Below are 72,089 nucleotides of genomic sequence, written 5' to 3'. Positions count from 1 at the left end.
TATGCAAATCATTCTTGCACTGCATTCAATACAACGGCAGTAACTGGGAGCACCAAATAATCTGATGGCTTCAAGACGGAGAGCAAGGTGTATTGTATTGTTGTAATTGCATTTACATAGCGTTTAGCACCCTGACGAAGCGCTTTATTGTGGTCAAGTAAAGGTTAGGAGTGAGGAGACCCGTGGAGGGGGTTGTTTCACAGAATTTCAGTTTGACGTGCAGGTGCTACTAGCGGAAGAAGCTAAATTATGAGGTTGTAAAAGTTAAGGCAATTTGTGATAAACGTAGGTGACAGGAATCAGGGGCTTGAGGCGAGAATGGTGTGTGATGCGGATGTGGCCAGAGTGAAGCCGATACCCAGATTCTGGTCCGATGATGAAACACCCAGAAGTGAGCGTTTACTGAGCAATAGATGATCCGACACTGCATACCTCAAGGTGAAGGTCTCATCTCAAAGGTCCCTGCACGCTTACAACCTCCAGTCCAGAGACACTGCACCTTCTCACCTCTAGAGACACCACTCGCCTCCCAGCACCCTGCCTCTCCCCCACTTAAAGAAAGGCTGCAAGTTCTCACCCACAGGGACAGGGCATCACTCCTACCGTATGGCATCCTGCACCCCAGCCATCCACAGAGACTAAGCATGACTCCCCCACGGCTAGGGATTATGCACCAGTTCTGCCTCCAGGGACCCTACAGTTCCTATCCCAGGGACCCCGCACGCCCGTGCTTACCTCCTCAACCCCTATCTTCAGAGACACTACACTTCCCCACCTCATGGACCCTGTACCTCTCTTATATATAGACACCCAACACCTCTGTCACCAACAGGGACCCTGCACATTCATCAGCTTCAGAGGAAGTCCATCTCTCAGGGACCCTGCACCTTCCACACCCCAGGGATTCTCAAGTTCCCTTCCTACAGGAACCACGTACCTCTAGAGGTCTTGCATCCCGACCTTTATGCATCCTGCATACCGAGGAACCTTGCACAGGTCTCATTCCTGAGAACATTCACCCTCAGAGACCCTAAACCTCTCTCCAGGTACCCTGCTCCTCCTCTCCACCACCACCACCGTGGACCTTGGACCTCCTGCACTCCCACACCTCCAAAGACAAAAGACCCTGGGCTTTTGCCCCACCAGGGACACTATGACACCCTAAAGCTAATTCGCACTAAGACGCCTTGGCTATTGCGTGCTTTACAAAAGTTATACTTTACTTATTTACTTTACTTCCCTTACTTATTTACTTACATAACTTACTTACCTTACATACCTACCTTACTTATTTTACTTGACTTATTTATTGTTCTTGCTTACCTTACACTTCTGTAGGTTTTTTGTAGGTTTGCATGGCCCTTCCTCTGCTCCTCCTTATTTTCCCCTTAAACCATCCATGTTGAAGTAGATTGCCCATATTTTTTAATCTGTCCAAATAACAGTTACACCTGTATAGTACATTTCCAAGTGTAATTATTTTGGCACTCGCTGGGCAAAAGAGTATGTTAGGTTTAGGTCGGCTTTATTCCTTGTGAAGTGCCAGATAGCTGCACAGGAGCAGTCGCTGTTAAACGTGATGGCGGTAGTTTGGGGTTTTGCTTGAGAGTTTAGCGCAGGGGGAACATCCTCTGCAGCCCCTTGATAATTGAAGAGTAAGGGTGGGACTGAGGGTGCAACACAGACTTGGGTGATGTGGTCCCCGTTTTCTAAGCGTTTGAAAACGTTCAGTGCAGCAGCTTGTAAGTGGGCTTTCTTATTAACTCCTTCAGCAAGGCTTAAACAAAGGCCGACTAAAAGCGCTATTAGCCCTCTTTTTGTTTGAGTTTAATACTGGATGGAAGTTAATGGAGTTGAACACCTAGGCACCGAAGCAATGGAAGAAAACAACGGGACACACCATGTTATCTCTTCGCAAGTACCTAAGAGAAGCTAGGATTTAGAAGCAAGTTTTTAACTTTTTTGAGCTCCAAATGTAAGAGATCTGCTAGCGCTGTAAAAATGCAAGATTTAACCGCCTGTATGACTAATTACGCAAATATTGATATAAATGGCATTTTTTTTAATTTTTATTCTTTTATAGCACTATTTGTCCCAGTGTATGCTGACAAAGCAGTTTACATCAAGCACACATGCACAATAAATTCAGAGTCGGTTTATCGCTGGTGGTGCCCTGTGCGGCAGTCCTTTTTGGCATCCCCCCCATGACCATCTCCTCGGATTCACTCACTAGCACCCACAAATGTGACCCTCATCTCTCCGTAGCCCCCTTTTACATGCATTCATTTGTTTTAATGTGCTGGTAAAGGCTGGCGTTACTATCACTCTAAGCTATCCACATAAAATATATTTCTGTTCTTTGCAGCAGGCATATTAACCCTCTATGCTACTTTATGGCAAGTCACTCACAACCACCGCACACAACCCCCCCGAAGCAAATGGAGCAAAATATCAACGGATCAGCTGATTTCCACCCTCGCCCGGGCCCCACCCCCTGGGACCCAGGACCTCAACACAGCCACCACCAACCTGCATCGCTGGATAGAACACTGCGGCAACACCCTCGTACCGCTCAAAGAACCCCCAAACACCCTCCACAGAATCAAGGACAGCTGGTTCACCCCAGCCATACAGGAATCCAAACGGCTATGTCGCAGAATGGAAAAAACCTGGCACCTTGAACCTACCAACTCCAACCACATTGCTTTCAAAGATGCCATACGCAAACACCTCCAACTGGTCCGCATCACTAAAAGGTCCCACTTCAAAAACCGCATTGACACCAACGCTCACAACAGTAAAGAGCTCTTCGGCATCATCAAAGAGCTCTCCACTCCCAGAACCTGCTCCAACGAACCCCCGCCATCACAGGAGTTCTGCAACTCACTTGCAACCCACTTCCGTTGAAAGATAGAAGAAATCCACAACAGCTTCAACCCCCAGACCCACCAGCTGACTACAAACACCCACGGACCCCACGCCCAAAGCAACACCCACCTCCTCCACACCTGGACCCCCGTCAACATGGAAGACACCGCCAACACCATGGCCTCCATCCACTCCGTATCACCATCGGACCCCTGCCCACACAACATCTTCAATAAAGCAAACATCATCATTGCTCCCCACCTCTGCAACACCATCAACAGCTCCTTCGAGTCAGCCACCTTCCCAGAAAGATAGGAGCACGCAGAAGTCAACGTCCTGCTGAAGAAACCAAAGGCAGACCCAGACGACCCCAAGAACTACCGGCCGATCTCCCTCTTCCCCTTCCCAGCCAAGGTCATCGAAAAAAAAACGTGAACAGCCAACTATCCCGGTTCTTGGAAGACAGCAAGGTGCTCAACACCTCCCAATCCGGATTCCGCAAAACCCACAGCACAGAGACCACACTTATTGCTGCCACAGACGACATCAGGACCATGCTCGACGAAGGAGAAACAGCAGCACTCATCCTCCTGGACCTCTCCGCAGCCTTCGACACGGTATGCCATCATACTCTCCGCACACGCCTCCACAACACTGGAATCCACGACAAGGCACTCGACCGGATCTCGTCATTTCTCGCAGGCAGAACCCAGAGAGTCCGGCTCCCACCGTTCCTGTCAGAAGCCTCCAGAATCATCTGTGGCGTCCCCCAAGGATCATCGCTCAGCCCCACGCTCTTCAATGTTTACATGGCCCCCCTCGCCAACATCGCACAAATCCACCACATCAGCATGGTTTTCTACGCAGACGACACTCAGCTCATCCTCTCCCTCACAAAAGACCCTACAACTGCAAAGAACAACCTCCACAACGGAGTTCACACCATCGCCAGCTGGATGGAATCAAGCCGCCTCAAGTTAAACACAGACAAAACAGAAATCCTCACCTTTGGCACCAACCCCTCAGCATGGAACGACTCTTGGTGGCCCACCTCCCTAGGATCCGCACCCTCACACACGCACGCAACCTGGGATTCATCTTGGACCCCACACTCAGCATGACTCAGCAGGTCAACGCCATCTCCTCTGCCTGCTACAACACTCTCAGCATGCTCTGCAAGATCTTCATGTGGATCCCCGTCGAAACCAGGAAAACCGTCACCCACGCCCTGGTTAGCAGCCGGTTGGACTATGGAAATGCCCCATATGCAGGAACAACAACCAAACTCCAAACAAAGCTGCAAAGAATCCAGAACGCATCTGCCCGCCTCATTCTTGACGTCCCACGCCGCAACCACATCTCCCCCCACCTCAGAGATCTACACTGGCTAACAAAATCGAAAAGGATCACCTTCATGCTCCTCATCCACGCACACAAGGCCCTCCACGACACAGGTCCAGCCTACCTAAATGACAGACTCACCTTCCACACTCCCACCCGCAATCTTCGTTCCGCCAGCCTCGTCCTCGCCTCCGTCCCCCGCATCCTCCACACCACCGCCGGAGGAACATCCTTCTCTTACCTAGCCGCCAAGACCTGGAACTCCCTACCACTCCATCTTCGCCAGACTGAAGACCTCTTGACGTTCAGAAAACGCCTCAAGACATTGTTTAAATGACCAGTAGCTCCCCCACCCCAGCGCCTTGAGACCCTAACACAAGGAACTTTTCAGAAGGTGGTTTTAAATGACAAGTTTCATAAGTCATTGCTAAACACAGTGCCCCTTGAGGTCAGCGCCCCCAATCCAGGTCAGCATGTGGTGCGGCCGCACCGCCCTAAAGCCGGCCCTGCATAAATTATACAGCTGTATAATTCATTGTACAGGCTAAAGCAGTGAGGGTTATTGCTTATGAGGTTTAGGAATCACATATCACCAATACTTGTAGACATTTTATGTTAAGAGTGACAGTCAGGAGAAACACTGTGATTGTGGTTGTTTATACTAATAAGTCTTTAGTACTTCCCAAAGAAACTCTTCTTTGCAATGTTAGAATAACATATTGTGGGTAAAAACCCAATAAGGATTTAAACTCAAGTCAATCCTGGTAAATAGAACACGGTGCTAGATTAGAAGGCTTGCAACGTTTGAACAGGAAGTACCAAAATTACCTCAGTGCTCAAAGCAGTAGCCCACTTACCTATCTAAATGTAACAAAAATAAAAAAAAATCTGTGATCTGCATGTTACATAATGTGCTTGGAAGCAGCCACATTAACCTTCTATGCTACTCTATGAGTCAAAACATTGACTGGATAAAACAAAGAATTCTCCCAAGATTGCAAGATATCTTACTACTATTATGATGCTCTCAGAACTGCTGGGCACACAGTGATTGCTATAGCATGCGTCTTAACCCTGCAAGATGTTTTAAAATGCAGCCTCTCTGTGACCAATTAAGTAATGCAGAACAGCTATACTTTCACATATGTCCTTGTTTCCAGTCTCTTTGTAGCAGAAGTTTTTTAGTAGATGTATACGTTGACTGTCAGGCTCTGCTTTTCAAACTCCGCCCCTCGTGACTATCTCCTTTCCTTTGCCTGACCATAACTGCTAAGTTATGGGTTCCCGGAGTAAATGTTTTCCAATTTCAGCACCAGTTGAGCCCTTTCAAATGTTCAGTAAGTACCGTCTTGCCATATCAGACCAGACTGCTGAGCTTCATGGAAGGATAGCATATAAATTACATTTCTTCTCTCTTCTGCAGAGTGCAGAAGAATTAGATGGAAGCAAGCCTGTGGTCTGCAGGGGTTGGTTGAGCCACTGAAGTTTCGAACCAGAGGCCTGGCTCTGCTCAAGGTCCTCTTGGAATCTCAAGCTCAAAACGAGCCAGGTATTCATATGGCTTTTGTCTGATTCATGCTCTCCCTCACAAGTCAAGAATTAAAAGAAAGCATAAATCATTATTGTTAAAAAGGAGAGCTATCCATTTAATGGCTGAATTATGTCATGTGAAACAGATCTTGGGATCAGTCATGGCTTCTGGCTTGACCAAATATTGTGATTTTAGGCAAATATTTTATTTCACTGAACCCCTTTTTTTCATTATCGCATCAAAAGACTTCATCAAGTATGTGAGTTGAGGGTGTACACTGTACAAAAATCTCTTGTATTTCATTTGATGGACTATAATGTTCCTTCATTTGCAGTAAGAATCGAGCCCATGTTTAGGTCTAGATGGTAAGTGACTTGCCTCTTATTACACTAATAGCATTTGTTTATCAGTGGTATGATGTAGTGCCTTTTCACAATAAACCAGATTAACTGTTTCCAGACATGTACGATAGTAGCGACTATAGCCTGGAAAATGTATTGGGAGGTCAGGCGACAGTCCCCTCCTGAATGACGGTGATGATATTGCCAGTGATGAGCTAAACGGGGCAAAGGTCACATGATGTCATTTTTGGAGACATCGACATGATGCTAAATCATCAAGAATGTAAACAAAAAAAGAATCCTCTTTTTGATGAGAGAATGTGGGTGAGTATGTCTGTGTCCTTGCAGGTTTGGTAGCAGCATTGTTTGGTGTTTAGTGGTGACCCTAGCAGACTTCCACGCTGCTTTTGAGTAGTAGACAAGGCAATTGAACTTCTTGGCACAGTTAAGCTTATGAATGTATACTTTTCAACTGTAAACTACTGAACAGAGGGAAGTGTTGAGCCGTGTCTCCCGTACTTAAGTGAACATTTTGTGGGGTTACGCATTGGCCGGTTAGCTCAGTTGGTTAGAGCTTGGTGCCAATAACGCCAAGGTCGCGGGTTCGATCCCCGTACGGGCCAAGGGTTACATTTTAGGAAAAGTTCTAACGCCATTTTACCACTAATATATGGCCTCCTAATTCGTGTTGTTTTACTACCGTAAACATATATCCATGCAGAACGGCACACATTTCAAAACAGGAGGATGGAAATACAGAAAGAGAAGAACATGCAAGTCGTGCTTAAACCGGGACGTGAGGGGGTGAAAGTAGAGAGTGCCTTTGAAAGACATATGTTGGGTGCAGGGCTTTGAATACTGGGATGGGGAGAGAAGGAACATCCGCAGAGAGCAAAATAGAGAAACACCTGCGGCAACCAGCCCGAAACCTCGCAGTGTTGTGATATGCAAATCATTCTTGCACTGCATTCAATACAACGGCAGTAACTGGGAGCACCAAATAATCTGATGGCTTCAAGACGGAGAGCAAGGTGTATTGTATTGTTGTAATTGCATTTACATAGCGTTTAGCACCCTGACGAAGCGCTTTATTGTGGTCAAGTAAAGGTTAGGCGTGAGGAGACCCGTGGAGGGGGGTTGTTTCACAGAATTTCAGTTTGACGTGCAGGTGCTACTAGCGGAAGAAGCTAAATTATGAGGTTGTAAAAGTTATGGCAATTTGTGATAAACGTAGGTGACAGGAATCAGGGGCTTGAGGCGAGAATGGTGTGTGATGCGGATGTGGCCAGAGTGAAGCCGATACCCAGATTCTGGTCCGATGATGAAACACCCAGAAGTGAGCGTTTACTGAGCAATAGATGATCCGACACTGCATACCTCAAGGTGAAGGTCTCATCTCAAAGGTCCCTGCACGCTTACAACCTCCAGTCCAGAGACACTGCACCTTCTCACCTCTAGAGACACCACTCGCCTCCCAGCACCCTGCCTCTCCCCCACTTAAAGAAAGGCTGCAAGTTCTCACCCACAGGGACAGGGCATCACTCCTACCGTATGGCATCCTGCACACCAGCCATCCACAGAGACTAAGCATGACTCCCCCACGGCTAGGGATTATGCACCAGTTCTGCCTCCAGGGACCCTACAGTTCCTATCCCAGGGACCCCGCACGCCCGTGCTTACCTCCTCAACCCCTATCTTCAGAGACACTACACTTCCCCACCTCATGGACCCTGTACCTCTCTTATATATAGACACCCAACACCTCTGTCACCAACAGGGACCCTGCACATTCATCAGCTTCAGAGGAAGTCCATCTCTCAGGGACCCTGCACCTTCCACACCCCAGGGATTCTCAAGTTCCCTTCCTACAGGAACCACGTACCTCTAGAGGTCTTGCATCCCGACCTTTATGCATCCTGCATACCGAGGAACCTTGCACAGGTCTCATTCCTGAGAACATTCACCCTCAGAGACCCTAAACCTCTCTCCAGGTACCCTGCTCCTCCTCTCCACCACCACCACCGTGGACCTTGGACCTCCTGCACTCCCACACCTCCAAAGACAAAAGACCCTGGGCTTTTGCCCCACCAGGGACACTATGACACCCTAAAGCTAATTCGCACTAAGACGCCTTGGCTATTGCGTGCTTTACAAAAGTTATACTTTACTTATTTACTTTACTTCCCTTACTTATTTACTTACATAACTTACTTACCTTACATACCTACCTTACTTATTTTACTTGACTTATTTATTGTTCTTGCTTACCTTACACTTCTGTAGGTTTTTTGTAGGTTTGCATGGCCCTTCCTCTGCTCCTCCTTATTTTCCCCTTAAACCATCCATGTTGAAGTAGATTGCCCATATTTTTTAATCTGTCCAAATAACAGTTACACCTGTATAGTACATTTCCAAGTGTAATTATTTTGGCACTCGCTGGGCAAAAGAGTATGTTAGGTTTAGGTCGGCTTTATTCCTTGTGAAGTGCCAGATAGCTGCACAGGAGCAGTCGCTGTTAAACGTGATGGCGGTAGTTTGGGGTTTTGCTTGAGAGTTTAGCGCAGGGGGAACATCCTCTGCAGCCCCTTGATAATTGAAGAGTAAGGGTGGGACTGAGGGTGCAACACAGACTTGGGTGATGTGGTCCCCGTTTTCTAAGCGTTTGAAAACGTTCAGTGCAGCAGCTTGTAAGTGGGCTTTCTTATTAACTCCTTCAGCAAGGCTTAAACAAAGGCCGACTAAAAGCGCTATTAGCCCTCTTTTTGTTTGAGTTTAATACTGGATGGAAGTTAATGGAGTTGAACACCTAGGCACCGAAGCAATGGAAGAAAACAACGGGACACACCATGTTATCTCTTCGCAAGTACCTAAGAGAAGCTAGGATTTAGAAGCAAGTTTTTAACTTTTTTGAGCTCCAAATGTAAGAGATCTGCTAGCGCTGTAAAAATACAAGATTTAACCGCCTGTATGACTAATTACGCAAATATTGATATAAATGGCATTTTTTTTAATTTTTATTCTTTTATAGCACTATTTGTCCCAGTGTATGCTGACAAAGCAGTTTACATCAAGCACACATGCACAATAAATTCAGAGTCGGTTTATCGCTGGTGGTGCCCTGTGCGGCAGTCCTTTTTGGCACCCCCCCCCATGACCATCTCCTCGGATTCACTCACTAGCACCCACAAATGTGACCCTCATCTCTCCGTAGCCCCCTTTTACATGCATTCATTTGTTTTAATGTGCTGGTAAAGGCTGGCGTTACTATCACTCTAAGCTATCCACGTAAAATATATTTCTGTTCTTTGCAGCAGGCATATTAACCCTCTATGCTACTTTATGGCAAGTCACTCACAACCACCGCACACAACCCCCCCGAAGCAAATGGAGCAAAATATCAACGGATCAGCTGATTTCCACCCTCGCCCGGGCCCCACCCCCTGGGACCCAGGACCTCAACACAGCCACCATCAACCTGCATCGCTGGATAGAACACTGCGGCAACACCCTCGTACCGCTCAAAGAACCCCCAAACACCCTCCACAGAATCAAGGACAGCTGGTTCACCCCAGCCATACAGGAATCCAAACGGCTATGTCGCAGAATGGAAAAAACCTGGCACCTTGAACCTACCAACTCCAACCACATTGCTTTCAAAGATGCCATACGCAAACACCACCAACTGGTCCGCATCACTAAAAGGTCCCACTTCAAAAACCGCATTGACACCAACGCTCACAACAGTAAAGAGCTCTTCGGCATCATCAAAGAGCTCTCCACTCCCAGAACCTGCTCCAACGAACCCCCGCCATCACAGGAGTTCTGCAACTCACTTGCAACCCTCTTCCGTTGAAAGATAGAAGAAATCCACAACAGCTTCAACCCCCAGACCCACCAGCTGACTAAAAACACCCACGGACCCCACGCCCAAAGCAACACCCACCTCCTCCACACCTGGACCCCCGTCAACATAGAAGACACCGCCAACACCATGGCCTCCATCCACTCCGTATCACCATCGGACCCCTGCCCACACAACATCTTCAATAAAGCAAACATCATCATTGCTCCCCACCTCTGCAACACCATCAACAGCTCCTTCGAGTCAGCCACCTTCCCAGAAAGATATGAGCACGCAGAAGTCAACGTCCTGCTGAAGAAACCAAAGGCAGACCCAGATGACCCCAAGAACTACCGGCCGATCTCCCTCTTCCCCTTCCCAGCCAAGGTCATCGAAAAAAAAACGTGAACAGCCAACTATCCCGGTTCTTGGAAGACAGCAAGGTGCTCAACACCTCCCAATCCGGATTCCGCAAAACCCACAGCACAGAGACCACACTTATTGCTGCCACAGACGACATCAGGACCATGCTCGACGAAGGAGAAACAGCAGCACTCATCCTCCTGGACCTCTCCGCAGCCTTCGACACGGTATGCCATCATACTCTCCGCACACGCCTCCACAACACTGGAATCCACGACAAGGCACTCGACCGGATCTCGTCATTTCTCGCAGGCAGAACCCAGAGAGTCCGGCTCCCACCGTTCCTGTCAGAAGCCTCCAGAATCATCTGTGGCGTCCCCCAAGGATCATCGCTCAGCCCCACGCTCTTCAATGTTTACATGGCCCCCCTCGCCAACATCGCACAAATCCACCACATCAGCATGGTTTTCTACGCAGACGACACTCAGCTCATCCTCTCCCTCACAAAAGACCCTACAACTGCAAAGAACAACCTCCACAACGGAGTTCACACCATCGCCAGCTGGATGGAATCAAGCCGCCTCAAGTTAAACACAGACAAAACAGAAATCCTCACCTTTGGCACCAACCCCTCAGCATGGAACGACTCTTGGTGGCCCACCTCCCTAGGATCCGCACCCTCACACACGCACGCAACCTGGGATTCATCTTGGACCCCACACTCAGCATGACTCAGCAGGTCAACGCCATCTCCTCTGCCTGCTACAACACTCTCCGCATGCTCTGCAAGATCTTCATGTGGATCCCCGTCGAAACCAGGAAAACCGTCACCCACGCCCTGGTTAGCAGCCGGTTGGACTATGGAAATGCCCCATATGCAGGAACAACAACCAAACTCCAAACAAAGCTGCAAAGAATCCAGAACGCATCTGCCCGCCTCATTCTTGACGTCCCACGCCGCAACCACATCTCCCCCCACCTCAGAGATCTACACTGGCTAACAAAATCGAAAAGGATCACCTTCATGCTCCTCATCCACGCACACAAGGCCCTCCACGACACAGGTCCAGCCTACCTAAATGACAGACTCACCTTCCACACTCCCACCCGCAATCTTCGTTCCGCCAGCCTCGTCCTCGCCTCCGTCCCCCGCATCCTCCAAACCACCGCCGGAGGAACATCCTTCTCTTACCTAGCCGCCAAGACCTGGAACTCCCTACCACTCCATCTTCGCCAGACTGAAGACCTCTTGACGTTCAGAAAACGCCTCAAGACATTGTTTAAATGACCAGTAGCTCCCCCACCCCAGCGCCTTGAGACCCTAACACAAGGAACTTTTCAGAAGGTGGTTTTAAATGACAAGTTTCATAAGTCATTGCTAAACACAGTGCCCCTTGAGGTCAGCGCCCCCAATCCAGGTCAGCATGTGGTGCGGCCGCACCGCCCTAAAGCCGGCCCTGCATAAATTATACAGCTGTATAATTCATTGTACAGGCTAAAGCAGTGAGGGTTATTGCTTATGAGGTTTAGGAATCACATATCACCAATACTTGTAGACATTTTATGTTAAGAGTGACAGTCAGGAGAAACACTGTGATTGTGGTTGTTTATACTAATAAGTCTTTAGTACTTCCCAAAGAAACTCTTCTTTGCAATGTTAGAATAACATATTGTGGGTAAAAACCCAATAAGGATTTAAACTCAAGTCAATCCTGGTAAATAGAACACGGTGCTAGATTAGAAGGCTTGCAACGTTTGAACAGGAAGTACCAAAATTACCTCAGTGCTCAAAGCAGTAGCCCACTTACCTATCTAAATGTAACAAAAATAAAAAAAAATCTGTGATCTGCATGTTACATAATGTGCTTGGAAGCAGCCACATTAACCTTCTATGCTACTCTATGAGTCAAAACATTGACTGGATAAAACAAAGAATTCTCCCAAGATTGCAAGATTTCTTACTACTATTATAATGCTCTCAGAACTGCTGGGCACACAGTGATTGCTATAGCATGCGTCTTAACCCTGCAAGATGTTTTAAAATGCAGCCTCTCTGTGACCAATTAAGTAATGCAGAACAGCTATACTTTCACATATGTCCTTGTTTCCAGTCTCTTTGTAGCAGAAGTTTTTTAGTAGATGTATACGTTGACTGTCAGGCTCTGCTTTTCAAACTCCGCCCCTCGTGACTATCTCCTTTCCTTTGCCTGACCATAACTGCTAAGTTATGGGTTCCCGGAGTAAATGTTTTCCAATTTCAGCACCAGTTGAGCCCTTTCAAATGTTCAGTAAGTACCGTCTTGCCATATCAGACCAGACTGCTGAGCTTCATGGAAGGATAGCATATAAATTACATTTCTTCTCTCTTCTGCAGAGTGCAGAAGAATTAGATGGAAGCAAGCCTGTGGTCTGCAGGGGTTGGGTGAGCCACTGAAGTTTCGAACCAGAGGCCTGGCTCTGCTCAAGGTCCTCTTGGAATCTCAAGCTCAAAACGAGCCAGGTATTCATATGGCTTTTGTCTGATTCATGCTCTCCCTCACAAGTCAAGAATTAAAAGAAAGCATAAATCATTATTGTTAAAAAGGAGAGCTATCCATTTAATGGCTGAATTATGTCATGTGAAACAGATCTTGGGATCAGTCATGGCTTCTGGCTTGACCAAATATTGTGATTTTAGGCAAATATTTTATTTCACTGAACCCCTTTTTTTCATTATCGCATCAAAAGACTTCATCAAGTATGTGAGTTGAGGGTGTACACTGTACAAAAATCTCTTGTATTTCATTTGATGGACTATAATGTTCCTTCATTTGCAGTAAGAATCGAGCCCATGTTTAGGTCTAGATGGTAAGTGACTTGCCTCTTATTACACTAATAGCATTTGTTTATCAGTGGTATGATGTAGTGCCTTTTCACAATAAACCAGATTAACTGTTTCCAGACATGTACGATAGTAGCGACTATAGCCTGGAAAATGTATTGGGAGGTCAGGCGACAGTCCCCTCCTGAATGACGGTGATGATATTGCCAGTGATGAGCTAAACGGGGCAAAGGTCACATGATGTCATTTTTGGAGACATCGACATGATGCTAAATCATCAAGAATGTAAACAAAAAAAGAATCCTCTTTTTGATGAGAGAATGTGGGTGAGTATGTCTGTGTCCTTGCAGGTTTGGTAGCAGCATTGTTTGGTGTTTAGTGGTGACCCTAGCAGACTTCCACGCTGCTTTTGAGTAGTAGACAAGGCAATTGAACTTCTTGGCACAGTTAAGCTTATGAATGTATACTTTTCAACTGTAAACTACTGAACAGGGGGAACTGTTGAGCCGTGTCTCACGTACTTAAGTGAACATTTTGTGGAGTCACGCATTGGCCGGTTAGCTCAGTTGGTTAGAGCGTGGTGCTAATAACGCCAAGGTCGCGGGTTCGATCCCCGTACGGGCCAAGGGTTACATTTTAGGAAAAGCTCTAACGCCATTTTACCACTAATGTATGGCCTCCTAATTCGTGTTGTTTTACTACCGTAAACATATATCCATGCAGAACGGCACACATTTCAAAACAGGAGGATGGAAATACAGAAAGAGAAGAACATGCAAGTCGTGCTTAAACCGGGACGTGAGGGGGTGAAAGTAGAGAGTGCCTTTGAAAGACATATGTTGGGTGCAGGGCTTTGAATACTGGGATGGGGAGAGAAGGAACATCCGCAGAGAGCAAAATAGAGAAACACCTGCGGCAACCAGCCCGAAACCTCGCAGTGTTGTGATATGCAAATCATTCTTGCACTGCATTCAATACAACGGCAGTAACTGGGAGCACCAAATAATCTGATGGCTTCAAGACGGAGAGCAAGGTGTATTGTATTGTTGTAATTGCATTTACATAGCGTTTAGCACCCTGACGAAGCGCTTTATTGTGGTCAAGTAAAGGTTAGGAGTGAGGAGACCCGTGGAGGGGGGTTGTTTCAAAGAATTTCAGTTTGACGTGCAGGTGCTACTAGCGGAAGAAGCTAAATTATGAGGTTGTAAAAGTTATGGCAATTTGTGATAAACGTAGGTGACAGGAATCAGGGGCTTGAGGCGAGAATGGTGTGTGATGCGGTTGTGGCCAGAGTGAAGCCGATACCCAGATTCTGGTCCGATGATGAAACACCCAGAAGTGAGCGTTTACTGAGCAATAGATGATCCGACACTGCATACCTCAAGGTGAAGGTCTCATCTCAAAGGTCCCTGCACGCTTACAACCTCCAGTCCAGAGACACTGCACCTTCTCACCTCTAGAGACACCACTCGCCTCCCAGCACCCTGCCTCTCCCCCACTTAAAGAAAGGCTGCAAGTTCTCACCCACAGGGACAGGGCATCACTCCTACCGTATGGCATCCTGCACACCAGCCATCCACAGAGACTAAGCATGACTCCCCCACGGCTAGGGATTATGCACCAGTTCTGCCTCCAGGGACCCTACAGTTCCTATCCCAGGGACCCCGCACGCCCGTGCTTACCTCCTCAACCCCTATCTTCAGAGACACTTCACTTCCCCACCTCATGGACCCTGTACCTCTCTTATATATAGACACCCAACACCTCTGTCACCAACAGGGACCCTGCACATTCATCAGCTTCAGAGGAAGTCCATCTCTCAGGGACCCTGCACCTTCCACACCCCAGGGATTCTCAAGTTCCCTTCCTACAGGAACCACGTACCTCTAGAGGTCTTGCATCCCGACCTTTATGCATCCTGCATACCGAGGAACCTTGCACAGGTCTCATTCCTGAGAACATTCACCCTCAGAGACCCTAAACCTCTCTCCAGGTACCCTGCTCCTCCTCTCCACCACCACCACCGTGGACCTTGGACCTCCTGCACTCCCACACCTCCAAAGACAAAAGACCCTGGGCTTTTGCCCCACCAGGGACACTATGACACCCTAAAGCTAATTCGCACTAAGACGCCTTGGCTATTGCGTGCTTTACAAAAGTTATACTTTACTTATTTACTTTACTTCCCTTACTTATTTACTTACATAACTTACTTACCTTACATACCTACCTTACTTATTTTACTTGACTTATTTATTGTTCTTGCTTACCTTACACTTCTGTAGGTTTTTTGTAGGTTTGCATGGCCCTTCCTCTGCTCCTCCTTATTTTCCCCTTAAACCATCCATGTTGAAGTAGATTGCCCATATTTTTTAATCTGTCCAAATAACAGTTACACCTGTATAGTACATTTCCAAGTGTAATTATTTTGGCACTCGCTGGGCAAAAGAGTATGTTAGGTTTAGGTCGGCTTTATTCCTTGTGAAGTGCCAGATAGCTGCACAGGAGCAGTCGCTGTTAAACGTGATGGCGGTAGTTTGGGGTTTTGCTTGAGAGTTTAGCGCAGGGGGAACATCCTCTGCAGACCCTTGATAATTGAAGAGTAAGGGTGGGACTGAGGGTGCAACACAGACTTGGGTGATGTGGTCCCCGTTTTCTAAGCGTTTGAAAACGTTCAGTGCAGCAGCTTGTAAGTGGGCTTTCTTATTAACTCCTTCAGCAAGGCTTAAACAAAGGCCGACTAAAAGCGCTATTAGCCCTCTTTTTGTTTGAGTTTAATACTGGATGGAAGTTAATGGAGTTGAACACCTAGGCACCGAAGCAATGGAAGAAAACAACGGGACACACCATGTTATCTCTTCGCAAGTACCTAAGAGAAGCTAGGATTTAGAAGCAAGTTTTTAACTTTTTTGAGCTCCAAATGTAAGAGATCTGCTAGCGCTGTAAAAATGCAAGATTTAACCGCCTGTATGACTAATTACGCAAATATTGATATAAATGGCATTTTTTTTTATTTTTATTCTTTTATAGCACTATTTGTCCCAGTGTATGCTGACAAAGCAGTTTACATCAAGCACACATGCACAATAAATTCAGAGTCGGTTTATCGCTGGTGGTGCCCTGTGCGGCAGTCCTTTTTGGCATCCCCCCCCATGACCATCTCCTCGGATTCACTCACTAGCACCCACAAATGTGACCCTCATCTCTCCGTAGCCCCCTTTTACATGCATTCATTTGTTTTAATGTGCTGGTAAAGGCTGGCGTTACTATCACTCTAAGCTATCCACATAAAATATATTTCTGTTCTTTGCAGCAGGCATATTAACCCTCTATGCTACTTTATGGCAAGTCACTCACAACCACCGCACACAACCCCCCCGAAGCAAATGGAGCAAAATATCAACGGATCAGCTGATTTCCACCCTCGCCCGGGCCCCACCCCCTGGGACCCAGGACCTCAACACAGCCACCATCAACCTGCATCGCTGGATAGAACACTGCGGCAACACCCTCGTACCGCTCAAAGAACCCCCAAACACCCTCCACAGAATCAAGGACAGCTGGTTCACCCCAGCCATACAGGAATCCAAACGGCTATGTCGCAGAATGGAAAAAACCTGGCACCTTGAACCTACCAACTCCAACCACATTGCTTTCAAAGATGCCATACGCAAACACCACCAACTGGTCCGCATCACTAAAAGGTCCCACTTCAAAAACCGCATTGACACCAACGCTCACAACAGTAAAGAGCTCTTCGGCATCATCAAAGAGCTCTCCACTCCCAGAACCTGCTCCAACGAACCCCCGCCATCACAGGAGTTCTACAACTCACTTGCAACCCTCTTCCGTTGAAAGATAGAAGAAATCCACAACAGCTTCAACCCCCAGACCCACCAGCTGACTACAAACACCCACGGACCCCACGCCCAAAGCAACACCCACCTCCTCCACACCTGGACCCCCGTCAACATAGAAGACACCGCCAACACCATGGCCTCCATCCACTCCGTATCACCATCGGACCCCTGCCCACACAACATCTTCAATAAAGCAAACATCATCATTGCTCCCCACCTCTGCAACACCATCAACAGCTCCTTCGAGTCAGCCACCTTCCCAGAAAGATAGGAGCACGCAGAAGTCAACGTCCTGCTGAAGAAACCAAAGGCAGACCCAGACGACCCCAAGAACTACCGGCCGATCTCCCTCTTCCCCTTCCCAGCCAAGGTCATCGAAAAAAAAACGTGAACAGCCAACTATCCCGGTTCTTGGAAGACAGCAAGGTGCTCAACACCTCCCAATCCGGATTCCGCAAAACCCACAGCACAGAGACCACACTTATTGCTGCCACAGACGACATCAGGACCATGCTCGACGAAGGAGAAACAGCAGCACTCATCCTCCTGTACCTCTCCGCAGCCTTCGACACGGTATGCCATCATACTCTCCGCACACGCCTCCACAACACTGGAATCCACGACAAGGCACTCGACCGGATCTCGTCATTTCTCGCAGGCAGAACCCAGAGAGTCCGGCTCCCACCGTTCCTGTCAGAAGCCTCCAGAATCATCTGTGGCGTCCCCCAAGGATCATCGCTCAGCCCCACGCTCTTCAATGTTTACATGGCCCCCCTCGCCAACATCGCACAAATCCACCACATCAGCATGGTTTTCTACGCAGACGACACTCAGCTCATCCTCTCCCTCACAAAAGACCCTACAACTGCAAAGAACAACCTCCACAACGGAGTTCACACCATCGCCAGCTGGATGGAATCAAGCCGCCTCAAGTTAAACACAGACAAAATAGAAATCCTCACCTTTGGCACCAACCCCTCAGCATGGAACGACTCTTGGTGGCCCACCTCCCTAGGATCCGCACCCTCACACACGCACGCAACCTGGGATTCATCTTGGACCCCACACTCAGCATGACTCAGCAGGTCAACGCCATCTCCTCTGCCTGCTACAACACTCTCCGCATGCTCTGCAAGATCATCATGTGGATCCCCGTCGAAACCAGGAAAACCGTCACCCACGCCCTGGTTAGCAGCCGGTTGGACTATGGAAATGCCCCATATGCAGGAACAACAACCAAACTCCAAACAAAGCTGCAAAGAATCCAGAACGCATCTGCCCGCCTCATTCTTGACGTCCCACGCCGCAACCACATCTCCCCCCACCTCAGAGATCTACACTGGCTAACAAAATCGAAAAGGATCACCTTCATGCTCCTCATCCACGCACACAAGGCCCTCCACGACACAGGTCCAGCCTACCTAAATGACAGACTCACCTTCCACACTCCCACCCGCAATCTTCGTTCCGCCAGCCTCGTCCTCGCCTCCGTCCCCCGCATCCTCCACACCACCGCCGGAGGAACATCCTTCTCTTACCTAGCCGCCAAGACCTGGAACTCCCTACCACTCCATCTTCGCCAGACTGAAGACCTCTTGACGTTCAGAAAACGCCTCAAGACATTGTTTAAATGACCAGTAGCTCCCCCACCCCAGCGCCTTGAGACCCTAACACAAGGAACTTTTCAGAAGGTGGTTTTAAATGACAAGTTTCATAAGTCATTGCTAAACACAGTGCCCCTTGAGGTCAGCGCCCCCAATCCAGGTCAGCATGTGGTGCGGCCGCACCGCCCTAAAGCCGGCCCTGCATAAATTATACAGCTGTATAATTCATTGTACAGGCTAAAGCAGTGAGGGTTATTGCTTATGAGGTTTAGGAATCACATATCACCAATACTTGTAGACATTTTATGTTAAGAGTGACAGTCAGGAGAAACACTGTGATTGTGGTTGTTTATACTAATAAGTCTTTAGTACTTCCCAAAGAAACTCTTCTTTGCAATGTTAGAATAACATATTGTGGGTAAAAACCCAATAAGGATTTAAACTCAAGTCAATCCTGGTAAATAGAACACGGTGCTAGATTAGAAGGCTTGCAACGTTTGAACAGGAAGTACCAAAATTACCTCAGTGCTCAAAGCAGTAGCCCACTTACCTATCTAAATGTAACAAAAATAAAAAAAAATCTGTGATCTGCATGTTACATAATGTGCTTGGAAGCAGCCACATTAACCTTCTATGCTACTCTATGAGTCAAAACATTGACTGGATAAAACAAAGAATTCTCCCAAGATTGCAAGATATCTTACTACTATTATAATGCTCTCAGAACTGCTGGGCACACAGTGATTGCTATAGCATGCGTCTTAACCCTGCAAGATGTTTTAAAATGCAGCCTCTCTGTGACCAATTAAGTAATGCAGAACAGCTATACTTTCACATATGTCCTTGTTTCCAGTCTCTTTGTAGCAGAAGTTTTTTAGTAGATGTATACGTTGACTGTCAGGCTCTGCTTTTCAAACTCCGCCCCTCGTGACTATCTCCTTTCCTTTGCCTGACCATAACTGCTAAGTTATGGGTTCCCGGAGTAAATGTTTTCCAATTTCAGCACCAGTTGAGCCCTTTCAAATGTTCAGTAAGTACCGTCTTGCCATATCAGACCAGACTGCTGAGCTTCATGGAAGGATAGCATATAAATTACATTTCTTCTCTCTTCTGCAGAGTGCAGAAGAATTAGATGGAAGCAAGCCTGTGGTCTGCAGGGGTTGGTTGAGCCACTGAAGTTTCGAACCAGAGGCCTGGCTCTGCTCAAGGTCCTCTTGGAATCTCAAGCTCAAAACGAGCCAGGTATTCATATGGCTTTTGTCTGATTCATGCTCTCCCTCACAAGTCAAGAATTAAAAGAAAGCATAAATCATTATTGTTAAAAAGGAGAGCTATCCATTTAATGGCTGAATTATGTCATGTGAAACAGATCTTGGGATCAGTCATGGCTTCTGGCTTGACCAAATATTGTGATTTTAGGCAAATATTTTATTTCACTGAACCCCTTTTTTTCATTATCGCATCAAAAGACTTCATCAAGTATGTGAGTTGAGGGTGTACACTGTACAAAAATCTCTTGTATTTCATTTGATGGACTATAATGTTCCTTCATTTGCAGTAAGAATCGAGCCCATGTTTAGGTCTAGATGGTAAGTGACTTGCCTCTTATTACACTAATAGCATTTGTTTATCAGTGGTATGATGTAGTGCCTTTTCACAATAAACCAGATTAACTGTTTCCAGACATGTACGTTAGTAGCGACTATAGCCTGGAAAATGTATTGGGAGGTCAGGCGACAGTCCCCTCCTGAATGACGGTGATGATATTGCCAGTGATGAGCTAAACGGGGCAAAGGTCACATGATGTCATTTTTGGAGACATCGACATGATGCTAAATCATCAAGAATGTAAACAAAAAAAGAATCCTCTTTTTGATGAGAGAATGTGGGTGAGTATGTCTGTGTCCTTGCAGGTTTGGTAGCAGCATTGTTTGGTGTTTAGTGGTGACCCTAGCAGACTTCCACGCTGCTTTTGAGTAGTAGACAAGGCAATTGAACTTCTTGGCACAGTTAAGCTTATGAATGTATACTTTTCAACTGTAAACTACTGAACAGGGGGAACTGTTGAGCCGTGTCTCACGTACTTAAGTGAACATTTTGTGGAGTCACGCATTGGCCGGTTAGCTCAGTTGGTTAGAGCGTGGTGCTAATAACGCCAAGGTCGCGGGTTCGATCCCCGTACGGGCCAAGGGTTACATTTTAGGAAAAGCTCTAACGCCATTTTACCACTAATGTATGGCCTCCTAATTCGTGTTGTTTTACTACCGTAAACATATATCCATGCAGAACGGCACACATTTCAAAACAGGAGGATGGAAATACAGAAAGAGAAGAACATGCAAGTCGTGCTTAAACCGGGACGTGAGGGGGTGAAAGTAGAGAGTGCCTTTGAAAGACATATGTTGGGTGCAGGGCTTTGAATACTGGGATGGGGAGAGAAGGAACATCCGCAGAGAGCAAAATAGAGAAACACCTGCGGCAACCAGCCCGAAACCTCGCAGTGTTGTGATATGCAAATCATTCTTGCACTGCATTCAATACAACGGCAGTAACTGGGAGCACCAAATAATCTGATGGCTTCAAGACGGAGAGCAAGGTGTATTGTATTGTTGTAATTGCATTTACATAGCGTTTAGCACCCTGACGAAGCGCTTTATTGTGGTCAAGTAAAGGTTAGGAGTGAGGAGACCCGTGGAGGGGGGTTGTTTCACAGAATTTCAGTTTGACGTGCAGGTGCTACTAGCGGAAGAAGCTAAATTATGAGGTTGTAAAAGTTAAGGCAATTTGTGATAAACGTAGGTGACAGGAATCAGGGGCTTGAGGCGAGAATGGTGTGTGATGCGGATGTGGCCAGAGTGAAGCCGATACCCAGATTCTGGTCCGATGATGAAACACCCAGAAGTGAGCGTTTACTGAGCAATAGATGATCCGACACTGCATACCTCAAGGTGAAGGTCTCATCTCAAAGGTCCCTGCACGCTTACAACCTCCAGTCCAGAGACACTGCACCTTCTCACCTCTAGAGACACCACTCGCCTCCCAGCACCCTGCCTCTCCCCCACTTAAAGAAAGGCTGCAAGTTCTCACCCACAGGGACAGGGCATCACTCCTACCGTATGGCATCCTGCACACCAGCCATCCACAGAGACTAAGCATGACTCCCCCACGGCTAGGGATTATGCACCAGTTCTGCCTCCAGGGACCCTACAGTTCCTATCCCAGGGACCCCGCACGCCCGTGCTTACCTCCTCAACCCCTATCTTCAGAGACACTACACTTCCCCACCTCATGGACCCTGTACCTCTCTTATATATAGACACCCAACACCTCTGTCACCAACAGGGACCCTGCACATTCATCAGCTTCAGAGGAAGTCCATCTCTCAGGGACCCTGCACCTTCCACACCCCAGGGATTCTCAAGTTCCCTTCCTACAGGAACCACGTACCTCTAGAGGTCTTGCATCCCGACCTTTATGCATCCTGCATACCGAGGAACCTTGCACAGGTCTCATTCCTGAGAACATTCACCCTCAGAGACCCTAAACCTCTCTCCAGGTACCCTGCTCCTCCTCTCCACCACCACCACCGTGGACCTTGGACCTCCTGCACTCCCACACCTCCAAAGACAAAAGACCCTGGGCTTTTGCCCCACCAGGGACACTATGACACCCTAAAGCTAATTCGCACTAAGACGCCTTGGCTATTGCGTGCTTTACAAAAGTTATACTTTACTTATTTACTTTACTTCCCTTACTTATTTACTTACATAACTTACTTACCTTACATACCTACCTTACTTATTTTACTTGACTTATTTATTGTTCTTGCTTACCTTACACTTCTGTAGGTTTTTTGTAGGTTTGCATGGCCCTTCCTCTGCTCCTCCTTATTTTCCCCTTAAACCATCCATGTTGAAGTAGATTGCCCATATTTTTTAATCTGTCCAAATAACAGTTACACCTGTATAGTACATTTCCAAGTGTAATTATTTTGGCACTCGCTGGGCAAAAGAGTATGTTAGGTTTAGGTCGGCTTTATTCCTTGTGAAGTGCCAGATAGCTGCACAGGAGCAGTCGCTGTTAAACGTGATGGCGGTAGTTTGGGGTTTTGCTTGAGAGTTTAGCGCAGGGGGAACATCCTCTGCAGCCCCTTGATAATTGAAGAGTAAGGGTGGGACTGAGGGTGCAACACAGACTTGGGTGATGTGGTCCCCGTTTTCTAAGCGTTTGAAAACGTTCAGTGCAGCAGCTTGTAAGTGGGCTTTCTTATTAACTCCTTCAGCAAGGCTTAAACAAAGGCCGACTAAAAGCGCTATTAGCCCTCTTTTTGTTTGAGTTTAATACTGGATGGAAGTTAATGGAGTTGAACACCTAGGCACCGAAGCAATGGAAGAAAACAACGGGACACACCATGTTATCTCTTCGCAAGTACCTAAGAGAAGCTAGGATTTAGAAGCAAGTTTTTAACTTTTTTGAGCTCCAAATGTAAGAGATCTGCTAGCGCTGTAAAAATGCAAGATTTAACCGCCTGTATGACTAATTACGCAAATATTGATATAAATGGCATTTTTTTTAATTTTTATTCTTTTATAGCACTATTTGTCCCAGTGTATGCTGACAAAGCAGTTTACATCAAGCACACATGCACAATAAATTCAGAGTCGGTTTATCGCTGGTGGTGCCCTGTGCGGCAGTCCTTTTTGGCATCCCCCCCCATGACCATCTCCTCGGATTCACTCACTAGCACCCACAAATGTGACCCTCATCTCTCCGTAGCCCCCTTTTACATGCATTCATTTGTTTTAATGTGCTGGTAAAGGCTGGCGTTACTATCACTCTAAGCTATCCACATAAAATATATTTCTGTTCTTTGCAGCAGGCATATTAACCCTCTATGCTACTTTATGGCAAGTCACTCACAACCACCGCACACAACCCCCCCGAAGCAAATGGAGCAAAATATCAACGGATCAGCTGATTTCCACCCTCGCCCGGGCCCCACCCCCTGGGACCCAGGACCTCAACACAGCCACCACCAACCTGCATCGCTGGATAGAACACTGCGGCAACACCCTCGTACCGCTCAAAGAACCCCCAAACACCCTCCACAGAATCAAGGACAGCTGGTTCACCCCAGCCATACAGGAATCCAAACGGCTATGTCGCAGAATGGAAAAAACCTGGCACCTTGAACCTACCAACTCCAACCACATTGCTTTCAAAGATGCCATAAGCAAACACCACCAACTGGTCCGCATCACTAAAAGGTCCCACTTCAAAAACCGCATTGACACCAACGCTCACAACAGTAAAGAGCTCTTCGGCATCATCAAAGAGCTCTCCACTCCCAGAACCTGCTCCAACGAACCCCCGCCATCACAGGAGTTCTGCAACTCACTTGCAACCCACTTCCGTTGAAAGATAGAAGAAATCCACAACAGCTTCAACCCCCAGACCCACCAGCTGACTACAAACACCCACGGACCCCACGCCCAAAGCAACACCCACCTCCTCCACACCTGGACCCCCGTCAACATAGAAGACACCGCCAACACCATGGCCTCCATCCACTCCGTATCACCATCGGACCCCTGCCCACACAACATCTTCAATAAAGCAAACATCATCATTGCTCCCCACCTCTGCAACACCATCAACAGCTCCTTCGAGTCAGCCACCTTCCCAGAAAGATAGGAGCACGCAGAAGTCAACGTCCTGCTGAAGAAACCAAAGGCAGACCCAGACGACCCCAAGAACTACCGGCCGATCTCCCTCTTCCCCTTCCCAGCCAAGGTCATCGAAAAAAAAACGTGAACAGCCAACTATCCCGGTTCTTGGAAGACAGCAAGGTGCTCAACACCTCCCAATCCGGATTCCGCAAAACCCACAGCACAGAGACCACACTTATTGCTGCCACAGACGACATCAGGACCATGCTCGACGAAGGAGAAACAGCAGCACTCATCCTCCTGGACCTCTCCGCAGCCTTCGACACGGTATGCCATCATACTCTCCGCACACGCCTCCACAACACTGGAATCCACGACAAGGCACTCGACCGGATCTCGTCATTTCTCGCAGGCAGAACCCAGAGAGTCCGGCTCCTACCATTCCTGTCAGAAGCCTCCAGAATCATCTGTGGCGTCCCCCAAGGATCATCGCTCAGCCCCACGCTCTTCAATGTTTACATGGCCCCCCTCGCCAACATCGCACAAATCCACCACATCAGCATGGTTTTCTACGCAGACGACACTCAGCTCATCCTCTCCCTCACAAAAGACCCTACAACTGCAAAGAACAACCTCCACAACGGAGTTCACACCATCGCCAGCTGGATGGAATCAAGCCGCCTCAAGTTAAACACAGACAAAACAGAAATCCTCACCTTTGGCACCAACCCCTCAGCATGGAACGACTCTTGGTGGCCCACCTCCCTAGGATCCGCACCCTCACACACGCACGCAACCTGGGATTCATCTTGGACCCCACACTCAGCATGACTCAGCAGGTCAACGCCATCTCCTCTGCCTGCTACAACACTCTCCGCATGCTCTGCAAGATCTTCATGTGGATCCCCGTCGAAACCAGGAAAACCGTCACCCACGCCCTGGTTAGCAGCCGGTTGGACTATGGAAATGCCCCATATGCAGGAACAACAACCAAACTCCAAACAAAGCTGCAAAGAATCCAGAACGCATCTGCCCGCCTCATTCTTGACGTCCCACGCCGCAACCACATCTCCCCCCACCTCAGAGATCTACACTGGCTAACAAAATCGAAAAGGATCACCTTCATGCTCCTCATCCACGCACACAAGGCCCTCCACGACACAGGTCCAGCCTACCTAAATGACAGACTCACCTTCCACACTCCCACCCGCAATCTTCGTTCCGCCAGCCTCGTCCTCGCCTCCGTCCCCCGCATCCTCCAAACCACCGCCGGAGGAACATCCTTCTCTTACCTAGCCGCCAAGACCTGGAACTCCCTACCACTCCATCTTCGCCAGACTGAAGACCTCTTGACGTTCAGAAAACGCCTCAAGACATTGTTTAAATGACCAGTAGCTCCCCCACCCCAGCGCCTTGAGACCCTAACACAAGGAACTTTTCAGAAGGTGGTTTTAAATGACAAGTTTCATAAGTCATTGCTAAACACAGTGCCCCTTGAGGTCAGCGCCCCCAATCCAGGTCAGCATGTGGTGCGGCCGCACCGCCCTAAAGCCGGCCCTGCATAAATTATACAGCTGTATAATTCATTGTACAGGCTAAAGCAGTGAGGGTTATTGCTTATGAGGTTTAGGAATCACATATCACCAATACTTGTAGACATTTTATGTTAAGAGTGACAGTCAGGAGAAACACTGTGATTGTGGTTGTTTATACTAATAAGTCTTTAGTACTTCCCAAAGAAACTCTTCTTTGCAATGTTAGAATAACATATTGTGGGTAAAAACCCAATAAGGATTTAAACTCAAGTCAATCCTGGTAAATAGAACACGGTGCTAGATTAGAAGGCTTGCAACGTTTGAACAGGAAGTACCAAAATTACCTCAGTGCTCAAAGCAGTAGCCCACTTACCTATCTAAATGTAACAAAAATAAAAAAAAATCTGTGATCTGCATGTTACATAATGTGCTTGGAAGCAGCCACATTAACCTTCTATGCTACTCTATGAGTCAAAACATTGACTGGATAAAACAAAGAATTCTCCCAAGATTGCAAGATATCTTACTACTATTATAATGCTCTCAGAACTGCTGGGCACACAGTGATTGCTATAGCATGCGTCTTAACCCTGCAAGATGTTTTAAAATGCAGCCTCTCTGTGACCAATTAAGTAATGCAGAACAGCTATACTTTCACATATGTCCTTGTTTCCAGTCTCTTTGTAGCAGAAGTTTTTTAGTAGATGTATACGTTGACTGTCAGGCTCTGCTTTTCAAACTCCGCCCCTCGTGACTATCTCCTTTCCTTTGCCTGACCATAACTGCTAAGTTATGGGTTCCCGGAGTAAATGTTTTCCAATTTCAGCACCAGTTGAGCCCTTTCAAATGTTCAGTAAGTACCGTCTTGCCATATCAGACCAGACTGCTGAGCTTCATGGAAGGATAGCATATAAATTACATTTCTTCTCTCTTCTGCAGAGTGCAGAAGAATTAGATGGAAGCAAGCCTGTGGTCTGCAGGGGTTGGTTGAGCCACTGAAGTTTCGAACCAGAGGCCTGGCTCTGCTCAAGGTCCTCTTGGAATCTCAAGCTCAAAACGAGCCAGGTATTCATATGGCTTTTGTCTGATTCATGCTCTCCCTCACAAGTCAAGAATTAAAAGAAAGCATAAATCATTATTGTTAAAAAGGAGAGCTATCCATTTAATGGCTGAATTATGTCATGTGAAACAGATCTTGGGATCAGTCATGGCTTCTGGCTTGACCAAATATTGTGATTTTAGGCAAATATTTTATTTCACTGAACCCCTTTTTTTCATTATCGCATCAAAAGACTTCATCAAGTATGTGAGTTGAGGGTGTACACTGTACAAAAATCTCTTGTATTTCATTTGATGGACTATAATGTTCCTTCATTTGCAGTAAGAATCGAGCCCATGTTTAGGTCTAGATGGTAAGTGACTTGCCTCTTATTACACTAATAGCATTTGTTTATCAGTGGGATGATGTAGTGCCTTTTCACAATAAACCAGATTAACTGTTTCCAGACATGTACGTTAGTAGCGACTATAGCCTGGAAAATGTATTGGGAGGTCAGGCGACAGTCCCCTCCTGAATGACGGTGATGATATTGCCAGTGATGAGCTAAACGGGGCAAAGGTCACATGATGTCATTTTTGGAGACATCGACATGATGCTAAATCATCAAGAATGTAAACAAAAAAAGAATCCTCTTTTTGATGAGAGAATGTGGGTGAGTATGTCTGTGTCCTTGCAGGTTTGGTAGCAGCATTGTTTGGTGTTTAGTGGTGACCCTAGCAGACTTCCACGCTGCTTTTGAGTAGTAGACAAGGCAATTGAACTTCTTGGCACAGTTAAGCTTATGAATGTATACTTTTCAACTGTAAACTACTGAACAGAGGGAAGTGTTGAGCCGTGTCTCACGTACTTAAGTGAACATTTTGTGGGGTTACGCATTGGCCGGTTAGCTCAGTTGGTTAGAGCGTGGTGCTAATAACGCCAAGGTCGCGGGTTCGATCCCCGTACGGGCCAAGGGTTACATTTTAGGAAAAGCTCTAACGCCATTTTACCACTAATGTATGGCCTCCTAATTCGTGTTGTTTTACTACCGTAAACATATATCCATGCAGAACGGCACACATTTCAAAACAGGAGGATGGAAATACAGAAAGAGAAGAACATGCAAGTCGTGCTTAAACCGGGACGTGAGGGGGTGAAAGTAGAGAGTGCCTTTGAAAGACATATGTTGGGTGCAGGGCTTTGAATACTGGGATGGGGAGAGAAGGAACATCCGCAGAGAGCAAAATAGAGAAACACCTGCGGCAACCAGCCCGAAACCTCGCAGTGTTGTGATATGCAAATCATTCTTGCACTGCATTCAATACAACGGCAGTAACTGGGAGCACCAAATAATCTGATGGCTTCAAGACGGAGAGCAAGGTGTATTGTATTGTTGTAATTGCATTTACATAGCGTTTAGCACCCTGACGAAGCGCTTTATTGTGGTCAAGTAAAGGTTAGGAGTGAGGAGACCCGTGGAGGGGGGTTGTTTCACAGAATTTCAGTTTGACGTGCAGGTGCTACTAGCGGAAGAAGCTAAATTATGAGGTTGTAAAAGTTAAGGCAATTTGTGATAAACGTAGGTGACAGGAATCAGGGGCTTGAGGCGAGAATGGTGTGTGATGCGGATGTGGCCAGAGTGAAGCCGATACCCAGATTCTGGTCCGATGATGAAACACCCAGAAGTGAGCGTTTACTGAGCAATAGATGATCCGACACTGCATACCTCAAGGTGAAGGTCTCATCTCAAAGGTCCCTGCACGCTTACAACCTCCAGTCCAGAGACACTGCACCTTCTCACCTCTAGAGACACCACTCGCCTCCCAGCACCCTGCCTCTCCCCCACTTAAAGAAAGGCTGCAAGTTCTCACCCACAGGGACAGGGCATCACTCCTACCGTATGGCATCCTGCACACCAGCCATCCACAGAGACTAAGCATGACTCCCCCACGGCTAGGGATTATGCACCAGTTCTGCCTCCAGGGACCCTACAGTTCCTATCCCAGGGACCCCGCACGCCCGTGCTTACCTCCTCAACCCCTATCTTCAGAGACACTACACTTCCCCACCTCATGGACCCTGTACCTCTCTTATATATAGACACCCAACACCTCTGTCACCAACAGGGACCCTGCACATTCATCAGCTTCAGAGGAAGTCCATCTCTCAGGGACCCTGCACCTTCCACACCCCAGGGATTCTCAAGTTCCCTTCCTACAGGAACCACGTACCTCTAGAGGTCTTGCATCCCGACCTTTATGCATCCTGCATACCGAGGAACCTTGCACAGGTCTCATTCCTGAGAACATTCACCCTCAGAGACCCTAAACCTCTCTCCAGGTACCCTGCTCCTCCTCTCCACCACCACCACCGTGGACCTTGGACCTCCTGCACTCCCACACCTCCAAAGACAAAAGACCCTGGGCTTTTGCCCCACCAGGGACACTATGACACCCTAAAGCTAATTCGCACTAAGACGCCTTGGCTATTGCGTGCTTTACAAAAGTTATACTTTACTTATTTACTTTACTTCCCTTACTTATTTACTTACATAACTTACTTACCTTACATACCTACCTTACTTATTTTACTTGACTTATTTATTGTTCTTGCTTACCTTACACTTCTGTAGGTTTTTTGTAGGTTTGCATGGCCCTTCCTCTGCTCCTCCTTATTTTCCCCTTAAACCATCCATGTTGAAGTAGATTGCCCATATTTTTTAATCTGTCCAAATAACAGTTACACCTGTATAGTACATTTCCAAGTGTAATTATTTTGGCACTCGCTGGGCAAAAGAGTATGTTAGGTTTAGGTCGGCTTTATTCCTTGTGAAGTGCCAGATAGCTGCACAGGAGCAGTCGCTGTTAAACGTGATGGCGGTAGTTTGGGGTTTTGCTTGAGAGTTTAGCGCAGGGGGAACATCCTCTGCAGCCCCTTGATAATTGAAGAGTAAGGGTGGGACTGAGGGTGCAACACAGACTTGGGTGATGTGGTCCCCGTTTTCTAAGCGTTTGAAAACGTTCAGTGCAGCAGCTTGTAAGTGGGCTTTCTTATTAACTCCTTCAGCAAGGCTTAAACAAAGGCCGACTAAAAGCGCTATTAGCCCTCTTTTTGTTTGAGTTTAATACTGGATGGAAGTTAATGGAGTTGAACACCTAGGCACCGAAGCAATGGAAGAAAACAACGGGACACACCATGTTATCTCTTCGCAAGTACCTAAGAGAAGCTAGGATTTAGAAGCAAGTTTTTAACTTTTTTGAGCTCCAAATGTAAGAGATCTGCTAGCGCTGTAAAAATGCAAGATTTAACCGCCTGTATGACTAATTACGCAAATATTGATATAAATGGCATTTTTTTAAATTTTTATTCTTTTATAGCACTATTTGTCCCAGTGTATGCTGACAAAGCAGTTTACATCAAGCACACATGCACAATAAATTCAGAGTCGGTTTATCGCTGGTGGTGCCCTGTGCGGCAGTCCTTTTTGGCATCCCCCCCCATGACCATCTCCTCGGATTCACTCACTAGCACCCACAAATGTGACCCTCATCTCTCCGTAGCCCCCTTTTACATGCATTCATTTGTTTTAATGTGCTGGTAAAGGCTGGCGTTACTATCACTCTAAGCTATCCACATAAAATATATTTCTGTTCTTTGCAGCAGGCATATTAACCCTCTATGCTACTTTATGGCAAGTCACTCACAACCACCGCACACAACCCCCCCGAAGCAAATGGAGCAAAATATCAACGGATCAGCTGATTTCCACCCTCGCCCGGGCCCCACCCCCTGGGACCCAGGACCTCAACACAGCCACCACCAACCTGCATCGCTGGATAGAACACTGCGGCAACACCCTCGTACCGCTCAAAGAACCCCCAAACACCCTCCACAGAATCAAGGACAGCTGGTTCACCCCAGCCATACAGGAATCCAAACGGCTATGTCGCAGAATGGAAAAAACCTGGCACCTTGAACCTACCAACTCCAACCACATTGCTTTCAAAGATGCCATAAGCAAACACCACCAACTGGTCCGCATCACTAAAAGGTCCCACTTCAAAAACCGCATTGACACCAACGCTCACAACAGTAAAGAGCTCTTCGGCATCATCAAAGAGCTCTCCACTCCCAGAACCTGCTCCAACGAACCCCCGCCATCACAGGAGTTCTGCAACTCACTTGCAACCCACTTCCGTTGAAAGATAGAAGAAATCCACAACAGCTTCAACCCCCAGACCCACCAGCTGACTACAAACACCCACGGACCCCACGCCCAAAGCAACACCCACCTCCTCCACACCTGGACCCCCGTCAACATAGAAGACACCGCCAACACCATGGCCTCCATCCACTCCGTATCACCATCGGACCCCTGCCCACACAACATCTTCAATAAAGCAAACATCATCATTGCTCCCCACCTCTGCAACACCATCAACAGCTCCTTCGAGTCAGCCACCTTCCCAGAAAGATAGGAGCACGCAGAAGTCAACGTCCTGCTGAAGAAACCAAAGGCAGACCCAGACGACCCCAAGAACTACCGGCCGATCTCCCTCTTCCCCTTCCCAGCCAAGGTCATCGAAAAAAAAACGTGAACAGCCAACTATCCCGGTTCTTGGAAGACAGCAAGGTGCTCAACACCTCCCAATCCGGATTCCGCAAAACCCACAGCACAGAGACCACACTTATTGCTGCCACAGACGACATCAGGACCATGCTCGACGAAGGAGAAACAGCAGCACTCATCCTCCTGGACCTCTCCGCAGCCTTCGACACGGTATGCCATCATACTCTCCGCACACGCCTCCACAACACTGGAATCCACGACAAGGCACTCGACCGGATCTCGTCATTTCTCGCAGGCAGAACCCAGAGAGTCCGGCTCCTACCGTTCCTGTCAGAAGCCTCCAGAATCATCTGTGGCGTCCCCCAAGGATCATCGCTCAGCCCCACGCTCTTCAATGTTTACATGGCCCCCCTCGCCAACATCGCACAAATCCACCACATCAGCATGGTTTTCTACGCAGACGACACTCAGCTCATCCTCTCCCTCACAAAAGACCCTACAACTGCAAAGAACAACCTCCACAACGGAGTTCACACCATCGCCAGCTGGATGGAATCAAGCCGCCTCAAGTTAAACACAGACAAAACAGAAATCCTCACCTTTGGCACCAACCCCTCAGCATGGAACGACTCTTGGTGGCCCACCTCCCTAGGATCCGCACCCTCACACACGCACGCAACCTGGGATTCATCTTGGACCCCACACTCAGCATGACTCAGCAGGTCAACGCCATCTCCTCTGCCTGCTACAACACTCTCCGCATGCTCTGCAAGATCTTCATGTGGATCCCCGTCGAAACCAGGAAAACCGTCACCCACGCCCTGGTTAGCAGCCGGTTGGACTATGGAAATGCCCCATATGCAGGAACAACAACCAAACTCCAAACAAAGCTGCAAAGAATCCAGAACGCATCTGCCCGCCTCATTCTTGACGTCCCACGCCGCAACCACATCTCCCCCCACCTCAGAGATCTACACTGGCTAACAAAATCGAAAAGGATCACCTTCATGCTCCTCATCCACGCACACAAGGCCCTCCACGACACAGGTCCAGCCTACCTAAATGACAGACTCACCTTCCACACTCCCACCCGCAATCTTCGTTCCGCCAGCCTCGTCCTCGCCTCCGTCCCCCGCATCCTCCAAACCACCGCCGGAGGAACATCCTTCTCTTACCTAGCCGCCAAGACCTGGAACTCCCTACCACTCCATCTTCGCCAGACTGAAGACCTCTTGACGTTCAGAAAACGCCTCAAGACATTGTTTAAATGACCAGTAGCTCCCCCACCCCAGCGCCTTGAGACCCTAACACAAGGAACTTTTCAGAAGGTGGTTTTAAATGACAAGTTTCATAAGTCATTGCTAAACACAGTGCCCCTTGAGGTCAGCGCCCCCAATCCAGGTCAGCATGTGGTGCGGCCGCACCGCCCTAAAGCCGGCCCTGCATAAATTATACAGCTGTATAATTCATTGTACAGGCTAAAGCAGTGAGGGTTATTGCTTATGAGGTTTAGGAATCACATATCACCAATACTTGTAGACATTTTATGTTAAGAGTGACAGTCAGGAGAAACACTGTGATTGTGGTTGTTTATACTAATAAGTCTTTAGTACTTCCCAAAGAAACTCTTCTTTGCAATGTTAGAATAACATATTGTGGGTAAAAACCCAATAAGGATTTAAACTCAAGTCAATCCTGGTAAATAGAACACGGTGCTAGATTAGAAGGCTTGCAACGTTTGAACAGGAAGTACCAAAATTACCTCAGTGCTCAAAGCAGTAGCCCACTTACCTATCTAAATGTAACAAAAATAAAAAAAAATCTGTGATCTGCATGTTACATAATGTGCTTGGAAGCAGCCACATTAACCTTCTATGCTACTCTATGAGTCAAAACATTGACTGGATAAAACAAAGAATTCTCCCAAGATTGCAAGATATCTTACTACTATTATAATGCTCTCAGATTCTTAACCCTGCAAGATGTTTTAAAATGCAGCCTCTCTGTGACCAATTAAGTAATGCAGAACAGCTATACTTTCACATATGTCCTTGTTTCCAGTCTCTTTGTAGCAGAAGTTTTTTAGTAGATGTATACGTTGACTGTCAGGCTCTGCTTTTCAAACTCCGCCCCTCGTGACTATCTCCTTTCCTTTGCCTGACCATAACTGCTAAGTTATGGGTTCCCGGAGTAAATGTTTTCCAATTTCAGCACCAGTTGAGCCCTTTCAAATGTTCAGTAAGTACCGTCTTGCCATATCAGACCAGACTGCTGAGCTTCATGGAAGGATAGCATATAAATTACATTTCTTCTCTCTTCTGCAGAGTGCAGAAGAATTAGATGGAAGCAAGCCTGTGGTCTGCAGGGGTTGGTTGAGCCACTGAAGTTTCGAACCAGAGGCCTGGCTCTGCTCAAGGTCCTCTTGGAATCTCAAGCTCAAAACGAGCCAGGTATTCATATGGCTTTTGTCTGATTCATGCTCTCCCTCACAAGTCAAGAATTAAAAGAAAGCATAAATCATTATTGTTAAAAAGGAGAGCTATCCATTTAATGGCTGAATTATGTCATGTGAAACAGATCTTGGGATCAGTCATGGCTTCTGGCTTGACCAAATATTGTGATTTTAGGCAAATATTTTATTTCACTGAACCCCTTTTTTTCATTATCGCATCAAAAGACTTCATCAAGTATGTGAGTTGAGGGTGTACACTGTACAAAAATCTCTTGTATTTCATTTGATGGACTATAATGTTCCTTCATTTGCAGTAAGAATCGAGCCCATGTTTAGGTCTAGATGGTAAGTGACTTGCCTCTTATTACACTAATAGCATTTGTTTATCAGTGGTATGATGTAGTGCCTTTTCACAATAAACCAGATTAACTGTTTCCAGACATGTACGTTAGTAGCGACTATAGCCTGGAAAATGTATTGGGAGGTCAGGCGACAGTCCCCTCCTGAATGACGGTGATGATATTGCCAGTGATGAGCTAAACGGGGCAAAGGTCACATGATGTCATTTTTGGAGACATCGACATGATGCTAAATCATCAAGAATGTAAACAAAAAAAGAATCCTCTTTTTGATGAGAGAATGTGGGTGAGTATGTCTGTGTCCTTGCAGGTTTGGTAGCAGCATTGTTTGGTGTTTAGTGGTGACCCTAGCAGACTTCCACGCTGCTTTTGAGTAGTAGACAAGGCAATTGAACTTCTTGGCACAGTTAAGCTTATGAATGTATACTTTTCAACTGTACACTACTGAACAGAGGGAAGTGTTGAGCCGTGTCTCACGTACTTAAGTGAACATTTTGTAGGGTTACGCATTGGCCGGTTAGCTCAGTTGGTTAGAGCGTGGTGCTAATAACGCCAAGGTCGCGGGTTCGATCCCCGTACGGGCCAAGGGTTACATTTTAGGAAAAGCTCTAACGCCATTTTACCACTAATGTATGGCCTCCTAATTCGTGTTGTTTTACTACCGTAAACATATATCCATGCAGAACGGCACACATTTCAAAACAGGAGGATGGAAATACAGAAAGAGAAGAACATGCAAGTCGTGCTTAAACCGGGACGTGAGGGGGTGAAAGTAGAGAGTGCCTTTGAAAGACATATGTTGGGTGCAGGGCTTTGAATACTGGGATGGGGAGAGAAGGAACATCCGCAGAGAGCAAAATAGAGAAACACCTGCGGCAACCAGCCCGAAACCTCGCAGTGTTGTGATATGCAAATCATTCTTGCACTGCATTCAATACAACGGCAGTAACTGGGAGCACCAAATAATCTGATGGCTTCAAGACGGAGAGCAAGGTGTATTGTATTGTTGTAATTGCATTTACATAGCGTTTAGCACCCTGACGAAGCGCTTTATTGTGGTCAAGTAAAGGTTAGGAGTGAGGAGACCCGTGGAGGGGGGTTGTTTCACAGAATTTCAGTTTGACGTGCAGGTGCTACTAGCGGAAGAAGCTAAATTATGAGGTTGTAAAAGTTAAGGCAATTTGTGATAAACGTAGGTGACAGGAATCAGGGGCTTGAGGCGAGAATGGTGTGTGATGCGGATGTGGCCAGAGTGAAGCCGATACCCAGATTCTGGTCCGATGATGAAACACCCAGAAGTGAGCGTTTACTGAGCAATAGATGATCCGACACTGCATACCTCAAGGTGAAGGTCTCATCTCAAAGGTCCCTGCACGCTTACAACCTCCAGTCCAGAGACACTGCACCTTCTCACCTCTAGAGACACCACTCGCCTCCCAGCACCCTGCCTCTCCCCCACTTAAAGAAAGGCTGCAAGTTCTCACCCACAGGGACAGGGCATCACTCCTACCGTATGGCATCCTGCACACCAGCCATCCACAGAGACTAAGCATGACTCCCCCACGGCTAGAGATTATGCACCAGTTCTGCCTCCAGGGACCCTACAGTTCCTATCCCAGGGACCCCGCACGCCCGTGCTTACCTCCTCAACCCCTATCTTCAGAGACACTACACTTCCCCACCTCATGGACCCTGTACCTCTCTTATATATAGACACCCAACACCTCTGTCACCAACAGGGACCCTGCACATTCATCAGCTTCAGAGGAAGTCCATCTCTCAGGGACCCTGCACCTTCCACACCCCAGGGATTCTCAAGTTCCCTTCCTACAGGAACCACGTACCTCTAGAGGTCTTGCATCCCGACCTTTATGCATCCTGCATACCGAGGAACCTTGCACAGGTCTCATTCCTGAGAACATTCACCCTCAGAGACCCTAAACCTCTCTCCAGGTACCCTGCTCCTCCTCTCCACCACCACCACCGTGGACCTTGGACCTCCTGCACTCCCACACCTCCAAAGACAAAAGACCCTGGGCTTTTGCCCCACCAGGGACACTATGACACCCTAAAGCTAATTCGCACTAAGACGCCTTGGCTATTGCGTGCTTTACAAAAGTTATACTTTACTTATTTACTTTACTTCCCTTACTTATTTACTTACATAACTTACTTACCTTACATACCTACCTTACTTATTTTACTTGACTTATTTATTGTTCTTGCTTACCTTACACTTCTGTAGGTTTTTTGTAGGTTTGCATGGCCCTTCCTCTGCTCCTCCTTATTTTCCCCTTAAACCATCCATGTTGAAGTAGATTGCCCATATTTTTTAATCTGTCCAAATAACAGTTACACCTGTATAGTACATTTCCAAGTGTAATTATTTTGGCACTCGCTGGGCAAAAGAGTATGTTAGGTTTAGGTCGGCTTTATTCCTTGTGAAGTGCCAGATAGCTGCACAGGAGCAGTCGCTGTTAAACGTGATGGCGGTAGTTTGGGGTTTTGCTTGAGAGTTTAGCGCAGGGGGAACATCCTCTGCAGCCCCTTGATAATTGAAGAGTAAGGGTGGGACTGAGGGTGCAACACAGACTTGGGTGATGTGGTCCCCGTTTTCTAAGCGTTTGAAAACGTTCAGTGCAGCAGCTTGTAAGTGGGCTTTCTTATTAACTCCTTCAGCAAGGCTTAAACAAAGGCCGACTAAAAGCGCTATTAGCCCTCTTTTTGTTTGAGTTTAATACTGGATGGAAGTTAATGGAGTTGAACACCTAGGCACCGAAGCAATGGAAGAAAACAACGGGACACACCATGTTATCTCTTCGCAAGTACCTAAGAGAAGCTAGGATTTAGAAGCAAGTTTTTAACTTTTTTGAGCTCCAAATGTAAGAGATCTGCTAGCGCTGTAAAAATGCAAGATTTAACCGCCTGTATGACTAATTACGCAAATATTGATATAAATGGCATTTTTTTTTATTTTTATTCTTTTATAGCACTATTTGTCCCAGTGTATGCTGACAAAGCAGTTTACATCAAGCACACAGGCACAATAAATTCAGAGTCGGTTTATCGCTGGTGGTGCCCTGTGCGGCAGTCCTTTTTGGCATCCCCCCCCATGACCATCTCCTCGGATTCACTCACTAGCACCCACAAATGTGACCCTCATCTCTCCGTAGCCCCCTTTTACATGCATTCATTTGTTTTAATGTGCTGGTAAAGGCTGGCGTTACTATCACTCTAAGCTATCCACATAAAATATATTTCTGTTCTTTGCAGCAGGCATATTAACCCTCTATGCTACTTTATGGCAAGTCACTCACAACCACCGCACACAACCCCCCCGAAGCAAATGGAGCAAAATATCAACGGATCAGCTGATTTCCACCCTCGCCCGGGCCCCACCCCCTGGGACCCAGGACCTCAACACAGCCACCATCAACCTGCATCGCTGGATAGAACACTGCGGCAACACCCTCGTACCGCTCAAAGAACCCCCAAACACCCTCCACAGAATCAAGGACAGCTGGTTCACCCCAGCCATACAGGAATCCAAACGGCTATGTCGCAGAATGGAAAAAACCTGGCACCTTGAACCTACCAACTCCAACCACATTGCTTTCAAAGATGCCATACGCAAACACCACCAACTGGTCCGCATCACTAAAAGGTCCCACTTCAAAAACCGCATTGACACCAACGCTCACAACAGTAAAGAGCTCTTCGGCATCATCAAAGAGCTCTCCACTCCCAGAACCTGCTCCAACGAACCCCCGCCATCACAGGAGTTCTACAACTCACTTGCAACCCTCTTCCGTTGAAAGATAGAAGAAATCCACAACAGCTTCAACCCCCAGACCCACCAGCTGACTACAAACACCCACGGACCCCACGCCCAAAGCAACACCCACCTCCTCCACACCTGGACCCCCGTCAACATAGAAGACACCGCCAACACCATGGCCTCCATCCACTCCGTATCACCATCGGACCCCTGCCCACACAACATCTTCAATAAAGCAAACATCATCATTGCTCCCCACCTCTGCAACACCATCAACAGCTCCTTCGAGTCAGCCACCTTCCCAGAAAGATAGGAGCACGCAGAAGTCAACGTCCTGCTGAAGAAACCAAAGGCAGACCCAGACGACCCCAAGAACTACCGGCCGATCTCCCTCTTCCCCTTCCCAGCCAAGGTCATCGAAAAAAAAACGTGAACAGCCAACTATCCCGGTTCTTGGAAGACAGCAAGGTGCTCAACACCTCCCAATCCGGATTCCGCAAAACCCACAGCACAGAGACCACACTTATTGCTGCCACAGACGACATCAGGACCATGCTCGACGAAGGAGAAACAGCAGCACTCATCCTCCTGTACCTCTCCGCAGCCTTCGACACGGTATGCCATCATACTCTCCGCACACGCCTCCACAACACTGGAATCCACGACAAGGCACTCGACCGGATCTCGTCATTTCTCGCAGGCAGAACCCAGAGAGTCCGGCTCCCACCGTTCCTGTCAGAAGCCTCCAGAATCATCTGTGGCGTCCCCCAAGGATCATCGCTCAGCCCCACGCTCTTCAATGTTTACATGGCCCCCCTCGCCAACATCGCACAAATCCACCACATCAGCATGGTTTTCTACGCAGACGACACTCAGCTCATCCTCTCCCTCACAAAAGACCCTACAACTGCAAAGAACAACCTCCACAACGGAGTTCACACCATCGCCAGCTGGATGGAATCAAGCCGCCTCAAGTTAAACACAGACAAAATAGAAATCCTCACCTTTGGCACCAACCCCTCAGCATGGAACGACTCTTGGTGGCCCACCTCCCTAGGATCCGCACCCTCACACACGCACGCAACCTGGGATTCATCTTGGACCCCACACTCAGCATGACTCAGCAGGTCAACGCCATCTCCTCTGCCTGCTACAACACTCTCCGCATGCTCTGCAAGATCATCATGTGGATCCCCGTCGAAACCAGGAAAACCGTCACCCACGCCCTGGTTAGCAGCCGGTTGGACTATGGAAATGCCCCATATGCAGGAACAACAACCAAACTCCAAACAAAGCTGCAAAGAATCCAGAACGCATCTGCCCGCCTCATTCTTGACGTCCCACGCCGCAACCACATCTCCCCCCACCTCAGAGATCTACACTGGCTAACAAAATCGAAAAGGATCACCTTCATGCTCCTCATCCACGCACACAAGGCCCTCCACGACACAGGTCCAGCCTACCTAAATGACAGACTCACCTTCCACACTCCCACCCGCAATCTTCGTTCCGCCAGCCTCGTCCTCGCCTCCGTCCCCCGCATCCTCCACACCACCGCCGGAGGAACATCCTTCTCTTACCTAGCCGCCAAGACCTGGAACTCCCTACCACTCCATCTTCGCCAGACTGAAGACCTCTTGACGTTCAGAAAACGCCTCAAGACATTGTTTAAATGACCAGTAGCTCCCCCACCCCAGCGCCTTGAGACCCTAACACAAGGAACTTTTCAGAAGGTGGTTTTAAATGACAAGTTTCATAAGTCATTGCTAAACACAGTGCCCCTTGAGGTCAGCGCCCCCAATCCAGGTCAGCATGTGGTGCGGCCGCACCGCCCTAAAGCCGGCCCTGCATAAATTATACAGCTGTATAATTCATTGTACAGGCTAAAGCAGTGAGGGTTATTGCTTATGAGGTTTAGGAATCACATATCACCAATACTTGTAGACATTTTATGTTAAGAGTGACAGTCAGGAGAAACACTGTGATTGTGGTTGTTTATACTAATAAGTCTTTAGTACTTCCCAAAGAAACTCTTCTTTGCAATGTTAGAATAACATATTGTGGGTAAAAACCCAATAAGGATTTAAACTCAAGTCAATCCTGGTAAATAGAACACGGTGCTAGATTAGAAGGCTTGCAACGTTTGAACAGGAAGTACCAAAATTACCTCAGTGCTCAAAGCAGTAGCCCACTTACCTATCTAAATGTAACAAAAATAAAAAAAAATCTGTGATCTGCATGTTACATAATGTGCTTGGAAGCAGCCACATTAACCTTCTATGCTACTCTATGAGTCAAAACATTGACTGGATAAAACAAAGAATTCTCCCAAGATTGCAAGATATCTTACTACTATTATAATGCTCTCAGAACTGCTGGGCACACAGTGATTGCTATAGCATGCGTCTTAACCCTGCAAGATGTTTTAAAATGCAGCCTCTCTGTGACCAATTAAGTAATGCAGAACAGCTATACTTTCACATATGTCCTTGTTTCCAGTCTCTTTGTAGCAGAAGTTTTTTAGTAGATGTATACGTTGACTGTCAGGCTCTGCTTTTCAAACTCCGCCCCTCGTGACTATCTCCTTTCCTTTGCCTGACCATAACTGCTAAGTTATGGGTTCCCGGAGTAAATGTTTTCCAATTTCAGCACCAGTTGAGCCCTTTCAAATGTTCAGTAAGTACCGTCTTGCCATATCAGACCAGACTGCTGAGCTTCATGGAAGGATAGCATATAAATTACATTTCTTCTCTCTTCTGCAGAGTGCAGAAGAATTAGATGGAAGCAAGCCTGTGGTCTGCAGGGGTTGGTTGAGCCACTGAAGTTTCGAACCAGAGGCCTGGCTCTGCTCAAGGTCCTCTTGGAATCTCAAGCTCAAAACGAGCCAGGTATTCATATGGCTTTTGTCTGATTCATGCTCTCCCTCACAAGTCAAGAATTAAAAGAAAGCATAAATCATTATTGTTAAAAAGGAGAGCTATCCATTTAATGGCTGAATTATGTCATGTGAAACAGATCTTGGGATCAGTCATGGCTTCTGGCTTGACCAAATATTGTGATTTTAGGCAAATATTTTATTTCACTGAACCCCTTTTTTTCATTATCGCATCAAAAGACTTCATCAAGTATGTGAGTTGAGGGTGTACACTGTACAAAAATCTCTTGTATTTCATTTGATGGACTATAATGTTCCTTCATTTGCAGTAAGAATCGAGCCCATGTTTAGGTCTAGATGGTAAGTGACTTGCCTCTTATTACACTAATAGCATTTGTTTATCAGTGGTATGATGTAGTGCCTTTTCACAATAAACCAGATTAACTGTTTCCAGACATGTACGTTAGTAGCGACTATAGCCTGGAAAATGTATTGGGAGGTCAGGCGACAGTCCCCTCCTGAATGACGGTGATGATATTGCCAGTGATGAGCTAAACGGGGCAAAGGTCACATGATGTCATTTTTGGAGACATCGACATGATGCTAAATCATCAAGAATGTAAACAAAAAAAGAATCCTCTTTTTGATGAGAGAATGTGGGTGAGTATGTCTGTGTCCTTGCAGGTTTGGTAGCAGCATTGTTTGGTGTTTAGTGGTGACCCTAGCAGACTTCCACGCTGCTTTTGAGTAGTAGACAAGGCAATTGAACTTCTTGGCACAGTTAAGCTTATGAATGTATACTTTTCAACTGTAAACTACTGAACAGAGGGAAGTGTTGAGCCGTGTCTCACGTACTTAAGTGAACATTTTGTGGGGTTACACATTGGCCAGTTAGCTCAGTTGGTTAGAGCGTGGTGCTAATAACGCCAAGGTCGCGGGTTCGATCCCCGTACGGGCCAAGGGTTACATTTTAGGAAAAGCTCTAACGCCATTTTACCACTAATGTATGGCCTCCTAATTCGTGTTGTTTTACTACCGTAAACATATATCCATGCAGAACGGCACACATTTCAAAACAGGAGGATGGAAATACAGAAAGAGAAGAACATGCAAGTCGTGCTTAAACCGGGACGTGAGGGGGTGAAAGTAGAGAGTGCCTTTGAAAGACATATGTTGGGTGCAGGGCTTTGAATACTGGGATGGGGAGAGAAGGAACATCCGCAGAGAGCAAAATAGAGAAACACCTGCGGCAACCAGCCCGAAACCTCGCAGTGTTGTGATATGCAAATCATTCTTGCACTGCATTCAATACAACGGCAGTAACTGGGAGCACCAAATAATCTGATGGCTTCAAGACGGAGAGCAAGGTGTATTGTATTGTTGTAATTGCATTTACATAGCGTTTAGCACCCTGACGAAGCGCTTTATTGTGGTCAAGTAAAGGTTAGGAGTGAGGAGACCCGTGGAGGGGGGTTGTTTCACAGAATTTCAGTTTGACGTGCAGGTGCTACTAGCGGAAGAAGCTAAATTATGAGGTTGTAAAAGTTAAGGCAATTTGTGATAAACGTAGGTGACAGGAATCAGGGGCTTGAGGCGAGAATGGTGTGTGATGCGGATGTGGCCAGAGTGAAGCCGATACCCAGATTCTGGTCCGATGATGAAACACCCAGAAGTGAGCGTTTACTGAGCAATAGATGATCCGACACTGCATACCTCAAGGTGAAGGTCTCATCTCAAAGGTCCCTGCACGCTTACAACCTCCAGTCCAGAGACACTGCACCTTCTCACCTCTAGAGACACCACTCGCCTCCCAGCACCCTGCCTCTCCCCCACTTAAAGAAAGGCTGCAAGTTCTCACCCACAGGGACAGGGCATCACTCCTACCGTATGGCATCCTGCACACCAGCCATCCACAGAGACTAAGCATGACTCCCCCACGGCTAGGGATTATGCACCAGTTCTGCCTCCAGGGACCCTACAGTTCCTATCCCAGGGACCCCGCACGCCCGTGCTTACCTCCTCAACCCCTATCTTCAGAGACACTACACTTCCCCACCTCATGGACCCTGTACCTCTCTTATATATAGACACCCAACACCTCTGTCACCAACAGGGACCCTGCACATTCATCAGCTTCAGAGGAAGTCCATCTCTCAGGGACCCTGCACCTTCCACACCCCAGGGATTCTCAAGTTCCCTTCCTACAGGAACCACGTACCTCTAGAGGTCTTGCATCCCGACCTTTATGCATCCTGCATACCGAGGAACCTTGCACAGGTCTCATTCCTGAGAACATTCACCCTCAGAGACCCTAAACCTCTCTCCAGGTACCCTGCTCCTCCTCTCCACCACCACCACCGTGGACCTTGGACCTCCTGCACTCCCACACCTCCAAAGACAAAAGACCCTGGGCTTTTGCCCCACCAGGGACACTATGACACCCTAAAGCTAATTCGCACTAAGACGCCTTGGCTATTGCGTGCTTTACAAAAGTTATACTTTACTTATTTACTTTACTTCCCTTACTTATTTACTTACATAACTTACTTACTTTACATACCTACCTTACTTATTTTACTTGACTTATTTATTGTTCTTGCTTACCTTACACTTCTGTAGGTTTTTTGTAGGTTTGCATGGCCCTTCCTCTGCTCCTCCTTATTTTCCCCTTAAACCATCCATGTTGAAGTAGATTGCCCATATTTTTTAATCTGTCCAAATAACAGTTACACCTGTATAGTACATTTCCAAGTGTAATTATTTTGGCACTCGCTGGGCAAAAGAGTATGTTAGGTTTAGGTCGGCTTTATTCCTTGTGAAGTGCCAGATAGCTGCACAGGAGCAGTCGCTGTTAAACGTGATGGCGGTAGTTTGGGGTTTTGCTTGAGAGTTTAGCGCAGGGGGAACATCCTCTGCAGCCCCTTGATAATTGAAGAGTAAGGGTGGGACTGAGGGTGCAACACAGACTTGGGTGATGTGGTCCCCGTTTTCTAAGCGTTTGAAAACGTTCAGTGCAGCAGCTTGTAAGTGGGCTTTCTTATTAACTCCTTCAGCAAGGCTTAAACAAAGGCCGACTAAAAGCGCTATTAGCCCTCTTTTTGTTTGAGTTTAATACTGGATGGAAGTTAATGGAGTTGAACACCTAGGCACCGAAGCAATGGAAGAAAACAACGGGACACACCATGTTATCTCTTCGCAAGTACCTAAGAGAAGCTAGGATTTAGAAGCAAGTTTTTAACTTTTTTGAGCTCCAAATGTAAGAGATCTGCTAGCGCTGTAAAAATGCAAGATTTAACCGCCTGTATGACTAATTACGCAAATATTGATATAAATGGCATTTTTTTTAATTTTTATTCTTTTATAGCACTATTTGTCCCAGTGTATGCTGACAAAGCAGTTTACATCAAGCACACATGCACAATAAATTCAGAGTCGGTTTATCGCTGGTGGTGCCCTGTGCGGCAGTCCTTTTTGGCATCCCCCCCCATGACCATCTCCTCGGATTCACTCACTAGCACCCACAAATGTGACCCTCATCTCTCCGTAGCCCCCTTTTACATGCATTCATTTGTTTTAATGTGCTGGTAAAGGCTGGCGTTACTATCACTCTAAGCTATCCACATAAAATATATTTCTGTTCTTTGCAGCAGGCATATTAACCCTCTATGCTACTTTATGGCAAGTCACTCACAACCACCGCACACAACCCCCCCGAAGCAAATGGAGCAAAATATCAACGGATCAGCTGATTTCCACCCTCGCCCGGGCCCCACCCCCTGGGACCCAGGACCTCAACACAGCCACCACCAACCTGCATCGCTGGATAGAACACTGCGGCAACACCCTCGTACCGCTCAAAGAACCCCCAAACACCCTCCACAGAATCAAGGACAGCTGGTTCACCCCAGCCATACAGGAATCCAAACGGCTATGTCGCAGAATGGAAAAAACCTGGCACCTTGAACCTACCAACTCCAACCACATTGCTTTCAAAGATGCCATAAGCAAACACCACCAACTGGTCCGCATCACTAAAAGGTCCCACTTCAAAAACCGCATTGACACCAACGCTCACAACAGTAAAGAGCTCTTCGGCATCATCAAAGAGCTCTCCACTCCCAGAACCTGCTCCAACGAACCCCCGCCATCACAGGAGTTCTGCAACTCACTTGCAACCCACTTCCGTTGAAAGATAGAAGAAATCCACAACAGCTTCAACCCCCAGACCCACCAGCTGACTACAAACACCCACGGACCCCACGCCCAAAGCAACACCCACCTCCTCCACACCTGGACCCCCGTCAACATAGAAGACACCGCCAACACCATGGCCTCCATCCACTCCGTATCACCATCGGACCCCTGCCCACACAACATCTTCAATAAAGCAAACATCTTCATTGCTCCCCACCTCTGCAACACCATCAACAGCTCCTTCGAGTCAGCCACCTTCCCAGAAAGATAGGAGCACGCAGAAGTCAACGTCCTGCTGAAGAAACCAAAGGCAGACCCAGACGACCCCAAGAACTACCGGCCGATCTCCCTCTTCCCCTTCCCAGCCAAGGTCATCGAAAAAAAAACGTGAACAGCCAACTATCCCGGTTCTTGGAAGACAGCAAGGTGCTCAACACCTCCCAATCCGGATTCCGCAAAACCCACAGCACAGAGACCACACTTATTGCTGCCACAGACGACATCAGGACCATGCTCGACGAAGGAGAAACAGCAGCACTCATCCTCCTGGACCTCTCCGCAGCCTTCGACACGGTATGCCATCATACTCTCCGCACACGCCTCCACAACACTGGAATCCACGACAAGGCACTCGACCGGATCTCGTCATTTCTCGCAGGCAGAACCCAGAGAGTCCGGCTCCTACCGTTCCTGTCAGAAGCCTCCAGAATCATCTGTGGCGTCCCCCAAGGATCATCGCTCAGCCCCACGCTCTTCAATGTTTACATGGCCCCCCTCGCCAACATCGCACAAATCCACCACATCAGCATGGTTTTCTACGCAGACGACACTCAGCTCATCCTCTCCCTCACAAAAGACCCTACAACTGCAAAGAACAACCTCCACAACGGAGTTCACACCATCGCCAGCTGGATGGAATCAAGCCGCCTCAAGTTAAACACAGACAAAACAGAAATCCTCACCTTTGGCACCAACCCCTCAGCATGGAACGACTCTTGGTGGCCCACCTCCCTAGGATCCGCACCCTCACACACGCACGCAACCTGGGATTCATCTTGGACCCCACACTCAGCATGACTCAGCAGGTCAACGCCATCTCCTCTGCCTGCTACAACACTCTCCGCATGCTCTGCAAGATCTTCATGTGGATCCCCGTCGAAACCAGGAAAACCGTCACCCACGCCCTGGTTAGCAGCCGGTTGGACTATGGAAATGCCCCATATGCAGGAACAACAACCAAACTCCAAACAAAGCTGCAAAGAATCCAGAACGCATCTGCCCGCCTCATTCTTGACGTCCCACGCCGCAACCACATCTCCCCCCACCTCAGAGATCTACACTGGCTAACAAAATCGAAAAGGATCACCTTCATGCTCCTCATCCACGCACACAAGGCCCTCCACGACACAGGTCCAGCCTACCTAAATGACAGACTCACCTTCCACACTCCCACCCGCAATCTTCGTTCCGCCAGCCTCGTCCTCGCCTCCGTCCCCCGCATCCTCCAAACCACCGCCGGAGGAACATCCTTCTCTTACCTAGCCGCCAAGACCTGGAACTCCCTACCACTCCATCTTCGCCAGACTGAAGACCTCTTGACGTTCAGAAAACGCCTCAAGACATTGTTTAAATGACCAGTAGCTCCCCCACCCCAGCGCCTTGAGACCCTAACACAAGGAACTTTTCAGAAGGTGGTTTTAAATGACAAGTTTCATAAGTCATTGCTAAACACAGTGCCCCTTGAGGTCAGCGCCCCCAATCCAGGTCAGCATGTGGTGCGGCCGCACCGCCCTAAAGCCGGCCCTGCATAAATTATACAGCTGTATAATTCATTGTACAGGCTAAAGCAGTGAGGGTTATTGCTTATGAGGTTTAGGAATCACATATCACCAATACTTGTAGACATTTTATGTTAAGAGTGACAGTCAGGAGAAACACTGTGATTGTGGTTGTTTATACTAATAAGTCTTTAGTACTTCCCAAAGAAACTCTTCTTTGCAATGTTAGAATAACATATTGTGGGTAAAAACCCAATAAGGATTTAAACTCAAGTCAATCCTGGTAAATAGAACACGGTGCTAGATTAGAAGGCTTGCAACGTTTGAACAGGAAGTACCAAAATTACCTCAGTGCTCAAAGCAGTAGCCCACTTACCTATCTAAATGTAACAAAAATAAAAAAAAATCTGTGATCTGCATGTTACATAATGTGCTTGGAAGCAGCCACATTAACCTTCTATGCTACTCTATGAGTCAAAACATTGACTGGATAAAACAAAGAATTCTCCCAAGATTGCAAGATATCTTACTACTATTATAATGCTCTCAGAACTGCTGGGCACACAGTGATTGCTATAGCATGCGTCTTAACCCTGCAAGATGTTTTAAAATGCAGCCTCTCTGTGACCAATTAAGTAATGCAGAACAGCTATACTTTCACATATGTCCTTGTTTCCAGTCTCTTTGTAGCAGAAGTTTTTTAGTAGATGTATACGTTGACTGTCAGGCTCTGCTTTTCAAACTCCGCCCCTCGTGACTATCTCCTTTCCTTTGCCTGACCATAACTGCTAAGTTATGGGTTCCCGGAGTAAATGTTTTCCAATTTCAGCACCAGTTGAGCCCTTTCAAATGTTCAGTAAGTACCGTCTTGCCATATCAGACCAGACTGCTGAGCTTCATGGAAGGATAGCATATAAATTACATTTCTTCTCTCTTCTGCAGAGTGCAGAAGAATTAGATGGAAGCAAGCCTGTGGTCTGCAGGGGTTGGTTGAGCCACTGAAGTTTCGAACCAGAGGCCTGGCTCTGCTCAAGGTCCTCTTGGAATCTCAAGCTCAAAACGAGCCAGGTATTCATATGGCTTTTGTCTGATTCATGCTCTCCCTCACAAGTCAAGAATTAAAAGAAAGCATAAATCATTATTGTTAAAAAGGAGAGCTATCCATTTAATGGCTGAATTATGTCATGTGAAACAGATCTTGGGATCAGTCATGGCTTCTGGCTTGACCAAATATTGTGATTTTAGGCAAATATTTTATTTCACTGAACCCCTTTTTTTCATTATCGCATCAAAAGACTTCATCAAGTATGTGAGTTGAGGGTGTACACTGTACAAAAATCTCTTGTATTTCATTTGATGGACTATAATGTTCCTTCATTTGCAGTAAGAATCGAGCCCATGTTTAGGTCTAGATGGTAAGTGACTTGCCTCTTATTACACTAATAGCATTTGTTTATCAGTGGTATGATGTAGTGCCTTTTCACAATAAACCAGATTAACTGTTTCCAGACATGTACGTTAGTAGCGACTATAGCCTGGAAAATGTATTGGGAGGTCAGGCGACAGTCCCCTCCTGAATGACGGTGATGATATTGCCAGTGATGAGCTAAACGGGGCAAAGGTCACATGATGTCATTTTTGGAGACATCGACATGATGCTAAATCATCAAGAATGTAAACAAAAAAAGAATCCTCTTTTTGATGAGAGAATGTGGGTGAGTATGTCTGTGTCCTTGCAGGTTTGGTAGCAGCATTGTTTGGTGTTTAGTGGTGACCCTAGCAGACTTCCACGCTGCTTTTGAGTAGTAGACAAGGCAATTGAACTTCTTGGCACAGTTAAGCTTATGAATGTATACTTTTCAAATGTAAACTACTGAACAGAGGGAAGTGTTGAGCCGTGTCTCACGTACTTAAGTGAACATTTTGTGGGGTTACGCATTGGCCGGTTAGCTCAGTTGGTTAGAGCGTGGTGCTAATAACGCCAAGGTCGCGGGTTCGATCCCCGTACGGGCCAAGGGTTACATTTTAGGAAAAGCTCTAACGCCATTTTACCACTAATGTATGGCCTCCTAATTCGTGTTGTTTTACTACCGTAAACATATATCCATGCAGAACGGCACACATTTCAAAACAGGAGGATGGAAATACAGAAAGAGAAGAACATGCAAGTCGTGCTTAAACCGGGACGTGAGGGGGTGAAAGTAGAGAGTGCCTTTGAAAGACATATGTTGGGTGCAGGGCTTTGAATACTGGGATGGGGAGAGAAGGAACATCCGCAGAGAGCAAAATAGAGAAACACCTGCGGCAACCAGCCCGAAACCTCGCAGTGTTGTGATATGCAAATCATTCTTGCACTGCATTCAATACAACGGCAGTAACTGGGAGCACCAAATAATCTGATGGCTTCAAGACGGAGAGCAAGGTGTATTGTATTGTTGTAATTGCATTTACACAGCGTTTAGCACCCTGACGAAGCGCTTTATTGTGGTCAAGTAAAGGTTAGGAGTGAGGAGACCCGTGGAGGGGGGTTGTTTCACAGAATTTCAGTTTGACGTGCAGGTGCTACTAGCGGAAGAAGCTAAATTATGAGGTTGTAAAAGTTAAGGCAATTTGTGATAAACGTAGGTGACAGGAATCAGGGGCTTGAGGCGAGAATGGTGTGTGATGCGGATGTGGCCAGAGTGAAGCCGATACCCAGATTCTGGTCCGATGATGAAACACCCAGAAGTGAGCGTTTACTGAGCAATAGATGATCCGACACTGCATACCTCAAGGTGAAGGTCTCATCTCAAAGGTCCCTGCACGCTTACAACCTCCAGTCCAGAGACACTGCACCTTCTCACCTCTAGAGACACCACTCGCCTCCCAGCACCCTGCCTCTCCCCCACTTAAAGAAAGGCTGCAAGTTCTCACCCACAGGGACAGGGCATCACTCCTACCGTATGGCATCCTGCACACCAGCCATCCACAGAGACTAAGCATGACTCCCCCACGGCTAGGGATTATGCACCAGTTCTGCCTCCAGGGACCCTACAGTTCCTATCCCAGGGACCCCGCACGCCCGTGCTTACCTCCTCAACCCCTATCTTCAGAGACACTACACTTCCCCACCTCATGGACCCTGTACCTCTCTTATATATAGACACCCAACACCTCTGTCACCAACAGGGACCCTGCACATTCATCAGCTTCAGAGGAAGTCCATCTCTCAGGGACCCTGCACCTTCCACACCCCAGGGATTCTCAAGTTCCCTTCCTACAGGAACCACGTACCTCTAGAGGTCTTGCATCCCGACCTTTATGCATCCTGCATACCGAGGAACCTTGCACAGGTCTCATTCCTGAGAACATTCACCCTCAGAGACCCTAAACCTCTCTCCAGGTACCCTGCTCCTCCTCTCCACCACCACCACCGTGGACCTTGGACCTCCTGCACTCCCACACCTCCAAAGACAAAAGACCCTGGGCTTTTGCCCCACCAGGGACACTATGACACCCTAAAGCTAATTCGCACTAAGATGCCTTGGCTATTGCGTGCTTTACAAAAGTTATACTTTACTTATTTACTTTACTTCCCTTACTTATTTACTTACATAACTTACTTACCTTACATACCTACCTTACTTATTTTACTTGACTTATTTATTGTTCTTGCTTACCTTACACTTCTGTAGGTTTTTTGTAGGTTTGCATGGCCCTTCCTCTGCTCCTCCTTATTTTCCCCTTAAACCATCCATGTTGAAGTAGATTGCCCATATTTTTTAATCTGTCCAAATAACAGTTACACCTGTATAGTACATTTCCAAGTGTAATTATTTTGGCACTCGCTGGGCAAAAGAGTATGTTAGGTTTAGGTCGGCTTTATTCCTTGTGAAGTGCCAGATAGCTGCACAGGAGCAGTCGCTGTTAAACGTGATGGCGGTAGTTTGGGGTTTTGCTTGAGAGTTTAGCGCAGGGGGAACATCCTCTGCAGCCCCTTGATAATTGAAGAGTAAGGGTGGGACTGAGGGTGCAACACAGACTTGGGTGATGTGGTCCCCGTTTTCTAAGCGTTTGAAAACGTTCAGTGCAGCAGCTTGTAAGTGGGCTTTCTTATTAACTCCTTCAGCAAGGCTTAAACAAAGGCCGACTAAAAGCGCTATTAGCCCTCTTTTTGTTTGAGTTTAATACTGGATGGAAGTTAATGGAGTTGAACACCTAGGCACCGAAGCAATGGAAGAAAACAACGGGACACACCATGTTATCTCTTCGCAAGTACCTAAGAGAAGCTAGGATTTAGAAGCAAGTTTTTAACTTTTTTGAGCTCCAAATGTAAGAGATCTGCTAGCGCTGTAAAAATGCAAGATTTAACCGCCTGTATGACTAATTACGCAAATATTGATATAAATGGCATTTTTTTTAATTTTTATTCTTTTATAGCACTATTTGTCCCAGTGTATGCTGACAAAGCAGTTTACATCAAGCACACATGCACAATAAATTCAGAGTCGGTTTATCGCTGGTGGTGCCCTGTGCGGCAGTCCTTTTTGGCATCCCCCCCCATGACCATCTCCTCGGATTCACTCACTAGCACCCACAAATGTGACCCTCATCTCTCCGTAGCCCCCTTTTACATGCATTCATTTGTTTTAATGTGCTGGTAAAGGCTGGCGTTACTATCACTCTAAGCTATCCACATAAAATATATTTCTGTTCTTTGCAGCAGGCATATTAACCCTCTATGCTACTTTATGGCAAGTCACTCACAACCACCGCACACAACCCCCCCGAAGCAAATGGAGCAAAATATCAACGGATCAGCTGATTTCCACCCTCGCCCGGGCCCCACCCCCTGGGACCCAGGACCTCAACACAGCCACCACCAACCTGCATCGCTGGATAGAACACTGCGGCAACACCCTCGTACCGCTCAAAGAACCCCCAAACACCCTCCACAGAATCAAGGACAGCTGGTTCACCCCAGCCATACAGGAATCCAAACGGCTATGTCGCAGAATGGAAAAAACCTGGCACCTTGAACCTACCAACTCCAACCACATTGCTTTCAAAGATGCCATAAGCAAACACCACCAACTGGTCCGCATCACTAAAAGGTCCCACTTCAAAAACCGCATTGACACCAACGCTCACAACAGTAAAGAGCTCTTCGGCATCATCAAAGAGCTCTCCACTCCCAGAACCTGCTCCAACGAACCCCCGCCATCACAGGAGTTCTGCAACTCACTTGCAACCCACTTCCGTTGAAAGATAGAAGAAATCCACAACAGCTTCAACCCCCAGACCCACCAGCTGACTACAAACACCCACGGACCCCACGCCCAAAGCAACACCCACCTCCTCCACACCTGGACCCCCGTCAACATAGAAGACACCGCCAACACCATGGCCTCCATCCACTCCGTATCACCATCGGACCCCTGCCCACACAACATCTTCAATAAAGCAAACATCATCATTGCTCCCCACCTCTGCAACACCATCAACAGCTCCTTCGAGTCAGCCACCTTCCCAGAAAGATAGGAGCACGCAGAAGTCAACGTCCTGCTGAAGAAACCAAAGGCAGACCCAGACGACCCCAAGAACTACCGGCCGATCTCCCTCTTCCCCTTCCCAGCCAAGGTCATCGAAAAAAAAACGTGAACAGCCAACTATCCCGGTTCTTGGAAGACAGCAAGGTGCTCAACACCTCCCAATCCGGATTCCGCAAAACCCACAGCACAGAGACCACACTTATTGCTGCCACAGACGACATCAGGACCATGCTCGACGAAGGAGAAACAGCAGCACTCATCCTCCTGGACCTCTCCGCAGCCTTCGACACGGTATGCCATCATACTCTCCGCACACGCCTCCACAACACTGGAATCCACGACAAGGCACTCGACCGGATCTCGTCATTTCTCGCAGGCAGAACCCAGAGAGTCCGGCTCCTACCGTTCCTGTCAGAAGCCTCCAGAATCATCTGTGGCGTCCCCCAAGGATCATCGCTCAGCCCCACGCTCTTCAATGTTTACATGGCCCCCCTCGCCAACATCGCACAAATCCACCACATCAGCATGGTTTTCTACGCAGACGACACTCAGCTCATCCTCTCCCTCACAAAAGACCCTACAACTGCAAAGAACAACCTCCACAACGGAGTTCACACCATCGCCAGCTGGATGGAATCAAGCCGCCTCAAGTTAAACACAGACAAAACAGAAATCCTCACCTTTGGCACCAACCCCTCAGCATGGAACGACTCTTGGTGGCCCACCTCCCTAGGATCCGCACCCTCACACACGCACGCAACCTGGGATTCATCTTGGACCCCACACTCAGCATGACTCAGCAGGTCAACGCCATCTCCTCTGCCTGCTACAACACTCTCCGCATGCTCTGCAAGATCTTCATGTGGATCCCCGTCGAAACCAGGAAAACCGTCACCCACGCCCTGGTTAGCAGCCGGTTGGACTATGGAAATGCCCCATATGCAGGAACAACAACCAAACTCCAAACAAAGCTGCAAAGAATCCAGAACGCATCTGCCCGCCTCATTCTTGACGTCCCACGCCGCAACCACATCTCCCCCCACCTCAGAGATCTACACTGGCTAACAAAATCGAAAAGGATCACCTTCATGCTCCTCATCCACGCACACAAGGCCCTCCACGACACAGGTCCAGCCTACCTAAATGACAGACTCACCTTCCACACTCCCACCCGCAATCTTCGTTCCGCCAGCCTCGTCCTCGCCTCCGTCCCCCGCATCCTCCAAACCACCGCCGGAGGAACATCCTTCTCTTACCTAGCCGCCAAGACCTGGAACTCCCTACCACTCCATCTTCGCCAGACTGAAGACCTCTTGACGTTCAGAAAACGCCTCAAGACATTGTTTAAATGACCAGTAGCTCCCCCACCCCAGCGCCTTGAGACCCTAACACAAGGAACTTTTCAGAAGGTGGTTTTAAATGACAAGTTTCATAAGTCATTGCTAAACACAGTGCCCCTTGAGGTCAGCGCCCCCAATCCAGGTCAGCATGTGGTGCGGCCGCACCGCCCTAAAGCCGGCCCTGCATAAATTATACAGCTGTATAATTCATTGTACAGGCTAAAGCAGTGAGGGTTATTGCTTATGAGGTTTAGGAATCACATATCACCAATACTTGTAGACATTTTATGTTAAGAGTGACAGTCAGGAGAAACACTGTGATTGTGGTTGTTTATACTAATAAGTCTTTAGTACTTCCCAAAGAAACTCTTCTTTGCAATGTTAGAATAACATATTGTGGGTAAAAACCCAATAAGGATTTAAACTCAAGTCAATCCTGGTAAATAGAACACGGTGCTAGATTAGAAGGCTTGCAACGTTTGAACAGGAAGTACCAAAATTACCTCAGTGCTCAAAGCAGTAGCCCACTTACCTATCTAAATGTAACAAAAATAAAAAAAAATCTGTGATCTGCATGTTACATAATGTGCTTGGAAGCAGCCACATTAACCTTCTATGCTACTCTATGAGTCAAAACATTGACTGGATAAAACAAAGAATTCTCCCAAGATTGCAAGATATCTTACTACTATTATAATGCTCTCAGAACTGCTGGGCACACAGTGATTGCTATAGCATGCGTCTTAACCCTGCAAGATGTTTTAAAATGCAGCCTCTCTGTGACCAATTAAGTAATGCAGAACAGCTATACTTTCACATATGTCCTTGTTTCCAGTCTCTTTGTAGCAGAAGTTTTTTAGTAGATGTATACGTTGACTGTCAGGCTCTGCTTTTCAAACTCCGCCCCTCGTGACTATCTCCTTTCCTTTGCCTGACCATAACTGCTAAGTTATGGGTTCCCGGAGTAAATGTTTTCCAATTTCAGCACCAGTTGAGCCCTTTCAAATGTTCAGTAAGTACCGTCTTGCCATATCAGACCAGACTGCTGAGCTTCATGGAAGGATAGCATATAAATTACATTTCTTCTCTCTTCTGCAGAGTGCAGAAGAATTAGATGGAAGCAAGCCTGTGGTCTGCAGGGGTTGGTTGAGCCACTGAAGTTTCGAACCAGAGGCCTGGCTCTGCTCAAGGTCCTCTTGGAATCTCAAGCTCAAAACGAGCCAGGTATTCATATGGCTTTTGTCTGATTCATGCTCTCCCTCACAAGTCAAGAATTAAAAGAAAGCATAAATCATTATTGTTAAAAAGGAGAGCTATCCATTTAATGGCTGAATTATGTCATGTGAAACAGATCTTGGGATCAGTCATGGCTTCTGGCTTGACCAAATATTGTGATTTTAGGCAAATATTTTATTTCACTGAACCCCTTTTTTTCATTATCGCATCAAAAGACTTCATCAAGTATGTGAGTTGAGGGTGTACACTGTACAAAAATCTCTTGTATTTCATTTGATGGACTATAATGTTCCATCATTTGCAGTAAGAATCGAGCCCATGTTTAGGTCTAGATGGTAAGTGACTTGCCTCTTATTACACTAATAGCATTTGTTTATCAGTGGGATGATGTAGTGCCTTTTCACAATAAACCAGATTAACTGTTTCCAGACATGTACGTTAGTAGCGACTATAGCCTGGAAAATGTATTGGGAGGTCAGGCGACAGTCCCCTCCTGAATGACGGTGATGATATTGCCAGTGATGAGCTAAACGGGGCAAAGGTCACATGATGTCATTTTTGGAGACATCGACATGATGCTAAATCATCAAGAATGTAAACAAAAAAAGAATCCTCTTTTTGATGAGAGAATGTGGGTGAGTATGTCTGTGTCCTTGCAGGTTTGGTAGCAGCATTGTTTGGTGTTTAGTGGTGACCCTAGCAGACTTCCACGCTGCTTTTGAGTAGTAGACAAGGCAATTGAACTTCTTGGCACAGTTAAGCTTATGAATGTATACTTTTCAACTGTAAACTACTGAACAGAGGGAAGTGTTGAGCAGTGTCTCACGTACTTAAGTGAACATTTTGTGGCGTTACGCATTGGCCGGTTAGCTCAGTTGGTTAGAGCGTGGTGCTAATAACGCCAAGGTCGCGGGTTCGATCCCCGTACGGGCCAAGGGTTACATTTTAGGAAAAGCTCTGACGCCATTTTACCACTAATGTATGGCCTCCTAATTCGTGTTGTTTTACTACCGTAAACATATATCCATGCAGAACGGCACACATTTCAAAACAGGAGGATGGAAATACAGAAAGAGAAGAACATGCAAGTCGTGCTTAAACCGGGACGTGAGGGGGTGAAAGTAGAGAGTGCCTTTGAAAGACATATGTTGGGTGCAGGGCTTTGAATACTGGGATGGGGAGAGAAGGAACATCCGCAGAGAGCAAAATAGAGAAACACCTGCGGCAACCAGCCCGAAACCTCGCAGTGTTGTGATATGCAAATCATTCTTGCACTGCATTCAATACAACGGCAGTAACTGGGAGCACCAAATAATCTGATGGCTTCAAGACGGAGAGCAAGGTGTATTGTATTGTTGTAATTGCATTTACATAGCGTTTAGCACCCTGACGAAGCGCTTTATTGTGGTCAAGTAAAGGTTAGGAGTGAGGAGACCCGTGGAGGGGGGTTGTTTCACAGAATTTCAGTTTGACGTGCAGGTGCTACTAGCGGAAGAAGCTAAATTATGAGGTTGTAAAAGTTAAGGCAATTTGTGATAAACGTAGGTGACAGGAATCAGGGGCTTGAGGCGAGAATGGTGTGTGATGCGGATGTGGCCAGAGTGAAGCCGATACCCAGATTCTGGTCCGATGATGAAACACCCAGAAGTGAGCGTTTACTGAGCAATAGATGATCCGACACTGCATACCTCAAGGTGAAGGTCTCATCTCAAAGGTCCCTGCACGCTTACAACCTCCAGTCCAGAGACACTGCACCTTCTCACCTCTAGAGACACCACTCGCCTCCCAGCACCCTGCCTCTCCCCCACTTAAAGAAAGGCTGCAAGTTCTCACCCACAGGGACAGGGCATCACTCCTACCGTATGGCATCCTGCACACCAGCCATCCACAGAGACTAAGCATGACTCCCCCACGGCTAGGGATTATGCACCAGTTCTGCCTCCAGGGACCCTACAGTTCCTATCCCAGGGACCCCGCACGCCCGTGCTTACCTCCTCAACCCCTATCTTCAGAGACACTACACTTCCCCACCTCATGGACCCTGTACCTCTCTTATATATAGACACCCAACACCTCTGTCACCAACAGGGACCCTGCACATTCATCAGCTTCAGAGGAAGTCCATCTCTCAGGGACCCTGCACCTTCCACACCCCAGGGATTCTCAAGTTCCCTTCCTACAGGAACCACGTACCTCTAGAGGTCTTGCATCCCGACCTTTATGCATCCTGCATACCGAGGAACCTTGCACAGGTCTCATTCCTGAGAACATTCACCCTCAGAGACCCTAAACCTCTCTCCAGGTACCCTGCTCCTCCTCTCCACCACCACCACCGTGGACCTTGGACCTCCTGCACTCCCACACCTCCAAAGACAAAAGACCCTGGGCTTTTGCCCCACCAGGGACACTATCACACCCTAAAGCTAATTCGCACTAGGACGCCTTGGCTATTGCGTGCTTTACAAAAGTTATACTTTACTTATTTACTTTACTTCCCTTACTTATTTACTTACATAACTTACTTACCTTACATACCTACCTTACTTATTTTACTTGACTTATTTATTGTTCTTGCTTACCTTACACTTCTGTAGGTTTTTTGTAGGTTTGCATGGCCCTTCCTCTGCTCCTCCTTATTTTCCCCTTAAACCATCCATGTTGAAGTAGATTGCCCATATTTTTTAATCTGTCCAAATAACAGTTACACCTGTATAGTACATTTCCAAGTGTAATTATTTTGGCACTCGCTGGGCAAAAGAGTATGTTAGGTTTAGGTCGGCTTTATTCCTTGTGAAGTGCCAGATAGCTGCACAGGAGCAGTCGCTGTTAAACGTGATGGCGGTAGTTTGGGGTTTTGCTTGAGAGTTTAGCGCAGGGGGAACATCCTCTGCAGCCCCTTGATAATTGAAGAGTAAGGGTGGGACTGAGGGTGCAACACAGACTTGGGTGATGTGGTCCCCGTTTTCTAAGCGTTTGAAAACGTTCAGTGCAGCAGCTTGTAAGTGGGCTTTCTTATTAACTCCTTCAGCAAGGCTTAAACAAAGGCCGACTAAAAGCGCTATTAGCCCTCTTTTTGTTTGAGTTTAATACTGGATGGAAGTTAATGGAGTTGAACACCTAGGCACCGAAGCAATGGAAGAAAACAACGGGACACACCATGTTATCTCTTCGCAAGTACCTAAGAGAAGCTAGGATTTAGAAGCAAGTTTTTAACTTTTTTGAGCTCCAAATGTAAGAGATCTGCTAGCGCTGTAAAAATGCAAGATTTAACCGCCTGTATGACTAATTACGCAAATATTGATATAAATGGCATTTTTTTTAATTTTTATTCTTTTATAGCACTATTTGTCCCAGTGTATGCTGACAAAGCAGTTTACATCAAGCACACATGCACAATAAATTCAGAGTCGGTTTATCGCTGGTGGTGCCCTGTGCGGCAGTCCTTTTTGGCATCCCCCCCCATGACCATCTCCTCGGATTCACTCACTAGCACCCACAAATGTGACCCTCATCTCTCCGTAGCCCCCTTTTACATGCATTCATTTGTTTTAATGTGCTGGTAAAGGCTGGCGTTACTATCACTCTAAGCTATCCACATAAAATATATTTCTGTTCTTTGCAGCAGGCATATTAACCCTCTATGCTACTTTATGGCAAGTCACTCACAACCACCGCACACAACCCCCCCGAAGCAAATGGAGCAAAATATCAACGGATCAGCTGATTTCCACTCTCGCCCGGGCCCCACCCCCTGGGACCCAGGACCTCAACACAGCCACCACCAACCTGCATCGCTGGATAGAACACTGCGGCAACACCCTCGTACCGCTCAAAGAACCCCCAAACACCCTCCACAGAATCAAGGACAGCTGGTTCACCCCAGCCATACAGGAATCCAAACGGCTATGTCGCAGAATGGAAAAAACCTGGCACCTTGAACCTACCAACTCCAACCACATTGCTTTCAAAGATGCCATACGCAAACACCACCAACTGGTCCGCATCACTAAAAGGTCCCACTTCAAAAACCGCATTGACACCAACGCTCACAACAGTAAAGAGCTCTTCGGCATCATCAAAGAGCTCTCCACTCCCAGAACCTGCTCCAACGAACCCCCGCCATCACAGGAGTTCTGCAACTCACTTGCAACCCACTTCCGTTGAAAGATAGAAGAAATCCACAACAGCTTCAACCCCCAGACCCACCAGCTGACTACAAACACCCACGGACCCCACGCCCAAAGCAACACCCACCTCCTCCACACCTGGACCCCCGTCAACATAGAAGACACCGCCAACACCATGGCCTCCATCCACTCCGTATCACCATCGGACCCCTGCCCACACAACATCTTCAATAAAGCAAACATCATCATTGCTCCCCACCTCTGCAACACCATCAACAGCTCCTTCGAGTCAGCCACCTTCCCAGAAAGATAGGAGCACGCAGAAGTCAACGTCCTGCTGAAGAAACCAAAGGCAGACCCAGACGACCCCAAGAACTACCGGCCGATCTCCCTCTTCCCCTTCCCAGCCAAGGTCATCGAAAAAAAAACGTGAACAGCCAACTATCCCGGTTCTTGGAAGACAGCAAGGTGCTCAACACCTCCCAATCCGGATTCCGCAAAACCCACAGCACAGAGACCACACTTATTGCTGCCACAGACGACATCAGGACCATGCTCGACGAAGGAGAAACAGCAGCACTCATCCTCCTGGACCTCTCCGCAGCCTTCGACACGGTATGCCATCATACTCTCCGCACACGCCTCCACAACACTGGAATCCACGACAAGGCACTCGACCGGATCTCGTCATTTCTCGCAGGCAGAACCCAGAGAGTCCGGCTCCCACCGTTCCTGTCAGAAGCCTCCAGAATCATCTGTGGCGTCCCCCAAGGATCATCGCTCAGCCCCACGCTCTTCAATGTTTACATGGCCCCCCTCGCCAACATCGCACAAATCCACCACATCAGCATGGTTTTCTACGCAGACGACACTCAGCTCATCCTCTCCCTCACAAAAGACCCTACAACTGCAAAGAACAACCTCCACAACGGAGTTCACACCATCGCCAGCTGGATGGAATCAAGCCGCCTCAAGTTAAACACAGATAAAACAGAAATCCTCACCTTTGGCACCAACCCCTCAGCATGGAACGACTCTTGGTGGCCCACCTCCCTAGGATCCGCACCCTCACACACGCACGCAACCTGGGATTCATCTTGGACCCCACACTCAGCATGACTCAGCAGGTCAACGCCATCTCCTCTGCCTGCTACAACACTCTCCGCATGCTCTGCAAGATCTTCATGTGGATCCCCGTCGAAACCAGGAAAACCGTCACCCACGCCCTGGTTAGCAGCCGGTTGGACTATGGAAATGCCCCATATGCAGGAACAACAACCAAACTCCAAACAAAGCTGCAAAGAATCCAGAACGCATCTGCCCGCCTCATTCTTGACGTCCCACGCCGCAACCACATCTCCCCCCACCTCAGAGATCTACACTGGCTAACAAAATCGAAAAGGATCACCTTCATGCTCCTCATCCACGCACACAAGGCCCTCCACGACACAGGTCCAGCCTACCTAAATGACAGACTCACCTTCCACACTCCCACCCGCAATCTTCGTTCCGCCAGCCTCGTCCTCGCCTCCGTCCCCCGCATCCTCCAAACCACCGCCGGAGGAACATCCTTCTCTTACCTAGCCGCCAAGACCTGGAACTCCCTACCACTCCATCTTCGCCAGACTGAAGACCTCTTGACGTTCAGAAAACGCCTCAAGACATTGTTTAAATGACCAGTAGCTCCCCCACCCCAGCGCCTTGAGACCCTAACACAAGGAACTTTTCAGAAGGTGGTTTTAAATGACAAGTTTCATAAGTCATTGCTAAACACAGTGCCCCTTGAGGTCAGCGCCCCCAATCCAGGTCAGCATGTGGTGCGGCCGCACCGCCCTAAAGCCGGCCCTGCATAAATTATACAGCTGTATAATTCATTGTACAGGCTAAAGCAGTGAGGGTTATTGCTTATGAGGTTTAGGAATCACATATCACCAATACTTGTAGACATTTTATGTTAAGAGTGACAGTCAGGAGAAACACTGTGATTGTGGTTGTTTATACTAATAAGTCTTTAGTACTTCCCAAAGAAACTCTTCTTTGCAATGTTAGAATAACATATTGTGGGTAAAAACCCAATAAGGATTTAAACTCAAGTCAATCCTGGTAAATAGAACACGGTGCTAGATTAGAAGGCTTGCAACGTTTGAACAGGAAGTACCAAAATTACCTCAGTGCTCAAAGCAGTAGCCCACTTACCTATCTAAATGTAACAAAAATAAAAAAAAATCTGTGATCTGCATGTTACATAATGTGCTTGGAAGCAGCCACATTAACCTTCTATGCTACTCTATGAGTCAAAACATTGACTGGATAAAACAAAGAATTCTCCCAAGATTGCAAGATATCTTACTACTATTATAATGCTCTCAGAACTGCTGGGCACACAGTGATTGCTATAGCATGCGTCTTAACCCTGCAAGATGTTTTAAAATGCAGCCTCTCTGTGACCAATTAAGTAATGCAGAACAGCTATACTTTCACATATGTCCTTGTTTCCAGTCTCTTTGTAGCAGAAGTTTTTTAGTAGATGTATACGTTGACTGTCAGGCTCTGCTTTTCAAACTCCGCCCCTCGTGACTATCTCCTTTCCTTTGCCTGACCATAACTGCTAAGTTATGGGTTCCCGGAGTAAATGTTTTCCAATTTCAGCACCAGTTGAGCCCTTTCAAATGTTCAGTAAGTACCGTCTTGCCATATCAGACCAGACTGCTGAGCTTCATGGAAGGATAGCATATAAATTACATTTCTTCTCTCTTCTGCAGAGTGCAGAAGAATTAGATGGAAGCAAGCCTGTGGTCTGCAGGGGTTGGGTGAGCCACTGAAGTTTCGAACCAGAGGCCTGACTCTGCTCAAGGTCCTCTTGGAATCTCAAGCTCAAAACGAGCCAGATATTCATATGGCTTTTGTCTGATTCATGCTCTCCCTCACAAGTCAAGAATTAAAAGAAAGCATAAATCATTATTGTTAAAAAGGAGAGCTATCCATTTAATGGCTGAATTATGTCATGTGAAACAGATCTTGGGATCAGTCATGGCTTCTGGCTTGACCAAATATTGTGATTTTAGGCAAATATTTTATTTCACTGAACCCCTTTTTTTCATTATCGCATCAAAAGACTTCATCAAGTATGTGAGTTGAGGGTGTACACTGTACAAAAATCTCTTGTATTTCATTTGATGGACTATAATGTTCCTTCATTTGCAGTAAGAATCGAGCCCATGTTTAGGTCTAGATGGTAAGTGACTTGCCTCTTATTACACTAATAGCATTTGTTTATCAGTGGTATGATGTAGTGCCTTTTCACAATAAACCAGATTAACTGTTTCCAGACATGTACGATAGTAGCGACTATAGCCTGGAAAATGTATTGGGAGGTCAGGCGACAGTCCCCTCCTGAATGACGGTGATGATATTGCCAGTGATGAGCTAAACGGGGCAAAGGTCACATGATGTCATTTTTGGAGACATCGACATGATGCTAAATCATCAAGAATGTAAACAAAAAAAGAATCCTCTTTTTGATGAGAGAATGTGGGTGAGTATGTCTGTGTCCTTGCAGGTTTGGTAGCAGCATTGTTTGGTGTTTAGTGGTGACCCTAGCAGACTTCCACGCTGCTTTTGAGTAGTAGACAAGGCAATTGAACTTCTTGGCACAGTTAAGCTTATGAATGTATACTTTTCAACTGTAAACTACTGAACAGAGGGAAGTGTTGAGCCGTGTCTCACGTACTTAAGTGAACATTTTGTGGGGTTACGCATTGGCCGGTTAGCTCAGTTGGTTAGAGGTTGGTGCTAATAACGCCAAGGTCGCGGGTTCGATCCCCGTACGGGCCAAGGGTTACATTTTAGGAAAAGCTCTAACGCCATTTTACCACTAATATATGGCCTCCTAATTCGTGTTGTTTTACTACCGTAAACATATATCCATGCAGAACGGCACACATTTCAAAACAGGAGGATGGAAATACAGAAAGAGAAGAACATGCAAGTCGTGCTTAAACCGGGACGTGAGGGGGTGAAAGTAGAGAGTGCCTTTGAAAGACATATGTTGGGTGCAGGGCTTTGAATACTGGGATGGGGAGAGAAGGAACATCCGCAGAGAGCAAAATAGAGAAACACCTGCGGCAACCAGCCCGAAACCTCGCAGTGTTGTGATATGCAAATCATTCTTGCACTGCATTCAATACAACGGCAGTAACTGGGAGCACCAAATAATCTGATGGCTTCAAGACGGAGAGCAAGGTGTATTGTATTGTTGTAATTGCATTTACATAGCGTTTAGCACCCTGACGAAGCGCTTTATTGTGGTCAAGTAAAGGTTAGGAGTGAGGAGACCCGTGGAGGGGGGTTGTTTCACAGAATTTCAGTTTGACGTGCAGGTGCTACTAGCGGAAGAAGCTAAATTATGAGGTTGTAAAAGTTAAGGCAATTTGTGATAAACGTAGGTGACAGGAATCAGGGGCTTGAGGCGAGAATGGTGTGTGATGCGGATGTGGCCAGAGTGAAGCCGATACCCAGATTCTGGTCCGATGATGAAACACCCAGAAGTGAGCGTTTACTGAGCAATAGATGATCCGACACTGCATACCTCAAGGTGAAGGTCTCATCTCAAAGGTCCCTGCACGCTTACAACCTCCAGTCCAGAGACACTGCACCTTCTCACCTCTAGAGACACCACTCGCCTCCCAGCACCCTGCCTCTCCCCCACTTAAAGAAAGGCTGCAAGTTCTCACCCACAGGGACAGGGCATCACTCCTACCGTATGGCATCCTGCACACCAGCCATCCACAGAGACTAAGCATGACTCCCCCACGGCTGGGGATTATGCACCAGTTCTGCCTCCAGGGACCCTACAGTTCCTATCCCAGGGACCCCGCACGCCCGTGCTTACCTCCTCAACCCCTATCTTCAGAGACACCACACTTCCCCACCTCATGGACCCTGTACCTCTCTTATATATAGACACCCAACACCTCTGTCACCAACAGGGACCCTGCACATTCATCAGCTTCAGAGGAAGTCCATCTCTCAGGGACCCTGCACCTTCCACACCCCAGGGATTCTCAAGTTCCCTTCCTACAGGAACCACGTACCTCTAGAGGTCTTGCATCCCGACCTTTATGCATCCTGCATACCGAGGAACCTTGCACAGGTCTCATTCCTGAGAACATTCACCCTCAGAGACCCTAAACCTCTCTCCAGGTACCCTGCTCCTCCTCTCCACCACCACCACCGTGGACCTTGGACCTCCTGCACTCCCACACCTCCAAAGACAAAAGACCCTGGGCTTTTGCCCCACCAGGGACACTATGACACCCTAAAGCTAATTCGCACTAAGACGCCTTGGCTATTGCGTGCTTTACAAAAGTTATACTTTACTTATTTACTTTACTTCCCTTACTTATTTACTTACATAACTTACTTACCTTACATACCTACCTTACTTATTTTACTTGACTTATTTATTGTTCTTGCTTACCTTACACTTCTGTAGGTTTTTTGTAGGTTTGCATGGCCCTTCCTCTGCTCCTCCTTATTTTCCCCTTAAACCATCCATGTTGAAGTAGATTGCCCATATTTTTTAATCTGTCCAAATAACAGTTACACCTGTATAGTACATTTCCAAGTGTAATTATTTTGGCACTCGCTGGGCAAAAGAGTATGTTAGGTTTAGGTCGGCTTTATTCCTTGTGAAGTGCCAGATAGCTGCACAGGAGCAGTCGCTGTTAAACGTGATGGCGGTAGTTTGGGGTTTTGCTTGAGAGTTTAGCGCAGGGGGAACATCCTCTGCAGCCCCTTGATAATTGAAGAGTAAGGGTGGGACTGAGGGTGCAACACAGACTTGGGTGATGTGGTCCCCGTTTTCTAAGCGTTTGAAAACGTTCAGTGCAGCAGCTTGTAAGTGGGCTTTCTTATTAACTCCTTCAGCAAGGCTTAAACAAAGGCCGACTAAAAGCGCTATTAGCCCTCTTTTTGTTTGAGTTTAATACTGGATGGAAGTTAATGGAGTTGAACACCTAGGCACCGAAGCAATGGAAGAAAACAACGGGACACACCATGTTATCTCTTCGCAAGTACCTAAGAGAAGCTAGGATTTAGAAGCAAGTTTTTAACTTTTTTGAGCTCCAAATGTAAGAGATCTGCTAGCGCTGTAAAAATGCAAGATTTAACCGCCTGTATGACTAATTACGCAAATATTGATATAAATGGCATTTTTTTAAATTTTTATTCTTTTATAGCACTATTTGTCCCAGTGTATGCTGACAAAGCAGTTTACATCAAGCACACATGCACAATAAATTCAGAGTCGGTTTATCGCTGGTGGTGCCCTGTGCGGCAGTCCTTTTTGGCATCCCCCCCCATGACCACCTCCTCGGATTCACTCACTAGCACCCACAAATGTGACCCTCATCTCTCCGTAGCCCCCTTTTACATGCATTCATTTGTTTTAATGTGCTGGTAAAGGCTGGCGTTACTATCACTCTAAGCTATCCACATAAAATATATTTCTGTTCTTTGCAGCAGGCATATTAACCCTCTATGCTACTTTATGGCAAGTCACTCACAACCACCGCACACAACCCCCCCGAAGCAAATGGAGCAAAATATCAACGGATCAGCTGATTTCCACCCTCGCCCGGGCCCCACCCCCTGGGACCCAGGACCTCAACACAGCCACCATCAACCTGCATCGCTGGATAGAACACTGCGGCAACACCCTCGTACCGCTCAAAGAACCCCCAAACACCCTCCACAGAATCAAGGACAGCTGGTTCACCCCAGCCATACAGGAATCCAAACGGCTATGTCGCAGAATGGAAAAAACCTGGCACCTTGAACCTACCAACTCCAACCACATTGCTTTCAAAGATGCCATACGCAAACACCACCAACTGGTCCGCATCACTAAAAGGTCCCACTTCAAAAACCGCATTGACACCAACGCTCACAACAGTAAAGAGCTCTTCGGCATCATCAAAGAGCTCTCCACTCCCTGAACCTGCTCCAACGAACCCCCGCCATCACAGGAGTTCTGCAACTCACTTGCAACCCTCTTCCGTTGAAAGATAGAAGAAATCCACAACAGCTTCAACCCCCAGACCCACCAGCTGACTACAAACACCCACGGACCCCACGCCCAAAGCAACACCCACCTCCTCCACACCTGGACCCCCGTCAACATAGAAGACACCGCCAACACCATGGCCTCCATCCACTCCGTATCACCATCGGACCCCTGCCCACACAACATCTTCAATAAAGCAAACATCATCATTGCTCCCCACCTCTGCAACACCATCAACAGCTCCTTCGAGTCAGCCACCTTCCCAGAAAGATATGAGCACGCAGAAGTCAACGTCCTGCTGAAGAAACCAAAGGCAGACCCAGACGACCCCAAGAACTACCGGCCGATCTCCCTCTTCCCCTTCCCAGCCAAGGTCATCGAAAAAAAAACGTGAACAGCCAACTATCCCGGTTCTTGGAAGACAGCAAGGTGCTCAACACCTCCCAATCCGGATTCCGCAAAACCCACAGCACAGAGACCACACTTATTGCTGCCACAGACGACATCAGGACCATGCTCGACGAAGGAGAAACAGCAGCACTCATCCTCCTGGACCTCTCCGCAGCCTTCGACACGGTATGCCATCATACTCTCCGCACACGCCTCCACAACACTGGAATCCACGACAAGGCACTCGACCGGATCTCGTCATTTCTCGCAGGCAGAACCCAGAGAGTCCGGCTCCCACCGTTCCTGTCAGAAGCCTCCAGAATCATCTGTGGCGTCCCCCAAGGATCATCGCTCAGCCCCACGCTCTTCAATGTTTACATGGCCCCCCTCGCCAACATCGCACAAATCCACCACATCAGCATGGTTTTCTACGCAGACGACACTCAGCTCATCCTCTCCCTCACAAAAGACCCTACAACTGCAAAGAACAACCTCCACAACGGAGTTCACACCATCGCCAGCTGGATGGAATCAAGCCGCCTCAAGTTAAACACAGACAAAATAGAAATCCTCACCTTTGGCACCAACCCCTCAGCATGGAACGACTCTTGGTGGCCCACCTCCCTAGGATCCGCACCCTCACACATGCACGCAACCTGGGATTCATCTTGGACCCCACACTCAGCATGACTCAGCAGGTCAACGCCATCTCCTCTGCCTGCTACAACACTCTCCGCATGCTCTGCAAGATCATCATGTGGATCCCCGTCGAAACCAGGAAAACCGTCACCCACGCCCTGGTTAGCAGCCGGTTGGACTATGGAAATGCCCCATATGCAGGAACAACAACCAAACTCCAAACAAAGCTGCAAAGAATCCAGAACGCATCTGCCCGCCTCATTCTTGACGTCCCACGCCGCAACCACATCTCCCCCCACCTCAGAGATCTACACTGGCTAACAAAATCGAAAAGGATCACCTTCATGCTCCTCATCCACGCACACAAGGCCCTCCACGACACAGGTCCAGCCTACCTAAATGACAGACTCACCTTCCACACTCCCACCCGCAATCTTCGTTCCGCCAGCCTCGTCCTCGCCTCCGTCCCCCGCATCCTCCACACCACCGCCGGAGGAACATCCTTCTCTTACCTAGCCGCCAAGACCTGGAACTCCCTACCACTCCATCTTCGCCAGACTGAAGACCTCTTGACGTTCAGAAAACGCCTCAAGACATTGTTTAAATGACCAGTAGCTCCCCCACCCCAGCGCCTTGAGACCCTAACACAAGGAACTTTTCAGAAGGTGGTTTTAAATGACAAGTTTCATAAGTCATTGCTAAACACAGTGCCCCTTGAGGTCAGCGCCCCCAATCCAGGTCAGCATGTGGTGCGGCCGCACCACCCTAAAGCCGGCCCTGCATAAATTATACAGCTGTATAATTCATTGTACAGGCTAAAGCAGTGAGGGTTATTGCTTATGAGGTTTAGGAATCACATATCACCAATACTTGTAGACATTTTATGTTAAGAGTGACAGTCAGGAGAAACACTGTGATTGTGGTTGTTTATACTAATAAGTCTTTAGTACTTCCCAAAGAAACTCTTCTTTGCAATGTTAGAATAACATATTGTGGGTAAAAACCCAATAAGGATTTAAACTCAAGTCAATCCTGGTAAATAGAACACGGTGCTAGATTAGAAGGCTTGCAACGTTTGAACAGGAAGTACCAAAATTACCTCAGTGCTCAAAGCAGTAGCCCACTTACCTATCTAAATGTAACAAAAATAAAAAAAAATCTGTGATCTGCATGTTACATAATGTGCTTGGAAGCAGCCACATTAACCTTCTATGCTACTCTATGAGTCAAAACATTGACTGGATAAAACAAAGAATTCTCCCAAGATTGCAAGATATCTTACTACTATTATAATGCTCTCAGAACTGCTGGGCACACAGTGATTGCTATAGCATGCGTCTTAACCCTGCAAGATGTTTTAAAATGCAGCCTCTCTGTGACCAATTAAGTAATGCAGAACAGCTATACTTTCACATATGTCCTTGTTTCCAGTCTCTTTGTAGCAGAAGTTTTTTAGTAGATGTATACGTTGACTGTCAGGCTCTGCTTTTCAAACTCCGCCCCTCGTGACTATCTCCTTTCCTTTGCCTGACCATAACTGCTAAGTTATGGGTTCCCGGAGTAAATGTTTTCCAATTTCAGCACCAGTTGAGCCCTTTCAAATGTTCAGTAAGTACCGTCTTGCCATATCAGACCAGACTGCTGAGCTTCATGGAAGGATAGCATATAAATTACATTTCTTCTCTCTTCTGCAGAGTGCAGAAGAATTAGATGGAAGCAAGCCTGTGGTCTGCAGGGGTTGGTTGAGCCACTGAAGTTTCGAACCAGAGGCCTGGCTCTGCTCAAGGTCCTCTTGGAATCTCAAGCTCAAAACGAGCCAGGTATTCATATGGCTTTTGTCTGATTCATGCTCTCCCTCACAAGTCAAGAATTAAAAGAAAGCATAAATCATTATTGTTAAAAAGGAGAGCTATCCATTTAATGGCTGAATTATGTCATGTGAAACAGATCTTGGGATCAGTCATGGCTTCTGGCTTGACCAAATATTGTGATTTTAGGCAAATATTTTATTTCACTGAACCCCTTTTTTTCATTATCGCATCAAAAGACTTCATCAAGTATGTGAGTTGAGGGTGTACACTGTACAAAAATCTCTTGTATTTCATTTGATGGACTATAATGTTCCTTCATTTGCAGTAAGAATCGAGCCCATGTTTAGGTCTAGATGGTAAGTGACTTGCCTCTTATTACACTAATAGCATTTGTTTATCAGTGGGATGATGTAGTGCCTTTTCACAATAAACCAGATTAACTGTTTCCAGACATGTACGTTAGTAGCGACTATAGCCTGGAAAATGTATTGGGAGGTCAGGCGACAGTCCCCTCCTGAATGACGGTGATGATATTGCCAGTGATGAGCTAAACGGGGCAAAGGTCACATGATGTCATTTTTGGAGACATCGACATGATGCTAAATCATCAAGAATGTAAACAAAAAAAGAATCCTCTTTTTGATGAGAGAATGTGGGTGAGTATGTCTGTGTCCTTGCAGGTTTGGTAGCAGCATTGTTTGGTGTTTAGTGGTGACCCTAGCAGACTTCCACGCTGCTTTTGAGTAGTAGACAAGGCAATTGAACTTCTTGGCACAGTTAAGCTTATGAATGTATACTTTTCAACTGTAAACTACTGAACAGAGGGAAGAGTTGAGCCGTGTCTCACGTACTTAAGTGAACATTTTGTGGGGTTACGAATTGGCCGGTTAGCTCAGTTGGTTGGAGCGTGGTGCCAATAACGCCAAGGTCGCGGGTTCGATCCCCGTACGGGCCAAGGGTAACATTTTAGGAAAAGCTCTAACGCCATTTTACCACTAATGTATGGCCTCCTAATTCGTGTTGTTTTACTACCGTAAACATATATCCATGCAGAACGGCACACATTTCAAAACAGGAGGATGGAAATACAGAAAGAGAAGAACATGCAAGTCGTGCTTAAACCGGGACGTGAGGGGGTGAAAGTAGAGAGTGCCTTTGAAAGACATATGTTGGGTGCAGGGCTTTGAATACTGGGATGGGGAGAGAAGGAACATCCGCAGAGAGCAAAATAGAGAAACACCTGCGGCAACCAGCCCGAAACCTCGCAGTGTTGTGATATGCAAATCATTCTTGCACTGCATTCAATACAACGGCAGTAACTGGGAGCACCAAATAATCTGATGGCTTCAAGACGGAGAGCAAGGTGTATTGTATTGTTGTAATTGCATTTACATAGCGTTTAGCACCCTGACGAAGCGCTTTATTGTGGTCAAGTAAAGGTTAGGAGTGAGGAGACCCGTGGAGGGGGGTTGTTTCACAGAATTTCAGTTTGACGTGCAGGTGCTACTAGCGGAAGAAGCTAAATTATGAGGTTGTAAAAGTTAAGGCAATTTGTGATAAACGTAGGTGACAGGAATCAGGGGCTTGAGGCGAGAATGGTGTGTGATGCGGATGTGGCCAGAGTGAAGCCGATACCCAGATTCTGGTCCGATGATGAAACACCCAGAAGTGAGCGTTTACTGAGCAATAGATGATCCGACACTGCATACCTCAAGGTGAAGGTCTCATCTCAAAGGTCCCTGCACGCTTACAACCTCCAGTCCAGAGACACTGCACCTTCTCACCTCTAGAGACACCACTCGCCTCCCAGCACCCTGCCTCTCCCCCACTTAAAGAAAGGCTGCAAGTTCTCACCCACAGGGACAGGGCATCACTCCTACCGTATGGCATCCTGCACACCAGCCATCCACAGAGACTAAGCATGACTCCCCCACGGCTAGGGATTATGCACCAGTTCTGCCTCCAGGGACCCTACAGTTCCTATCCCAGGGACCCCGCACGCCCGTGCTTACCTCCTCAACCCCTATCTTCAGAGACACTACACTTCCCCACCTCATGGACCCTGTACCTCTCTTATATATAGACACCCAACACCTCTGTCACCAACAGGGACCCTGCACATTCATCAGCTTCAGAGGAAGTCCATCTCTCAGGGACCCTGCACCTTCCACACCCCAGGGATTCTCAAGTTCCCTTCCTACAGGAACCACGTACCTCTAGAGGTCTTGCATCCCGACCTTTATGCATCCTGCATACCGAGGAACCTTGCACAGGTCTCATTCCTGAGAACATTCACCCTCAGAGACCCTAAACCTCTCTCCAGGTACCCTGCTCCTCCTCTCCACCACCACCACCGTGGACCTTGGACCTCCTGCACTCCCACACCTCCAAAGACAAAAGACCCTGGGCTTTTGCCCCACCAGGGACACTATGACACCCTAAAGCTAATTCGCACTAAGACGCCTTGGCTATTGCGTGCTTTACAAAAGTTATACTTTACTTATTTACTTTACTTCCCTTACTTATTTACTTACATAACTTACTTACCTTACATACCTACCTTACTTATTTTACTTGACTTATTTATTGTTCTTGCTTACCTTACACTTCTGTAGGTTTTTTGTAGGTTTGCATGGCCCTTCCTCTGCTCCTCCTTATTTTCCCCTTAAACCATCCATGTTGAAGTAGATTGCCCATATTTTTTAATCTGTCCAAATAACAGTTACACCTGTATAGTACATTTCCAAGTGTAATTATTTTGGCACTCGCTGGGCAAAAGAGTATGTTAGGTTTAGGTCGGCTTTATTCCTTGTGAAGTGCCAGATAGCTGCACAGGAGCAGTCGCTGTTAAACGTGATGGCGGTAGTTTGGGGTTTTGCTTGAGAGTTTAGCGCAGGGGGAACATCCTCTGCAGCCCCTTGATAATTGAAGAGTAAGGGTGGGACTGAGGGTGCAACACAGACTTGGGTGATGTGGTCCCCGTTTTCTAAGCGTTTGAAAACGTTCAGTGCAGCAGCTTGTAAGTGGGCTTTCTTATTAACTCCTTCAGCAAGGCTTAAACAAAGGCCGACTAAAAGCGCTATTAGCCCTCTTTTTGTTTGAGTTTAATACTGGATGGAAGTTAATGGAG

The 72,089-nt window shown here is 47.2% G+C and overlaps 9 non-coding genes across 9 annotated transcripts; all 9 read left to right on the top strand.

The window, feature by feature from the left end:
* Window positions 1-6,630: 6,630 nt before the first annotated feature.
* On the top strand, window positions 6,631-6,704 carry TRNAI-AAU (transfer RNA isoleucine (anticodon AAU)). Its single transcript has one exon. It is a non-coding gene; the product is annotated as a tRNA-Ile (tRNA).
* A 6,953-nt stretch (window positions 6,705-13,657) lies between these two features.
* On the top strand, window positions 13,658-13,731 carry TRNAI-AAU (transfer RNA isoleucine (anticodon AAU)). Its single transcript has one exon. It is a non-coding gene; the product is annotated as a tRNA-Ile (tRNA).
* Window positions 13,732-20,684: 6,953 nt separating this feature from the next.
* TRNAI-AAU (transfer RNA isoleucine (anticodon AAU)) lies at window positions 20,685-20,758 on the top strand. Its single transcript has one exon. It is a non-coding gene; the product is annotated as a tRNA-Ile (tRNA).
* Window positions 20,759-27,711: 6,953 nt separating this feature from the next.
* On the top strand, window positions 27,712-27,785 carry TRNAI-AAU (transfer RNA isoleucine (anticodon AAU)). Its single transcript has one exon. It is a non-coding gene; the product is annotated as a tRNA-Ile (tRNA).
* A 6,920-nt stretch (window positions 27,786-34,705) lies between these two features.
* TRNAI-AAU (transfer RNA isoleucine (anticodon AAU)) lies at window positions 34,706-34,779 on the top strand. Its single transcript has one exon. It is a non-coding gene; the product is annotated as a tRNA-Ile (tRNA).
* A 6,953-nt stretch (window positions 34,780-41,732) lies between these two features.
* On the top strand, window positions 41,733-41,806 carry TRNAI-AAU (transfer RNA isoleucine (anticodon AAU)). The gene has a single exon. It is a non-coding gene; the product is annotated as a tRNA-Ile (tRNA).
* Window positions 41,807-48,759: 6,953 nt separating this feature from the next.
* On the top strand, window positions 48,760-48,833 carry TRNAI-AAU (transfer RNA isoleucine (anticodon AAU)). Its single transcript has one exon. It is a non-coding gene; the product is annotated as a tRNA-Ile (tRNA).
* Window positions 48,834-55,786: 6,953 nt separating this feature from the next.
* TRNAI-AAU (transfer RNA isoleucine (anticodon AAU)) lies at window positions 55,787-55,860 on the top strand. The gene has a single exon. It is a non-coding gene; the product is annotated as a tRNA-Ile (tRNA).
* Window positions 55,861-62,813: 6,953 nt separating this feature from the next.
* On the top strand, window positions 62,814-62,887 carry TRNAI-AAU (transfer RNA isoleucine (anticodon AAU)). Its single transcript has one exon. It is a non-coding gene; the product is annotated as a tRNA-Ile (tRNA).
* Window positions 62,888-72,089: the final 9,202 nt, after the last annotated feature.

This window comes from Pleurodeles waltl, chromosome 12, assembly GCF_031143425.1.
Source record: "Pleurodeles waltl isolate 20211129_DDA chromosome 12, aPleWal1.hap1.20221129, whole genome shotgun sequence".
Taxonomy (NCBI): Eukaryota; Metazoa; Chordata; class Amphibia; order Caudata; family Salamandridae; genus Pleurodeles; species Pleurodeles waltl.
The sequence above is the reverse complement of the archived record's forward strand: the minus strand, read 5'-3'. Positions and strand labels throughout refer to the sequence as shown.